Genomic DNA, 70,990 nt, shown 5'->3' with positions numbered 1-70,990 from the left:
GGAATGAGCCTTAACTCCCTCTCTTGTTTTTCCCTATAAAAGGAAGTGTGTAATGAGATTGGTTTTATGTCATTTGACAGCAAATGCAGCTGGATCCCCACAAGCTAGAGATAGGTGGTAAACTTGACCTGTTCAGCAGACCTCCCGCCCCTGGAGTGTTTCCAGGCTTCCATTATCCACAAGATCTTGCCAGGCCTCTGTTTTCCACCACAGGTAAGGGAAGATCATTCCTTGTTGATTAAAAACAAAACAAACAAAAAGTCAGTGTATGTCATGCATGACTTTACAGCTACATATCTCTCAAAAATAGAAGCAAGGTCGGTTCAAGGGGTGCAGAGACACTGCTGTGAGCAGGGCTCTGCCACCACCTCCAGTGCAGGATCCTCTGCACATCACTGAGCTGCAGCAGTTGGCCCACAGTCCTGTGTGTGCAGCTGGTTCTTATGTGCGTAATTAGTAGGCTACAGAGTAATTTTTTTAAACCAATCTTGACAAAACACTTGAAAATGTTTCCATTGCACAGGATTGGAAGTGGCTCCAGTCTCTTTCTTGCTTTGTGTTTGCCATGTTATTCTTCTCAGTTCCTCCACTCACCAAGTTTCTCTTTCTTTTCTGAAAACAAGGGTTTTTTGTAAAAGGAAAATTTCAATAACAGCATTGAAAATATCACAGAAGGTGTATTTGTCAAGTGTTTGTTTTTTAAATAGAAAATTCCTCTATGTGTTACAAAGTGAAGCAAAGTCCAGGGGTTAAAATGATATATTGAATTTACAAAGAGCCCCAAAGAATTAAATACAGTTTACACTGATTGTTTTCCAATCTGTTGGAGAAGTAATTACAATTACACAATTACCAAAGGACAGTAACCTTCACTGTGTTGTTCTGGATGGCTCTGACCATGGGAGACTGCAGCTCTCCCATTCTGGTCTAGGATGCCAATGTGGATTCATGTGGACATCTGTCTGCCAAATGCTAAATGTTGTTCTTATTCTTAAACTTAACTTTCTTCTCAACTTCTTCACATTTTCTCTCTGTGTTTGAGATGCCAAAGTCTGCATTCTGAATGAGCTGCATCAATTGACAAGATGTAACCTAGCTCTTTATGTATGTAATTAATTGGAAAATAATGTCATTTTCTTCCCTAATGTTAGTCTGGTTTTATGATGCAATATTGCACAATCACCTTAACTCAGTGCAGACATGGTCATATTCAGCCTGTGGAAATTAATGACTTTAGTTTTGAACTCAGTCCCAAAAATGACAGAACAGCAACAGATGACAATGAGCTGAAATTTCTGTGAGAATTGAGTTTCAAATGCAGATGCCAAATAGCCTTCAGGAACTCCACCAGTGCTTCAGTCTGTCTTTCTGCTCTGTCTGTGGATGGAAATTCTTAAACATCAAAAGCACACTTCTCCCACATGTAGTCAGTGCTGGTACCAGCTCTACACTGTGGGGTGCTACCCTGCATTTTGGTCTCTGTAAAGGTGTTTTGACAGTACAAGGTCAAGATATTTATTGCATCTACTTGGATGCATAAGCACTGCTCATTTACAAACCCCTGGCTGTTTTCCTGTGGCAGATGTTTCCTTATCACTGTCCTGTGTTGTCATTACAAGAGTCTTGTTTCATATCTGGTTTTGCTACTGTAGGCTGTTCAGGACAGAATTACCCTAACAGACAGAAAAGCACCAGTCCAGTTGGTATCTGGAGTTTTTTCCCTTAAAAGATGCAAGCATGGCTTGCTTTTCATTTGTAAAAGCAAGAGGGAAAATAGTATGAAATAGAAACATTAAAGAAGGCAAACTAATAAAAAACTTTCAGTAGAGAGAAACAACAACTTGTCTGTGAGTATATTAATCACAAGAGCCATCACACAGTAAATCCAGGTAAAGAGTGCTGTCAGTGTGAGCAAACACTGCAGCTGGAATACGTGGAGGAATAAAGCTTTTACTCTGGAATATCTGAGGCATTCTTTTCACCTTACTGAGCACGTGTGCAGTTGGTGTGAATCATTGGTTCTGCTGCATTGCCTGGTTACTGGGGGAGACATAAGTTATCTTAGGGCCACCTGTCTCCAGGAGGGATGCTGGCTGCCTGGCAGACGGTCTATTTAATAACTGCCTGACAGCCTGCAATGCTGCTCCTGGCTTTCTCCAGAGGATTTTTTATTATCAGCCCATGTAGTGGAGTTTGTAAGCCGTCTCCTTTGAAGAAATCTCCCATCCATTATATACCTTCTGAAATCTTAAAGGATTAGAAAGATGACAGTCTCCATCCGTCTTGAAGCACTGGAGCAGTCAGAATGTTTATAGAGAGGTGCTAGATGGGTCTCATTGCTGTGGTCTCTCTTAAGTTTCTTCAGCTCATTTTCTGGCTGCTTAGGTTTGAGGTGCCCAAGCTGGTGAGGGCCACAGAGCTCTGTCTCCCTCTCAGGTTTCTCAGTTTGCTCGTGTTCTGGACACATGAGTGTGTTTCACAGCAGCCGTCAGGGGCTGGGCTCTGTCTTCCTCCTCTGACCTCGAGGAAGTCCAGGTCAGGGGCTGACCCTGTGACAGGTGACACCAGTGCTTTCACACTGAGGTTGTGAGCCCGTTCAGATTCACATATGCCTGCCTGCAAAGGAAGAAAATCTCTCATTTTCTGCTCTGAAAGCAGAGCAGAGTTTTCTGCATGAGCCTGGTCCACCTTGAAATACAGGGCAGACCTGCTTGTTTCACCCCTTCCTTCCCATCTCCTCAGCCTCATGTAAACCAGCACGCTCAGCAGTGGTGTTCTTTCCCACGGGGAAGTGTGGCACCATGGCAATGAGCAGTGTCTAGGAAAGGGAGAAAATACCAGGGGGAGCCTGTGGATGCAGAGACAGATGTGAAAGCGTAGCTGGAACTCTCATGGGAGAAACATGATTGATGTTCCCTGTGTGCCTGTCATTAACTGGTGTTTCATATAGACTAATCAGTCACTTCTGAGCACCTTCTGGCTGGGCCCATAACCTGGGCTGACCCTTTTTCATGTAAACATGGAGTAATGACTGAAAATGTCAGACAAAGAGCTTGGCTTCCCTGTTAATTCAGGTGAGCAGCAGCTCTCAGTGCAAGGTCTCCTCCTGCCTCCAGTGCCCTGTTAGACTCCTTGGTAGGTCTCTCAGGGAGATCCATGTTGCTCACTCAGCCAAGGTTTGGGATCTTCTCCTGTCTTTGTTGTTTAAATGTGGCCTTTGCATCCAGCTCTTGAATGTGGTGGCCAGGAGCTCTGTGTATACAAGGAGTCACTTGCCCCTGAACTAAAAAGGGACCTTGTTCTCACAGGTGCGACGCATCCAGCCACCACCCCTTTTGGTCCCTCCCCTCACCACAGCAGTTTCCTGCCTACAAACCACTTGGCAGGTAAGTGTAAGTAGCCCTGCCTTCACCTCTGTACCTCTGCCCCCTTCCTGGCTCTCTGTGTGGTCCTGCACTCTAGCACTAGGGGAGGGAAAGGCTTAAATTGCCTGAGGATCCCGAAGCTGGCCAGCTTCTCATCCCTGCCTGCTCCTAGCTCTTGCTCTCACTGTCCCCCAAAGGAGGGGACAGTGCAGGGCTGTCACATCTGTCACTGCTGGGACACCACACCGGAGCCAAAATGTGACCTGTAGAGTCCTGTACTCCTGAATGTGCCTGAAGAAATGGGGGAAATTTATGCAAAGATACCTCAGACAAGCCTCAGCTTAAAATGGGCTCCTCCTGTACCGTTTTCCACCTATGAAAGGTCTTGACTGAGTTCTTTAAAAGAGTTCAGGGAACAGTTCCTGGCAAGTAGATGTTCTGCGCATTTTGCCAGACTTTCAGTTTCCTAATTGGCAGTAAGTAGAGCCTGATTTTGTCAAATTTCCTCATTTTAGAAGCTCACAAGCAGCTCATTGCCAATTAAAGTTCAAGCTCTGTTGATTAATGTTTTAGTAACATTCATCCAATCAGTAAATGTGGCATGCCACATGACCTAGTAGACTTTTTTCTCTTGCAAATACCCAGATTTACATCAATTCCTGAACATTCTGTCAAAATTAACTATCTCTACTGAGTCACTCAGCCACAAGATCAAAGAGGAAGGGCAAGAACTGTTTTAAATAAGAAAATAAGCAAATAGCTGTTTGCTTTAAAATACAAGCTATTTGTGCCATTTGCCTTGATATTTTAAATGTGATATCTGTGAGGAAGCGGAGAGCAGCATTACCTCCTGTAACATGGCAAGTTAAGGGCTTGAAGGGGACAGTCAAAAAGCCAGTGGGCAGGAGGAGGAGTTGTTTAGAGATGACCAGTAGGAAAGAAAACAGGTACACTGATAGGATTTAACCCACAGCTGTCTCTGGAGTGTGGAAACCTGAGACAGGCTATGTGCTCTCAGAGAGGAACCTCTTCTGGTGATGGGTGCCTTTACTGGGAAAAAAGTGCAGAAACAAGACAGTCATCTCCTCAATGCTGGCCTAGGGGCCTGCTGAGATTCTTCTTTCGAGGCAATTGCAATGTTTCTACTATTAATGCTGATAAGGAAAGAGAGTTATAGCTCAGCAGCCTCCCTAATTTCAGCTATTAGACCTTAATTTCTAACTCACTTCTGACGCGCATACAAAAGTTTATTACAGCACCTGTTTGCAGAGTGAGCACTGAATCCCTTCTCCATTTTAACATGATGGGAATTTTCTGTGCAAAGAACCTTGCAATGAGAAGGATCAGCTTAAAGTCTGGCCTAATCCTACTTGGATTCAAACCGTTAAGAAGGGGAGGGGTGCGTTTCATTCTCCAACATTCTTGGCTAAATGCCTGCTAAATCCCTGTTTGCCTTTCCAGATCCATTTAGCAGGTCAAGCACCTTCAGCGGCCTTGGGAACTTAGGCAGCAATGCCTTTGGAGGATTAGGCAGTCATGCTCTGAGTAAGTACTGGCTGGGTTACTGCAGACAAACATCCCTTCCAGAAAAGCCACATGCTAATATTTACAGCAGCTGGTGGTAGTTTTTAAAGAAGTTTAATTCCTAACCTCCATTCTCCTATCTGAAAACACTGCACCTAAGATTTCCAGGTCTCTGCGGTGGGAGCTTTTCTGCATGTCACAGAGATCAGTAGCTGTGCTCTGTGCCTCCTCACTGCTGAGGGTTGGTACCTTGTGTGCTCAGAGAGGCACTGGAGCTGCAAAACCCCACCGAGCTCTGGGACCCTGTGGGCACCTAAAGTAACACCCTTCACCAGCGAAGATGCACAGTGGAGCAGCTACTGATACTTCTTCTAATTCGTGTAGACATCCTCTGTAACCGTTGGCTGAAGTTTAAATTACCTGTATAAAATAATTCTACCTCAAAAACATGTTACCTGTAGGCGAAACATGCTTGAGAGCCACACATAAGAGAGCACATAAGAGAGCATGCTTGTGCATCTCATGGTGCAACAGGAATCAGCTGAAGATGGATGGAGGAAAATCGAGTGACTGTTCTGAAAAGCCTACAGCCAAGCTCTGTGTTTATACACACACATACATGCCACCAAATAGTCTGGGTTCTTCAACAAAAAAAACGTCCCTGAAGCCTCAGCTGCAGGCAGCTGATTGCTTGTAACTACCCACAAATTAAAGTTTCTTCCAGAGAGAGGAGCTGAGGAAAAATACTGCTTTTGTGCTGGAGCCCTTGCCTGGGGTGGGGGGAGAAGAGAAGCTGGGCATTTTCAGTAGTCTCTGAGTTATTGAAACGTATAAAGCTTCCTCCAACAACAGCCTTTAAAGAGCTGGTGGATCTTACACCCAGTGTTGGAATTATCTGTCTCCACTCACTAGTAGCTCCCCCTCACCATTAAAAAGCCTTAAAAGGACAGTTCTGGTTGTGACAGATGTTGTGAAAAATGTCTGTATAATGATTGGCTTTGAATTATTTCTAACTCTTCCTCCCCCTGCCATTATTCTAGCTCACAACAACATTTTTACTCACAAAGACGGCCCAAACCTGCAGAATTTCAATAACCCCCATGAGCCATGGAACAGACTGCACCGGACCCCGCCGTCCTTCCCAACCCCTCCCCAGTGGCCCAAGCCCTCGGATTCGGAGCGGAGCTCCTCGGTGACAAACCACGACAGGGACAGAGAGCGGGAGCCCGAGAAGAGGGATCTTTCTCTGAGCAAGGACGACAGAGACAAAGAGAGGTGAGCACTGTGGGCTTCTGGCCGCTTCCTCCTGCTGCTGCTTTTCCTCTGTATTTTTTTCTGTTTTCCCTAAAATGTTGCTGATCCTTGAAGCAGCTGATAGGCATTTTGCTCAGATAAGCACCAAAACCATTCCTCTTTGCCTTTTGGGATTTGTATTCTGTGGAAATATAGTAACCCAGTCCCTGCTAGTCAGTAAACAAATCGCACCAGGCTGAGAAATTGAATGTGTTGCTGTGTTTTCAGTCTACTGAAAACTTGGTTGTTTTCAGTGCAGCTGCTTTAGGATTGCTGTGTGTTCTGAAATTGTGATGGGTCCTTTGGAGACAGTCATAGTTCTCATTAAGGTACAGATATGCTGATGAATTCAAATGTTAGCTGGACATTAACAAGATAACAATGCAAATGCCTGTATCTGGAGCAGTGTGCATGAATCCATTAGCAAAACTGATTTTAAAAAATTGCATTGTGGGCAAATCCTTATTAAGGATGACAGGCCTGTATCACCTGGTCTATAGTTACTTCATTAGCTCCCAGTTACATGATTTTGAAGCTGTGAAGCCCTTTATATTTCAGAGCCCAGTTGTCTCCAACAGGCTACTTCTTTGTAGGCAATAACAGCCTGCAAGTCTTAGATGTGCGTGCTTGACTAGTGACAGGGGTTCATCGTTTGCTGGAGTGCTTTTAATGAGATCTTCAGGCAGTACCTGTGAACAAGATTATATGGAAGCAATAGGCTGAAAATCTTCTTGCTTTACATGTTAAATTGTCTGACATCCTTGCACAGATTTCATACAGGTAGGGAAGGTATCCCTTCTTGGCTCTAGTGGAATTCATTTGCAGACCAAGGTTACTTTACTCTCAGGAGTGTTCACACAGGGGTTAACAGCTCTATTACACTTCTATTAATTTAGCTTAAGCTGTCCCCAGCATCCCTGTTTGGTCTGGCCATGTTTTTAATAAACCACATCCTTGACCAGCAATCAGGACTACCACAGAGGAAGAAAGCTGGGTTAGCAAATGTAATCATAAGGGATAAATACTTACACAGCTCCCCAAAACATCTCCAGCTTTCAGCACTCAGGTCTTACAGCTCTCAAAAACAAACACAACATAAAACTCAGGCAAAGTGAGCCTCTCAGCTGCATAATGCAGTTCTCTCAATCACACGATCATATTTTGCATTTAAAGTGTCTCTCATTCAGAGCAAAGTGCTTTTAGAAGGTGAGCATTATTTATTCCCCTGTTAAAAAGGTGGGATTAACTGTGACTAATTGGCTTGCTCAGAGGCAGAGGTGCAATTGGAAATGTAAACCTTTGTGCCTCTCTTTCTAAACCATGGATGTTGTCATCAGACCCCTTGTTTATCACAGCAGGTCCTCTTGAAACACAGCTCAGTTGCTCGGTTTCGTGGCTGATTCAAGGATGTTTCTCCTGAAGCATCTGGCTTACCTGCAAGAACTGCCAACAACAAAAGTCTTGTAGTTCCATAGGAAAATCAGCTTCACCTTATGGTTGCTTCCAGTCAAGGAGGCTGACTTGGGAAGGACCTGCATGCATTTCTGTAGTTGTCTGTTTTGTGTGTCTGGATGCATGTTTTAGGAAAGGAACCCAAGTTTTACAGCTGAGAAGGTTGTCTGGCAGCAAGATGTACACATGAACACACAATAAGCTTTTTTGAAAGAAAAATAAGCTGTCTAGAATTCTTTTTCCCCTGCATTTCTCAGTGAAATGGTCTTAGGGTGAATATTTCCAGCCACATCCCCAGTTTACTCTTACACTTGTGAACGTTTAACTTTTTTTTGTCTTTAAAGTATGTAAAGGCAGGTTGTGCATATCATTTACCATAGCATCGCAGCTGTAGCTGATGCTTGTAGAACTTTCCAAATCCTTTCCTGAGCAATCTCAAAGTGTACAGCTGGGCACAGCACTGTGCCTGCCCAACATCACGCGTGTGCTTGTTCACACATAACCAAGGATGTACCTTCTGTCTTTTTACAGAGACCTCATGGATAAAAACAGACATTCGAACAGATCCTCGCCGGCATCCGCCCCCGTGACGCACCAGATAAGCAATCTCATCCGCAGCAACAGCCAGAGCTCCAGCGAGCCCATCAGGCAGGTCAGCCTCGGGGACAGGGAGAGGTCCAAGGAGCCCGAGCGAGAGCACCCTGACCGGCTGAGAGAGCCGCCCATAGCTGAACACAAGATCAAAGAGAGCCGTTCCCCAGTGAAGGAAACTCCAAGCCATGATAAGAGACCCTCTGAGGACAACACAAAGCCAGTAATCCAGTCTGTATCCCCATACAGCAAACCTGCACTAAGTGAGAGCCTGAAGCTTACCAATCTCATGAGCAAGGACATGGAGAGAAAGACAGAGCTTCCCAGCGACCTCCAGAAGATTAAGAATGACATCAAAGTCAAGGAGGAGAGGAAGGAAGACAGCGATGTGCTAGTGGTTGGGTCTGAGCCTTCCCAGCACTCCCGGTCAGTGGAGCATCCCCCACCGCCCACTCTCCATGGATTATCATTGCCTCACTCGATGGCTGCCTCCATGCCCATCTCCATGGGCAGCGTGCACCAGATGAACAACATGAATGTCCTGGACCGCAGCAGGATGATGACCCCGCTCATAGGCATGAACCCTTTGTCAGGAAGAGAGAGGCTGCCGCATCCCGGATTTTCCTGGGACCCGATGAGGGACCCCTTGCGAGATGCCTACCGGAGCTTAGACCTGCACCGTCGAATGGACTTCCAGCTCCGGACAGATCCTATCCATAGGTTTCCTACCACCTCTGGCTTTTATGACCATGAGCGTTCCTACAGAGACAGGGAACCACACGACTACAACCACGAGAACCTTCTGGAAGCCCGCCGAGAGCAGGAGCGGTTGCGGCAAGTGGAGGAGCGCGAGCGCTTGCACTTACGGGAAGAACTTGAGCGTGCCAGAATGCACCACTTGCACTCGTCCCCCATCGAAAGCCACCTGGCACACGTGCCATCCTTCATGCCTCATTTGAGCGGGATGCATTACCCCAGACTGAGTCCATCCACTGCCATGCACAACGGGATTTTGAACAGGAACCCGCCGACCGCAGCGCTGAGCGCGCCGCCGCCTCTCGTACCAGCCAGCAGCACCAGACCTGCCTCCCCTCGCAGGACTACTCCACTCACAAACTCAGAGTCCAGGGACTATTCCCCCTCTAGGAACCCCAAAGAAGTAGAGGCACGATAGTCCCCAACATTGAATTTTAAACTCACCTGTACATAAAACAAGCAAGCAAACAAACAAGCAAACAACAACAACAAAAAAAAAAAACACAAACAGGAAAAAAAAACAACAAAAAAAAGAAAACAACAAACCTTTTACAAAATGCACTGCTGTAAACTTTTTTTTTTAATGTAAAATTTGTAGAAGTTAAGCACATTTCCATAAATAACGGGGTTGGGGACTTTCCAACAAGAAGGTTGCTGAGAATGGGAATTTAATATATAGGTATTGATTTTTGGTTTTGTTTTTTGTTTCTGTGCTAAAAAAAAAATGAGTTAAGAATATCAAGTTTGTACATTTTTTCCCAAATGTGAGAAACATTTTTAATGGATTTGTATTTTTTTTAATTTTGTGCTCTTTATTCACTTAAAAAAAGAAGAAATTTTGCTTTTGTTTTTAGTTAAATTTGCATTTTAAAGGCCTCAGATCCTTAAGAAAAAAATACCCAGGGTTTCTTAAAAGTATTATTTATGGAAATACTGTAGTTTTACAGTCCACTGTGAGGTTCCCTTCTGAGGCCAATTGATCATTTACCTTGGTACTTTGGAACCGAAGTTACAGATATATATTAAAATATTAATAATAATAATAATGTACAAAACTGTTTGTTTTTTGCCTTATTATATTATGCAGAAATTTAAGAGGAATTTTTTTTGACTTCTTGTTTTAAACAAAAAAAAAAAAAAAGAAAACAAACTGTAAATATTCTGTTAATATAAATGTACACCAATATTAAATTCTTAACATAGGTAGACTTTATAAAAATGGTTTCTAGAACCACTCTGGTTATTTGTTAACATGGTTACAACTCATACTCTTGTCACAGTCAGAAATTCACACTCAGAAAGCTCAGTACGGCATATATACTTCAACTATGCAAGAACTCGGAGGCAGGTCTTAGTGGATGTTGGGGGGAGGAAGGTTTAAAAAAAAAAAAAATTAAAAAAAAAAAAACAACCCAAAAACAACCAACTCGCAACTCTGGAGACAGAATGGCAATGGCATGTGAAAAGGAAGAAGGATGCTTGTGTTTAAAAAAAAAAAAAAAAAAAAAAGAGAGACTGAATTTTTTTGTACAAACACAAGGGACAGTTCGTCAAGGAAAGAGAAAGACACACGCTCCTGGAAGGGAATTTTGGTTTCCTACTTTTCAAGCTGGCAAAAGCAGATGGAACTGGCACAGTACCATGCGGCAGACCCTTTCCTTATTTTTTTTTTCCTTTTTTTTTTCTCTTTTTTTGTGTTGTGGGCAGGATCGCTGGCAAGCAAGGACAATTTTCCGTGGACCCCTTGTGCTAATTGTGCAGTGTTCTTATTGGAATCTGTATACAAGACAAAGTAGAATTTTAGGAGTGCAAAAAAAAAAAGTCTAATGGTTGATTAAAAAAAAAAAAAGAAATTCTGATATATTATCTATAGTACATGAAGACCATAAGCAAATGTTTGTTTCAGTGTGGTTCTGCCTTGAACTGCTTTTTGGCATGATTTATTTTTTATTTCCAATTTTACTTTTCATCCATATGTAAATTTTGCCATGTTTTACTTGCTGTACCATCCCCCCTTCCCTTATTTTATTTTTCAGTGTCCATGTTTTATATATCCTGGGCTTTTTCTCTCTAGTTAATTCAGCCATCCGCTACTATTTTCTTGGCTCTGTAACTCTTGTTTCCCCCCCCCCCCCCCCCCCCCTCCCCGTCCTCCCCCCTGCACCCCCTGTAATTTTAAACATTCAGTTTCCTTGTAGATCAATGAAGATAAATACAACATTGATTTTGGATGAAAAAGGCAGTTGAGTGTTTGTGTGTCGTAGCCAGCGCTGTTGACTCGAGGCTAATGGTTTATTGACGGCTGGGAGGAGGCAGCTGGCGGAAGGGGCTGGTGCTGGGACAGGGATTTGCTTCTGCCTGCGAATCCTTCCCAGCAGAAGGAACACGCTTTGGAGGCTGGGATTTGGGGGTTTGGGGAGGAGAGCAGAGCAGTGCCCCCGGCCCTGCAGCATCTCCACCCCACAGCCCAGGGGCACCTCGGGCTCTGCACCTTTGGAGCTGACCCAGCATCTCCTGCCAGGGGAAAGAAGGACAGCAAAGGAAGCACGGCCTGTGTGCAGCAGCTCCTGTGGAGGGATCCATCACCACGTGAAGGGCATCACCTCCAGCGCTGCTCTGCACCTCCCATTTGCTTCCCCAGGCTTTCCCTGGGCTGAGCTGTCTGCAGGGGGATGGACGGAGCCGTGCCCCGAGCCCCTCGCGCTCCGCGGCTGACGGAGCGCACGGCGACGGGGCTTTAGCAGCATGGCACGGCTTCTGGGTTTAAGTCTGCGTGTGACTAAATTACTGAGCGTGAAAAAATGAAATGAAGTAAAATAGCAGGGTCCTTAATCTGATGAAAGGAGGCTTAAAACAAAATAGGCATTAAAAATCAGCACCTGCTCTCGCAGCTGAAGTTGGAGGAACATAGAACACATGGTGGATGTGAAAAGTGTGTTGGACTCGGCATAAAGATTCATAATGCTGGCTCAGGGGGATTGTAATTCTCCTGGTGCCAGTGTCCAGCATGGCATCTTGTTTGACACCATTTCTGACATGGATCTGCATAAATGAGCCCCCCTAACCTCTGTTAGAGTCCGTAGCTGCATGTTCCTAATGCACGTACATGTAAGCGAGATTGTTACTGCAAACCAGAAAAAAACGCAAAAATGGGCCATAGCCTTTGGAAGCATTTGGTCTATGTATGACTTAAAAAGTGAGCATTAAATCAATGCTATGCTCCCCTGGCATTCCTGAAGGATTGCTTATTGCAGCCACCCTGGTGCCAGAAGAACATCATGACTGATGTTGTGGTGGTCTGAATATTAAAAGAAAATCAGTGGTTTGCCATTTACTGTATTAGGAGGCATTGCTCTCACGCCTTTGGAGGATGACCCATCAATAATACTGCACTACAGTGGGATTCCTGTGGAATTACACAGTGTCGAGTATCAGCCTTCTTGCAAAATGGTTCATCATGATTAATGGTATTATTACCTAAACAGAGAAACTAATTAATTCAGCCTTATTCCTTTAAGCCACCCCAGCTGAGCTGCCTTCTGCTAAAAGAACTGGTACAGAAGGACTTCCTGGGTTTTATGCATTTCTACCACTGTTCAGCTTTCATTTTGTGCCGTTTTCACCATTTTTATTCTACTTTTGGCTGTCTCCCCAAAGACTTCCCTCAGTCACCAAAAAAGGGTGGAATTTAGCAAACAAATGACAGTGGGTGGGAGGAAAAAGATGGGATTTGGAAGGTTCATTGCTTGCCTCAGGCAGCCTGTGTTTAAAAAGATAGGAAGCCGTAAGGAGGAAGACCAGTGGTTGCACTTACATTACGTTTTGTCCAAAATGCCACATTCCCATTGGGGCTCCATGGAAGATGTGTGCACCAGCTTCAGTTAATGTGGGTCACTCTTGGCACAGTCAATAAAATAGACAACTAGGATGCCAGGGAGTGAGGGGAAAAGCCAATCTGTAAAGCTGTAACACATCCTCAGATCACTTGTCAAAAATATTAACTGTTCCTTGACAAAAAAAAGATCCAGTGCTTCCCTAAAAAGCCAGCTTTATTGCCTAAAATAAGCATATGGGAATTGTCCTTTCCAGCCTATGTAGATACCATAAATATGTAGTTAGCTGTTGGTGACCTGGAGTTAGACAAACAGGGTTGATGCAGGGGAGCCCAAGGACTCGGCACAGGCTGAGCTTCCACGTCAGGTCTGCAGCGCCAGAGGAGGGAAAGCAGAAGGAGCCAACTAGTCAGGAATGCAGTGTCCTGAGAGCTTAGGGAAGAGCGAGACACACCAGCTGTGCTTCGGGCAGCCCAGCAAGTGCCAGAGTGAGAGCAGGGGTAAAGAAATCAGTGGTGTGCAGTGCAGCTCAGGCTGGAGACGAGGAACCGTCAGCAGAGGGGAAAACAAGATGTGTGTTTTCCTTGGCTTGTGCCAAGCAAAAAAAAAAAAAAAAAAAAAAAAAAAAAAAAGAAAAAAGAAAAAAAAGAAAACCTTTCCCTTGCCTCCCTCAGGAAATTCCTTTTTGCCAAAGTCTTAAGAAAATAGTTGTGTTGCAGTGTTGGGGGATTTTGGTAATGGACTTGTGAGAGGCCAAACTGGCATTACCCATCCCCAAAACCTGGGTGTCCCCATGGCAGCGCCCCTTGCAGAGCTCTCCCCAGTGCTTCTTGGTGCCCTTTGCACAAGCAGTTGGCTTTGGGGAGAAAGCCAACAGCTAAGGAAATAAAGAGAAATGGAGCTTGGGCAAATAAATTTAGCACTTTTGCTCAAATCTTGGGGAGCGGGCAGCCCAGGGCTTAGCTCAGAAGCACGGTGCTTTGGGAAGAGCAGGGCAGGTCATGGGCTCAGCCTCAAGCTGGACATCACTGTGGGCAAGCATCATTGTCCAGGGAGCCACTTCTTGTGTCCTTGTGTCCAGGAAAATGGCATCCTCCTGCTGAGGCCACGGCTCTTTCACAGCACCAAGATCAATACTTTGTCAGGAAAATGCCTTTCCTAGCAGTGCACTGTATTATGTGAAACTGAATAAAAAGCAAGGAGTGGGGGAAGGCTACACCAGGCCTAAATTACAGGCTCCCGTTTCTGAACATAATGGAGAAAAAGAAAAATCAAATGATGTTTTGAAGTTTAACTTGGAAAATATTTTCCCAAAGCCTTTGAGGGATGTGTGTGTGAAGTAAAAAGGTCGGCTCCCCTCATCCCAGCCCCTGCTGCTGCGGCACAGCTGGAGGCTCCCTGCACAGCGGCTGGGACCTCCTTGCAGGTGTCGGCACGGCAATTCCTTTGTCTTCTCACAAAAAACCTTCTGCTCCATTAAGCTTCCCTAATTGCTGCATTTATCATCAGCCATTTTCTGCTTGTTCTCTTCCTCATTCAGCGAGGATGTGTCAAAATAGAGATCCACCCGCGGTCCCTCGCAGATGAAGCTGTCGCAGGCAGCGGCTGCTCAATTGGCCGTTCAGCAGAAGGTCCCTCATTACCGGCTCGTGTGTCACACACATCACAGCAGCCGGGCTCTGCTGGCCGGGTGTCAGGCCCTTTGCACTGAGCCTTGATAAATAGCTGAAAGGAGAAAAATACAGGGCTTCTTTTTTGACTCAAAACCCAGCCAGCTTCGTCCTCCTGCAGCTCCTGATGGGAATTCACGCAGCGAAGTGCAGCTGCCCGCAGCAGGGTGAAGCCCTTCATCCCCCCAGAGCAGCCTGAGGAGCAGAGGATGTGTGTGACACCCAAAGGAGATGGGGCCCAGCTCACTCCCACACCAGCATCAGGAGGAACCCTGGAAGAAAACCACTGTGGCTCAGTGGGGCGGGCAGGTTTCTGCAGCTGCTTTCCAGAGGAGTTGCTGTCATATACGAAGTCACAGTTAGCTCTTCTGCAGCATTTGCTCACTGTTTTATCAAAAACACTTTTGTTAATATTATTATTGCAGGAAAAGGAAAAACCAGTCAAGACACTGAAGGAAGTGACCAGCTTTTCAAAAATGCTCAGTTCCCTTCCACAGCTTCCCTTCCCTCCAGCATTTCCAGCTGATGGAGGGCCAGAGCCCAGCGAGGCTCCCCAGACACGCTGCTGGTGGTGGGATCACTCAGAGGAAATTGCAAAGCAGAAGAATTCTGCAAATCCAGATACAAAGTGCTGGCCAGAGAAAAACACAATGGTAAGGAACTAGTTTGGGGAAGCTTTTAGGTTTCAGTATTCAAAAATCTTTCCTTCCTTTTTGAATGCTATTAAAAAGCCTCCTCCTGTGGAGGAAATAAAGGAAAAGGGATTAATTTTATGGGGCTTTTTTCAAAACTAAGATGGTTCAGGATTTTTGGTTTGTTAATGGACATCTAAGAAACTACAGAGAGTGAAAAATGTCTGACAAGGAAACCTCATCTGAGGGGTGATTTGCACTAAGCCACTCTGGACAGAGGCGGTGGTAGTACCATAAAACACACTGTTACAGCTTCCATTTAAAAGAAACCCACCTTAACTCCCAGCACATACCTGAAAAGGCCAAAAGCTGTGCTCTGCTGTCATGGGGCTCTGCAGGTTAACCATGTGTCTGCAGCTGGGAAAGCAGGGACCCAAAGCAGCCCAGCTATTGAAGGAATTAATTCAGCTGCTGGGGCTGGCTCTGGAGATCACGCACGGCCAGATTAGCCTTTCCAAGAGCTCAGCATTTTCTGCCATGTCCTGTGGAGTTTCACTTGTCCAACTCTGCAGAATTTAAAGGTTAAGCCTCAGGCACGACGCAGCTGCTTTGCTGTCAGATACAGAATCACCACTTCTCTGGCCAGCTCACAGGGGCACTGGGCTGCTAATGGCCCGTGCCCAGGGCACAGCAGAGCCACAGGAGCGAGGACACCCTCTCCCACCTGGGTCTGCAAAGTCCACAGTGGCCTGTTTGGACCATTACTGACAGATCTTGTGGCAAAGGCACACTACGGTTTTTCTACACCCTGCCTCCAATGTGTTCACTGGATGACTTCACGCAGCCAGACATGGCCAAAAATGTGCCTCTGTGAACTAATGAATTGGTTTAATTGTCTGCCAAACCTGAGAGCAGCCAAAAGTAACAAATTAAAGTTTACAATCCTGTGGTCTCATTTACAAGGGGATAATACAGCAACTGTTTATTTTGTGAGATGTTGGAGTGAGTCGGGAGAAAATTACAGCCCCTATATAATATTAATAATAATCAACATCATAAAAATACTTTTAATAGGAAACACCGATGGTTGTTTTGCTCCGTTAACTTGCACTATTGTTCCAGTCTGGCTGCCAGCTCGTGGGGCAGGGGGTGTTGATTCCCTGGAGGCCAAGCTGGCTCCACAGCCACAGCAGCTCACAGCAGCTTCACACTCAGAGTTTAATAATCGCTCTGGCTGTAGCACGGCAGCACCCATGGGAGGATCCACAGGGCCAGATGATGCTTCACAGGGCCATGGAAAGAGCTCTGGGGGAGGAAGGAGATGCCAGGATGCCTAGAAACTCCAGGGAGAATACAGCTGGGGTCCCCAGCCCAGAAGGAGCAGGCTGGGCAGGGAGATGGGAACAGCAATTCTGCAGCTTTTGGAAGACGTGTGAGCCACAGTCTTTGGGGATGGAGGTGCAAGATCAGCCCTGATCACCCCTGCAGCCATGTTCCAGGCAGGAGGGAGAGCCCAGCAGGCCCAGGGACACATCCCTGCTGCCCTGGCTCATGTCCCCACCCCGTGGCAGTGGCTCTGCTCCTCCTGCTCTCCAGGACACAAGGCAGCAGAGCTGGGACACTGCCAGGGCAGGAGCAGGAGCCTCCTGGGCTGGAGACAGCCACGAGCCCAGTGTGTGGGCACCAGTACAGGCTCCAACACCACAAAGCAGTGACCAGCTGAAGCAGGTGACAACATCCTTGCACAAGGATAGCTCAGGCTTTCAGCCTTTTTCAAGCCACTGCGTCAGAAGCCCTGGCCGCACCTTCCCTTGCGCACAGATTGCAGAGTGTGGGGTTCCCCTGGGCTCGGGCACCCCATTCACTCCAGCCACGGGCTCCAGAGAGGTGGGGGCTTGTGAGACAGGCTCTGGGATGAGGGACAGTCCTAAATATGGGAAAATTGCCATAACAGACTTTTTTTCTTGCAGAAGGGATGAGGCCCATATGAAGCTCAGCAGCTGGGTGAATGGCTGTGTTGCCAAAGGCAGTTGAACGGGAATGCAAGAGGGGGAAAAATAAATAAATATGTCCGTACATCCCCATGAAATGAATCCCTCCCTATTCAGCCGTTTCCCTTTATTTCTTCCTTTTAGAAGCAAGGTTATCGGGTCTAACATCACATCCAAACATTTCAGCACTAGCATTATAGGGGATGCTCCAAGGTCAGCGCCTGCAGCTGTAAACTCATTAGTCTTGTCTTTTGTGAGAGAAGAAAGCCTCTTCATTCCTCTCTCACCCCCTTCCCCCCTAATTAAAATTAAAGTATTTCCTGGCCAAAAGTCATTTCTGCATTCATTCATCTCAATTCTTTTCTGTTTGGATAAACCACCCTTTGGTACTCCCAGGGTGTTATGTATACAAACTATAAACTCTTAATGGTCCTGCAGTGTGTTATGACTGGCCTAAAGAGCTAAAGCAGGCTCCGAAAAAGTGGTTCTTGGCAACGCTGTGTAGGGAGTTCAGGCTCATCAGTCATATGCAATTAGAGATTAAAAGTGCTTGATGGACTATAGGGGAGACCAGCACAGAGGGAGATTAGGAATGTAGGAGAGAAAAGGCAAACAAAAGCTTTTATCTCAGCACAGCAGTTGCTACTACAAAAGCAGCAATGGAAGGACAGTCCCCATTTTCCAGGGGCACCCATGGCCTTTCCAGCTCGAGGGTCCCAGCATGCCCCATCCCCGTTCTGATGACCACCCACACTCCAGCAGGGTGATGCAAGTCCTCAGGAACACCAGGGCTGGTGGCTGCTGCCCAGGAGGGCTCGGGCCGGGCTCTGGAGGAGGCTCACACTGCAGCCCAGGCTTTCCAGATCCCGCTGCCAGCTGCCTGCAGGCACAGTGCCTGGCAAACCAAACCCCCCAGATGCTGGCGAGGGCCAGTCTGCCCAGAACAGGGGCACCTGGAGGCATCAGAATCCTGGTGGGTCTGTAGGGATAGAGAGGGAGTAGTAGCTCTTCTCCTTAAAACAAAGGGGTGTTTTCCCATTAGGGTCCTCTTGCCCTGAAGGGGAGGTGAGTGGATGGCATGTAAATGCTTTTGAAAGGTTTGTGGCCATTTATTTCCTGTTTTGCTGAGTGTGGGAGCCTGCTGCACGCTGAACAGGCTATGGGGCACAGCAGCTCCCTGCTGACCATCCCTGCTGGATGCTCCCAAACACAGGAAGGACAGGAGCACATGGGTTGGCCATGTGGGGACTGTCTTCCCCTCTCCTTCCACACCCTCAGCCCCTCCAGTTTTGGGCAGGCTTAAAACACTGGGCTAACATAAGATATGGGGAGACATAGAAATTACGTTTCTTCCAGCAGAGCAATACTGGGGTTTATAGACTGGAGGCAGTTTGTGCTTTGTGCAGGGGGAAGGTCTGAGCAGCTCTTCAGAGCACAGTGATCACAGTCTGATAAATTGATTGTTACAGTACCAGGAGATGCAGGTGAGATGCATTGTGCCCTTCTTGGTGAGGCTCAGAGTGTCAGCCCTGGAAAAGCAGGGAGCCTTCCCTCCTTTCTGTGCCCACAGCACAGTTCTGCTCCCATCCATTTGTTTTTCCTACCCACAGCTAACAAGAGAACCATGGAGGCACTTGGAATGCCCAGCCTGAAGGAAGGAGCTGACTCTTTATGGAGTTTCATTATAGAAGTCTCAATCAGCCATTAGAGGTTCATTTAAATGGGTTTTCTTGAGCATTAATAGGATATGGTAGTGCATTCATAGCCAGCTTTCCTCAGGTTTTACTGAAAGTGGCATAAGTGGGTTTCTTCAAGTACATGTGATTGCTCATAGCCACTGAAGTTGATTTGAATCACTTGCTACCAGGCTCACCAATTTAGCCTGATAAATTGTGCATTATTAAATGGGGGAAGGGAACAAAGCTGTGTTCTCCCAGAGAAGAAAATGCAGGATTTCTCATCAATGAAGAATGATTCCTCTCATCATCACAGTCTGAAAAATGCCATAATGAACCATTTGCACCTAAGAGCACAAGCCTTCAGTCTGCTTCATTCCTGATCCATCCTTGTGCTCTGAGATTCAGAGATGATGGGCTCTGCCCAGAGCCAGCCACGAGGGCAGGTAAATCTGACCAGCAGCTCTCTGTGTTTAGCTAAGAGTGTGCTTATATCAGTGCTGCCTGGCTGTGCTCATCAGCCATCAGTGTATCCTCTGTACAGGCGGCTCTGCCTCTGCTCAGGAGCACTCAGGGGCTGCAAACTGCCCATGAAAAGGGATTCAACCCCTCACTCCAAGCATTTGTTCTTGATAAAGAAACAAACACATTTGGAAGGCTTTTTCTTTGCGCTGAATAGGAAGCATCTGCCCTGCAGGAAATCACTGTCTGACTCCGGGGAGCTGGTCTCACCCTCAGCCACACAAGCTGCTTGCCAGCGTGCTCGTGATCACACAGGAGGTCATGGATTGGGGTTTGGGAAGGGGCTGGTCTCCATTACTGCTGTAATGACACTATTGTTTTGGGTTTGATGTTCTGAAATGCATTGTAGGCGGTTTCAAACCCGACCCCAGCTGCAACAGTGTCTGGGTATGCAAACAACCCAGTCTGTTTGGATGACACTGAATTTAGCGTTTTTAATGCACTGCGTAAGCACGAGGCTTTCTGGATCCCACTGCTCCATCACGACTGGCATCCTGCTTAAGTGTCCCAGGCCGCGTGGGGCTGTGTAATCAGGCACCAGGCTGCATTTCCCCATCTCAGCAGGGCTGTTAGAGCTCTCTGTGTGACAGCCCCGTGCCTGGCTGTGCCGCAGCCCTGCGGGGCCCCGGCTCCGTGCGGCTCCGAAGGGAACCTGATGGATGGACCCGTGCTAATGAGCTCCGAAGGGAACCACATGGAGCCCTCCTTGCTGCAGGCACAAGCCTCTAAGGGAGGGAGTTAAAAGGGGGCAAAAAAGAGCAGTAGAGAAAAGGGATAGACTCCAGATAGCTCCTTTGGGGATGTGAGGGTTGTGCTTGATTAAAAGCAGTGCTTTATGAAAATGTTATTTGCTATGCTTGGAAGATGACATTCAGTGCAATAAGAGCGTACAGCAAACCTAATATGGTCCCTGTGGAAAGGGCTGGGGTGTGGGCCTGGGAATGCATCCTGCCCTCTTATCTTTGATCACTTCTCTGCAGTGGCTGGGCTTTTCCTCCTGGTGCTGGGAGGTTCCACTTTCTCCCAAATACACAGGCATCCTTGCTCTGTGCCAGGGTGCAAGGAATGATATGGAAAACCTCTTTCATGAGGAGATTCTCACAAGCAGAGAACTGTGACTGCCTCTCCGGGAGACAAGGATGACTGGTACCCAAATCTCAACCCTCCAATCCTGTCCTGAACTCACAGGGTGTATTTGTTTTGGCCGCCGTCAGCTTGGCTACACCAACACAGCTGGAATGAGCCTTTCAGAAGGTGATGCACAGATCTATTTCCAAGTAGTTTGCACTAGACTTTGTCTGGATGTGTTTGGTTTTTAATGCTTTCCCAGAACACTTGTAAATTTTTTATTTCTGCTGAGAGCAGGAGAAACTAGCTGCTGTGCACAGAATAAAGTTGATTGTCTACAAAGTTTAATGCTGTTTTCTTGCTCTATTATTTGGCCGTTCTCTGTTTGTGCAAAACTGGTTTAAAGCTCACTCAGAGCTCCTGGGCTGTGCAAGGAAGAGAAAGGGGAAAAGTTATTTCTCTGCTCTGCCAAAATATACAAAATTTTATGTACCATGATGGAAAGTTAAGGTGAAAAGGGCTGGATCTGAGACAAGAAACATTTCTTTAATTTTCTCTACTTTTTTTAACAGGATTTGCCGTTGCTTTGAAAGCCTCCTGCTATTTTACAGGCAATAAAAAAGAGAGACTGAAAGCATTTATTTCCTGAGACCTGCTTGTTTCTTGAGCTCTGTTAAACCGAGCTTGCCTAGCAAAGGCAGGGAGCGGCGTGAGCCCAGCGGAGCCTTCATCCAGCTGGGGAGAGCAGCCTTTGCCTGCCTGGCCATGGTCACTGAAAGCTCCGTCCTGCTGTGCAGCCCTGGTGCTGTGCCCTGTCCCGTGCAGCCCTGGGAGCTCCTGAGGATGGGAGCTGCCTCCCTGGAGGAGGTGAGCTCCTGGTGCTGAGGCTGTGTGGGTGAGCAGCTCCCTCCTGTGCGCCTGCATGCTCACAGGTAGCGCTGGAGGTTTTTCCCAGCCAGAAAAACCAACACGCCCTGCTTGGCCCCCAGTGCCACAGTGCCCTCCCCGAGGGCTGGCAGGGCTGCAGGTGGCACAGTCTCAGGGGTCGCCATCCCCAGCCTGGGGAGGCACAGGAGCTCCTCCCGTGGCACAGGCTGTGCCAGGCCCCAGCAGGACAGGGACCCCGTGCTGCCTCCAGCGCTGGCACGTCCAGGCCGGGGACATGAAGGTCAAACCTGCAGCTGCACGTTAACATTCACAGACCATTTCAGATGCATGTGCTGTAAATGAGAGGATGTGTGAAATCAAAAATATTTTCACATGATTCTCATACAGTTTAGCCTTCCTTTGACCCACAGCTTTACTTTCACTTACTGCCATTGTTTTTGGCTGAAAATTACAAAGCTGAAAGAGCATCTGTTCCAAATAATGCTGGTCAGGCTTCTGGATAACAGCTTGGCAGCTTCCTGCCAGGAGCAGTTGCTGTGGCTTCTTGATTACTCTTAAGTATTCAATGTTTTGAGGAGGATACGAAAGTATCATGAGGATGTCATTATCCATTCCAAGATATTTATTAGCAAAAATGATGGGACTATAGCCACAAATAGTACAAAAGCTAATATTTTAGCTTTTAAACAGAATAAATAAATAAGAATAAAACATATTGCTGAGTTTGTGACTTGATCTCTCCAGCAGCAATGGCTGGAGACTGGGAGCTACTGAACCTGCAAGCCCAGGGGCTGCTGATGGGATCTTGTGTACACAGATCCTGTGCTAGTCTGCATTCCTGCCAGATGGAAATGCACAGCAGGTTCCTTGTGTTTCTTGGGATGGGGAAGGAAGATTTGGTTTTCTCCTGATTTACTTGCCTCCTGGTTTCTCTGGTATCTTGGATGACTCTTGTTTGTGAACATGCCTGAAAGTTTCTCAGCTGGTTTTTTTCTCTCCCTCAGTTCAGATTATTCCCTAGCTCACAGTACTTTTCTATTATCTATTCAGATGGTTAAACTAGAAATTAAATGGAGTAAAAAGTTATTACATAAAGAAAAAAGAAACTTCTAACTTTTTTGGCTGAATTCCCTTGACTAAATTATATGGGGGTTTAATTTGCTACAGCAGGTCCCCAGGCTCCTGACTAATGGTGTAAAATGTTAGTGGTTTCTCTCACTTTCCTGCACTCTTTTACCCACCCCCTCCCAACCAATATCATGGTCTGCCCATCCTGAGTGGGGTTTTTGGTTTGCTTTTTAAATTTTTTAAAGACTTTACTTCCCCATGGTAACAATGCTAATGCAAGCACACATGGGCCATGTGGTTACCCCTAGGCTGTCCAAATCTGTACCCTAATCTTCACAGGATGCTGATTATCAAAGAAATTATAAAAGGGAAATCAGTCAGATTGCCATACTTGTCACAAATTTACAGCCATGTGTAAATAAATATTTTCTTGCAGTCATGTTGCTAAGCCTGAAGGTAGACAGCTGAGTCTTTCAAGGATAAAATTGGTCTTGCAGTGCTGGGCTGTGAAGTGAATTCTTGGGATCCCATGGTGGAGCAGGCTGAAGCATGCCAGGAGGTTTTAGCCAAAGTGGCTGCCTGAAGGTTACATCCTCCTCTGGAGTGTTTGGAGTTTGGGAATAAACAGAGCTTCCTTGGCAGAGACCAGCCCTGAGTTAGGGACAGACCCAGGGTGGGAGAGGCTCCAGGAGCCACTTGCCCAGAGCACAGTCCCCCATTAATTACCAGGAAGGTTTCCATGTGCTGCACATTCCAAGAGGCTTTGCTTGGCAGCCCTGTCAATCATTCCCAATGCACTCTGAGAAGGGAAATTTGGGCAGTTTATAATTCTTTGTTGCCTGATGTGTGTTGAGCACAGACTTTTGCACCTGCTCTGCTGGTGTACCAGGCAAATGCTTTAGGGGGGCTGCTTTGCCTTGGGACATGTGAACAGCTGGCAAAGCAGAGTCATATCCCTTCCCATTCCTATGTGCTGTAGAGGCCAAAACCTTGCTGAAATGTTCATTTTTCTAACACCCTGCAAGACATGACACAGCCCTGCATTCTGGGGTCTGTCATGTACAAACCATCTGCAGGTGGAGAGAGGGCAGACTACAACAGCATTGTTTCAAATCTTTGGGCTTATTCCCATACCAAAAACCCTACAAATATTTTTTCCCCTGGGTTTTTCATGAAATGAAGCTCAATACTTCCAAGGCAGTGAAAAAAAAAAAAAAAAAAAAAACAAAAAAAAAAAAAAAACAACTAAAATAAATATAATATAAGGGAATTGTTATTCTCCAAACAATCATTTAAAATGTAGGAACCCACAATTTGAGCCACATTTTAAAGACACTGCTCTAAAAGCCTAAGCAGAGCACAAGCAAACAAACAGAAATGTGATTTTATGGGTATGACATCCCCAACAACCTCAACCTGACCCTGCAGTGGCCTACAGAATTGTGGTTTAGGCTTGATCACTTCAGACTGAGCTTTCCAAGCAATGGAATGGTGGGGGATGTTGTTTTTTGTTTCCTTGACCCTTTTTGGCACTGCTGTGGGCAGCTTTGGTGTGAAGCAGCTGGACAAAGTGGACTGGAGGTGCTTTGCAGCCACAAAACATTTCCACAGGGACATGGAAATCACTGGAGCTAAAGCCAGGAGTTTGCCACCACAGGTCACCCTCTGTGAGCTGTGCAGCTCCTGCAGTGCACCTGGTGCTGGGGTAAGGGCATGCCTGATGTAACTGGGATGGATTGGTGAATGTGGAGCTGAATTTGGAGCTAGTTCAGTGATTTATACACTATGCCAGACCCTGTACCAAAGGCTTCAGTGCTTTACAGGGGCTGCACTCCCACTTCAGTTTGTCCCCCTCACTAGTGCTACCCTGAAGCCAAGGGAAGGGGCAGCCCTTAATGATCAGGTTTGGGGCACTCACATGAACTTAAAAACAGGGGCAGCTGGGCCAGCTCGTCTCCCAAAGCATCCCCTTCTGATGGAGCACTGATGTCCCAGAGCCATCCCTCCCCTCGTGCAGACCATCAGTCACAGGAAGGTGGTGAGAGGCTGAGTTCTTCTGTCATAATAACTCCACTTTCATTCCTTGAGGTTATTTGTAGCCTATATAATCATAGCAATTACATACAACCACTCTTAGCTGCATAGCTTAATTACAACTAATGCACGTCATTTCAATTAATTTTAATTATACTGAAAATGTGAATAGTCTGTTATCCCATTGTTAAAATCATTTGGGACAAACAAGACTAAAGTGCTAAATTTCATAGAGGACCTAGTTATTAATTTTAACTCACTAATGAATGGATGTATCTCTAAATTCTCTGAAGATAGAGTCTCTACTTGAAGAGTAAGTGCTGTAGATTTATGGATATGCCAGCTTGTACAGAAATATTCAGTCCCAGCTTTAAATGCAAACTACTGCTGTCTCAAGCAATACTACCAAAGTTATTTCATGTTAATTAAAATTAACATCCACTGTTGCTGAAATACCACTGTGTGGACATACATTCTGACAAAATAAATGTAGGCATGACCATTTACTTGGAATAGTTTTAGCTTCTAATTAATCCAACAATTTTCTAAGACATTGAAATCTACCTCCTACTAGCTCATTTCTATTTAGTCTTTGAAAGAAAAGGTTTCATGCTCCTCAGGCAAGTTTGGAAAGTCTCATTTATGATATGTACTATTTTTATCTGCTCTTAACAAATACAACTCCCTTAGAAATAAAATGTTTCTGGAGTTTGCTACATTAAAAGGAAAAGAAAACATAGCAGAAACTTTGAGTCCAGTTTTAAAGCATAAAAGGGTTTATCTTATCTAGAGCAACCAGTACAGGATAACCAGTGTTATCTTATCACCACATATTGATGTCAGGGTTTAAAAGGACTTGAGGCTGTTATGCTACACGGAGCAGAACTCCTACACTGATAAACACTGATAAAGCTGCAGTGCTCTAATCTAAACTACACCTTCTTTCTGCCCCAAATACACATGAGAAGAGCCAGAAACATTTTTTCCTTGCACAGCACAATCCTCCCAGTGAGGGTGGGCTCCTTGTCCCACTGGTGCTGCCAGGGAAGGTCCCAAGGCTGACAACAACCTTGAGGAAAAGAAACAAAACCTGTCTCCTGGCTGAGCTTTGCCCAGGGAGATTGCTCAGCTCCAGCCTTACAGGAATAACCTGAACCCAAAGCATGGGGTTTGTCAAAGGGTGATGCTCATTTGAGAGGGTAATTAATGACCCCAAACCCAGCTCCCTTCTGCAAGTGGCAGCAGCCTGCACTCACAGCGTTGACTGCACCAGCTCCAGCCCTTCACCAGCCTGGCTGGAATCATCTGCAGTTTCTTCAGGAAGGGATGTTCAGCCCTGAGGACCTTGCTTGGAGAAAAAGAGGCACGCACAAAGTGAACCAGGTCCTGCAAAGTGAGAGTTTTTCAGGGGTGGGATGCAGGCTGGGACCCCAGGCTGCATAAGTGGTTTCTTCTTGTCTGAGTAACGTGGGTGCCAGTGCCTGATGCCAATGCAATCTTCCTGTGTGAGGCCATGCAATCAGCCTCCAAAAGGAGCAACATGGATTCCAATTAATAGAAGGATATTAATGATTTTAGGGTCCTGCCTTGCCCTGCACAGCCAGGTGCTGCACTCCAGTGTTGCTCACTCACAATACCAAGCTCTGGACATAGCCTATTGCTGGCCTAAGTTTGCTTCAGGGTTTGCTTCAGGGAAGGGGTAAGGGCATAGGTGTGACACTGATAACTCTGAGGCTGTTGGAGTCAAGAAGAAACCAAGTCATGGACAAGGTCCTGGCTCACCTCTGCACACAGCCTGTCAGTGGGAGTGGTGCAGTGCAATGAGGCAAAGGGCACAAGGGTGTACAATAGAAATAAGGATGTACAACATCAGTAACCAACATGAAAGCTCACAGCAAGGACCAAAGTACAAGGCAGAGAGAGTCATGCTGCAGATGTTCAAAATGTAGTACGTAGGACACCCACACAATCTATGCATGAACTCAGAGCTTGACACCTCTTGCCTGTTCGTGCAATTCCAATTAAATTTAGGTGCATTAATCTCTCTATTCTTAATAGAAACTCACTTGCTTGCTCTCTCTCACCTCCATTTTCTGCCAACTGCAGATAAAACACGCAGTCAGCCCTCTGCTTATTTGATCCTAAGGTGAAGTGATCAAACAGGCTTGCAGCTTCGCTGAAGGATCACACAGAATGAGAAAGTGGCCTGCAAGGCAGATTAGTGAAATCACTTCCATTACAGCTCCAGGCACGGACAGTTGCTGTCTTGGCATGTTTCTTTTATGACAAGCCCAACTTTTCCCACCTTTCCCTTCAGTTCTGCTGTGGTGTTGGTGTCCCTTTCTCTGGGTGCTGAGGTTAAAACCCCACACCTGGGAAGCATGGCAGCCTTGAAGGGCCTGGTGTTATACTTTACCATCAGCTGCACCAGCTTCTTTTACTTCAGTAGAGCTGCTCTACCCAGATGTAGGTGTCATGATGCATATGGTACAATATATATCTTCTCTGTGTTGCCTTGAGCTGACAGAGTGTGATTCCCAGCCGTGTGACAGCAGAGCCACTGCTCTACAGTCCTGGGACCAAGATTCCTCTCACTCTTTCCACACTTTTTTATAAACAATATGTGGCAATTTTACCAATTAAGTGTGTGGGGAAGCAGCGAGTTTGGATCAGATGCACACAGCAGCTGCCACAGCATGACTGCGCAGCACAGAGAGGCTGCAAGCACTTAAGCAAGACAGAATTATCATAGCACAAGATTAGTTCAGATATCATAAAGCACTGTTCCAACAGCTCCCCACCAGGAAACCTCCACCCATCCCTGCAGTGAGATGTGTATCCATCTTACAATGTTAATTGTGCTGGCCCTGCCACTTTGCCGTGGTTTCTGTAGGCAGCTCAACATAACAAACCTGGACAGTAAGGGCATCCCAGCCCTGGAGTGCACAGTCCAAAAAGGAATAAATGTAAGTCATGTAGTTCTGCTGAACCTGTGGTTTAAAGCTTCTAATTGCTAACTTTCATCTTTTACCAGCATAAATAATAAATGTGGCATGTTCCCCATTTTCCATCACCACCACATTATTAAAGCAATAAAACAATTTCAAAGGTGTGGTTATCATAAGCTAATGGCACCTCTAGGGGATTACTAACACCCCAGGAGACTTCTTAGTCTTAAAAAACCCGATACCCACTGTCAGTCTCCATTAGCTCAGTTGTGTGCCAGCATGTGCACAGCGGGCCCTGCCCATGCGATGCCACTCGGCACGCAGGACAAGCCAAGTGACACAACTGCAGGCATAATTAGGTCAGAAGATGCTTCCAGGCAGACAATTAAATAAAAGAGAGGAACCCTGCAATCACACACAGTTCAGATGATGCACACACACAGGTAACCCAGCTGCCTACAAGCCAGCTGCAGCTCCTCCCAACCCAGTTCGGAGCAGAGGGAGAGAATCCCCCTTATGGGGAGAACTGGGGAGCAAGATCTCCCTTGCAGAGCACTGCAGAGTGAATGCTCTCCTTGCTGCACACCTGAGAGCATCTCCTCAAGAACAGGCTGGTGGGAAGGGAGTAGGTGACTTTGAGAGAGCCACCCTGGAGGCATTGCTTGGTGGTGTTTTTTTGTGCTGACAGCAGAGCTGTCTGTGAAGACGAGACTCCCGTCTGCCACATCGGGTGATTTGGGAGCACTCCTTACACACCACTGCCTTGTGGGTACTCCTCCCTTACCTCCCCAGTCTCTGTAATCTTGGGATGACATCATCGGGAATTAGTTAGTTAGTTTTAGTATCTGCTGGGGCGTTAAGCCCGAGCTATTTAGCACATCAAAACAACAGTATTAGCAAACAGACCTTCCTTTAAGGTAATTACGCACCAAGGAGACTGCCTTATCTTTCATCTCCTGTTTATTTTGCTAACAGTCACCCAGATTCTTTAAGTAATACCTTCCCTGCTATCAGTTATCAAAGCAATGATGGAGGTGGAAGACAGCTGAATGCTCTAAGATCTAACAGCAAAAGCCTCACAGGTGGGAGGAGGAGGAGGAGGAGGGACAGCTGAATAAGGATGAGGGATGAGGACTGTCTGTCTCTGCCTTTGTCTGCCTGTCAGCAATGCTAAGCTGGGAGTTCTGATCCTACAGGACTTTGCACAGTCTGGAGCAGGGATGGGATTTGGAGGACATGCCCTACACTCTGTTATGCCATGGAGGCTTTGCACGAGCACAGGCTTTTGCTAATTGCAATGATCACAGTGAACCTTCAACTTCCACCGTGCCCACACTTCACTATCATCCGCAGTGAAAATAAAGGGGGCAAGAGTGGGACAATCTAGAGAATGGGCATAAGGCCAAGCACAACGGCCTCAAAGATCAGGATCAGGCAAAGCAAGGTCTCTAGGTGAGCACTGCCATCCTCCCCCTCATGAAGGATGAATTCACGCTCTGTGGAAGGCAGCAGAAGGCACCAGTGTCTTGGCCACATCATCCAGAATGCATGCTGGGAACTGAGCTGCTGGACCCCATGCTCAGCTTTAGAATAATAATGAACAAAGGAATCTTAGGAGCATTTAAAAGTCCTGCAGAAGGGAGTGGAGTGAGTTGTGTGTCTCGGTGATATTAAAGCAATGGAGTACTTGAGTTTGGGAAGAAGTATTGCAAACTGTCTTCTTGTGGTTTTTGTAGGCCAAAAGGCCAGTTGAAGAGGTAAAAATCCTCTTCCTGTGACTTGTCAGAAGGACACAGTTCCTGTGACTCGTCAGTACCTGTGTCCTGCCTCTCAAGTGCATTCGAAAGAAAGAGCAGTGAAATGCCTTGAGAGAACAAGATCTTGGAGAAAACCACAGTGCAGTGCTCAAATTGCAAACCTACCAGGAATAAGAGCGAACATGAGATGAGGGTCTGTCTCCATTAAGAAAAGAGCAGAGGAAATGGAAGTAGCTCCGGCTGTAAGCAATGCTGGGGCACGAAGCAGGCAATGATGCCAGCGTGCTCACCAGCAGGGAGCTGGGGGAGCGAGCACTGAGCCACCTCCCTCTCCTCACTTGGGGCCAAGCAAAGCTGTGCAGACCAGGAACAGGGGCTGTCTGCAGCTGCTGGGGTGCACTGGGCTGCACTGGCACTCTGGGCAGCTCTGCCATCTGTGTGTCCTTCAAGGGGAGCTTTCTCACAGGCTGTCACAACAGGGAGCTCTAGGGGCTGAGGCAGCCCAAGTTGTTGGCACAGTCACAGCCTCCAGCTCTGCTCCTTTTTTTTTCAAGGCAGGTTGTGTAGAATTTGACCTCAGAGCATGAGGGTTGAAAATAACAGCATATCTGGATGAAATACAGGAATGCTGACAAGAGGAAGTGTGTTTTGGGGACACAGTCTACATATGCTTTCATCCTGAATTCAATACATGGATAAAACAAAGGGCGGAAAAGGTACTCTTGAAATTCACTCACCATCTCATTTCATTCTGTTGTTAGACATGATTGCTGCCATTCAAAAATTTTCTTTTCTTTTATGGGCCTATTTATAATGTTATATCCATGAATTAAAGGACAAAGTAATATTTTCTGCTAGCTACAACTAAGCAATGGACAATTGATATTATACTGGCAGAAAATAGAGTGAAAATTAAATATCCAAACAATTTTCAAACAGGAATCAAAAGTAATCTGGAAGTCACTGTAAGCTTATATTTAGTAAAATAATGCAGATACTAAGAGGAAAATCTTTCAACATTCAAAAGATAATGTAATTATGGCTGATAAGCAGAACAATTGGGGGAGTTATTCTGGTTTTTATGGCTTTTTCATATGTGACTGATGGAAACAGTAATTTAAATCCTTTTGGGTATTGGCACAGTCATGCAGATGACAAAAGCATGAACAGTAAACAAAGGACTGCAGGAAGTGAATGCACTGTGTTAAAGAAGGACATCCAGGAATGTGTGATTCATTCATAGTTGAATACAAAGAGTAAATTTGGATACCAGAGCACTTTGCTGACTCCACTAAATGGGGAGATTTTTTAATGCACCTGGAGGAATAACAACAAAAAAAGCACCTAGATAGACTAGAAAGCAACAAAATAGGGAGATTTAATGTGGAAAACTGTAAGTAAATCTGTCTAGGGAAAACTAATCCAAAACACAGATGTTTTCCTGGAGAGAGAATTCTTGAAAGCAATCATGTTAAAGCAGACAAGGAATGACAACAGAGTTAATGGTAAGTCCCTAGTGCAACAGGCAGCACAAATTAGGCTGGGGAGTTTGTCTGCATGGACTGACAGCCCAGTGTTCATCCCATACTCCTGCAGAGCACAGCTCTTGCTGTGAAATGCTAATTCTAGCTGTGCCATGGGCACAGAGAGAATTCAGAGGGGAGGCAACCCTAAGAAGTAAGGGGATAAGACAGGGGATAAGCCCATTAATTCTGAAACTGAAATGTTCCTTGGCATGGCAGATCTAAAAACTAATCAGAAACTAGAAATCCAGTGGCAGATCATCTCTGTGTTGCAGAGTTCAGGGTGTCCTTTATCATTCATCTGAAAATTTCCTCTTAAAAACCTGCCCATGACTGACAGATAAAACTCCATCCAAAGGCAACAATAGAAAAGGCTCTGTCTGTGACTTTTTATTAAGAAAAATGCTTTCCCTTTAAAGAAAAATTAACTGGATTAAGGGTGATTAATAAAATGTCCAGAAACCAACTCTCAGAAATGCTATTCTGGACTCAGGAAAGGAAATGTTAACCCTTTCTGGGCAGAAAATCTGCAGAAGGCAGCTAGTGGTGGCAGTGCCGGGTGGTGCCCAGGCTGGTGTGCCCCAGCACTGCCTGCAGAGATGCAGATATGTGGCCTGGTGACAACTTGGACACAAATGCAATGCTGGCACATGGGTTTTGTGCCCCACAGTGTTTTCCATGGATACCATGGGCCCCAGCAGTAGCAGGCTGGGCTGGGCAGCGAGATGCTGCTCCCCTCGGCAGGAACACGGCCAGCACTAAAGGGCCCTGGTGCTGGCTGCAGCTTTTATTTCCAGAGATGGATAAAATCTAATTTGGGAAGGGAAGCAGTTGTTGGAAGCATAGGACAATGACAGCCACCCAAGCCGCGTTTCTTTCCACGTTTTGCCTGAGCTCTGATGCAGGGAGCGCGCAGGGATGCGCGGCGATGCTCAGGGGTGCCCAGGGGTGCTCACCCACCCGGGCTCCCCCAGGGCTGCCGTGGCAGGGCTGCTGAAGACCCACATTGCCATCTAGTGCCGCCGGAGCACAAGGACAGCCGGCAGCCAGCGCACAGGTGGCCCCGGGCCGCTGCCCCGGAGCCCTGACTCCCCTCGCTGCGGAAGCGCAAGGCGGGGCCGTAAATCTTCGGCTGCTCCGCCAAAACTCAGCGGGTCATGTGCAGCCCTGCCATAGATGCTGCTTTGTCCCACGGATACTGAAGGGCTTAAGAAATGTGCGAATGCTTGGCTTGAGAGCGAAATATTACAGCTACTGACAGCTCATCCTAACAATGGAGCAACTGAAGTAAGGTTCAGCAGTGATTGAAGCACTGAATATTTCTGTTTTCATGGAGCTTTACATGCTCATGTACCTCTTACCTGGCTGCTGTGGCCCTGCTCTGCCCCGGTGCCAAGCAGGGCGGGGTGGGCGCAGGTTTAGTGCCCACAGGAGCACTGAGGTGCTGCAGAGGACTTTGGTCAGGTAACAATAAATGGTGACAGTTCTGGTGAGAACTGGGGTGAGTTCTGCTGAGAATTGGGGTGTTCACCTCTGTGCCCTAGGCAGGATCTGGCTGCCATAGCTGAGCTCTGCCAGCCGCGGTTTTCCTGCAGGGAGAAGCGAGGCAAGCAGAGGCTGAGCAGGTTGGGTCCTGCCCTGTTCCTGGTACAGACCCTGTGTGTCTGTCCTGGCAGTGCTGCTGCTGCTGCTCCTGTGCTCTCCACCCAGAGGTGAGCAGGTTGCACCAGTAAATCTCTACCTCCAAAAGACAAGGCTGTAATTATGCTATTTTCTGTGGCATCCTTCCACATCAATCACTTTTATATACACAAAGACCATACTAAGAATTTTTCATGGGACTTCCCATCATAAGAGATTGAACTGTAAAGTGTTATTATGTGTGTTACAAGAACACCTAGAAGCCTCAGGTGAGACAAGGGTTGCAGTGTGCTCAGTAGAGTATGCATGTTTAATAAAACTCAAGGCTTGTCTGTGCAGAGCTGGCAATCTGATTGGGACAGGACAGAGGAGTGAACACGGCACAGTGATTTGTTCCACATCATAAAACAGTTCAGTAGCTGACCCAGGTCTCCCAAGTTTCAGCTTGCCAGCCAGTCTTTTCAGTTAAATGTTGTACATGATGGAGTTAGTTTCTTTTTCAGACTGTAGTCATGCCCTTGTAATAGAAGACTCCCAGAAAAAAGAGCCCCTCATGGTTTCATGGATTCAGTAATAGAGGAGAGACCCTGCTCACTTGCCTTCCCTTCTCCTGCTGTAACTGGGAACTCAGAGTACCACTTGGCAAACGCAGAGAGATGTGGCACACTCAGCTGTAAGGACTCCTTAGTGGATCCTGAAAATTGTACCAAGGTACTTCATGACAGAGTGCAGTTACTACACTTCAACTGTGAAGTGACAATCTGTGACCAGCAAGAACTCACGGCTTTCCAGCAATGCAGGTACAACTGATGAGGTGCAGAGCAAGATCAGCCTGCTCCTGTCCCAGGAAGGATGGCTGGAAGGGGTGAAGCTTGAGGGCAAAAAAGTCCTCCTTGCATATCTTGGTCTTCTGCCAGGAAACCTCATAAAGAAAAAGCTGCTCTGAAGCATCAACTGCTTGTGATCAGCTACTCAGCCCTGACAGGAGTGTATGTGCTCTGAGGGTCACTCACCAGCCAATGGAAGGGAGAAAACAGTACTCTTTTGGTAGCTGAATGTTTGCAGGTGTTCAGAAGACTGGAGGGAAGAGGGGACTTAAACTCTTTCCACATTTTGCCTAGGAGTCTGTCTAAGGTCTTAAAGGTGTCACAGGGGGGAGACAGAGGGGTGTGCAGGGATGAATAGTGATGCTCAGGAGAGTCCAGAGGTACCCACCTCCCCCTGAGCTACTGCTCTCTGGAAAAACATCACCTACGGAAGTCCTGTGAGCAGAACATCCTTTTATAGAGACAAGCAAACTTTTAGAAATCCAGTCACTGTAAAATCTTCCACCCCTAATATCAATTTTTCACTAAAATCTGTTTATTTTAGGCCTGCTGTGTCATAACAGATCCAAGTGCTGCACTTTCTCTTGGAAAGAGACAACGTTTTGTTTAAAAATATTAACTTTTCATGACATTCAGTCTCAATGTCTAAACTCTGGCTCTCTGGCGCAGATGAAGGAACAGCTTCTTCCTCAGTGTAATTCTGCCTAAGCCCATGCATTTACAAGGGGGGGGCTGAATTTTGTCCATAAGGTTTGTGATTCTCAGGCAGAGGCTTATTGACAGGCAGTGTGCTGAAGATATTTACATTCAGCAAGGCTCATAAGCCACTGAACATCTGTTCTCTCGTTAGCAGCCTCCTCAGCATTTGCCCTGTAGGCAATAATCTACAGGACAAGTTTCCCAGCATCTAAACTACTGTAGGATAATTCTTTAACTAAATGGAAAGCAAAGCCCAAGGCCCTGGGAATTCGCTTTTGTACAATAATCTTTTGTGTGCATATAGTGGAAACCAGAGGATTATGGAGTCAAATCATGAGAATTCAGGTCAAGTGAGATTTGGAGGGGGGAGGAGAAGATGACAGAAGCACCAGTGGGAAGGTAGTGATCCCAGGGGAAGTAACGTGACGCTTGCAGATAAGCCTGTTCTGCTGTCATGGTTTAATTTTACACATCAGTATTAAAATTTCTGAGCATTGCCGAACATCAACTCTCCTTTCCTGCATGAGGTCCCTTTGTGTTGGCTTTTTTCTCCTCCATCGACTGTGTTATTTTGGAGTATCCCTATGTCTGAGTTATTTTCTTGTGGCATGCCTCCATTCTCTGGCTCTTTATTATTTTTTTCTCCCTGAGAATTTGTGTGTTTAAATCTCCTTCCTCCATTCAGCTCCCTGTTATAGTAGATATTTTCACCCCCGACGAAGGAGAGGAATGATGGGGGAGGACTCCATCTTATCAGAAGGCTAATTAATTACTTTATTACACTATATTACTCTATGCTATATTACATTACATCTAAACAGAATCTGCCAAGCACTCAACTGCTCTCCACTGCCCAGCATCTTGTGACTGTCAGGCCACAGTCCCAGCACACACACCACTGGATCCAATTGGTCAGTGAATCAAAACACTCACACCAGAATCCACTTACCAATTCCCTTCAGGTAAACAATCTTCCACGATGCATTCCACCTGTGAGCAACACATGAGCAGTAAATGAGATAACTGTTTTTTTCTTTCTCTGAGGTTCAGGGAATGTGAAACCTAAAAATATTCTTGGGAAGAAATGTACCTTGCTTTTCTCTGTGAAGAGAAATGTGGTGACACCCTGTTATTTTTCTCATTCTTGCTAGATCAAGGGTTTCAAAGATCCTCTAGATATACAAAGCAATTCATTTATCTCCCCTGGACATTTGCTTAATGGAAGGAAGGAAATGTCACTAAAGAAAAGCACTATGAAAAATGTGATGCTGCTTTTTCTCTTTCTGGCAAGGGATTGATGTGGATGTCCAGACCAACACCCAGAAACTCTATTCAAATGCTGGTCTGCTCTTCCCACAATGCAGAAAGATCCAGCTGAATCCAATCAAATGCTTAATGTGCTCTTGGCTGGTTTACACTGCTAAGCTGATGGGAGGATGTGCAGTTGGGCAGTGACTGCTGGGAGAACAGTGAAATAGAAAGTGTTAAATTAGACATTGGTGTAAGCAAAGGAAAAAACAGCATTGAGGAAAATTCACAAGACCTCTGCAAAACTGAACAGCTGTACAGCTCATCTGAACATGAGGATTTCCCTTACCTTAGTAAGAGACAGGCAGAGGATTTCCCTTACCTTAGTAAGACACAGGAAGTATGGTAGAAAGGTGATGTTCTACCTGTGGCCTAAAATCCTGTCTCAATTGTGAGACCTGGAACAAAATACCTCCTCTACTGCCTTTGTGAAATATAACATGCTAAGCAAGACACTGCAAAAAGCAGCTTTACTTTCTGCTCTGCAGTGGTGGTGGTAGCAAAAGTTTGAGTCTCTGGGTGTTTGGAACCATGAATGTGCTGCAGGTTGGGAAATGTAGGGGGAAGAGGGTTTGGTTGGTTTTTGTGTTGGTTTTCTTGGGGTTTTTTTTGGTTGGTTTTTTAATGTTTTGTGAAGGTTTTCTGGTTTGTTTGGGGATTTTTGTTCTGGTTTTATTAGGGTCTTTTTTTCCGTCACAGCATTTTTGCACTTCCAAGAAAAGAGTAAATGAACCTATCAGGATGGGATAGACCTAAGAATTGTAAGAAATGTCCAAAGAATTGCAATTCAGTCTTTGTGTGTTATGATAGACCTGAGCTGTGTGCCTACACAGTTTTCCTTAACACCTCTGAGATATTCTGTGTTCTTGCTCTTTTTCCTTTGTGTCCCCTTTTTAGTTGTTTAATTCATATGATCCAAATGAGGACAGACTGCATGCTGGGCCAGGGAGGGAGGCAGGAGGGATAATAGAAGCCTTTGTGGGGAGTAACCTGCAGTTTGGATGTCATATATTAAAAGTATGATACAGAGTACAGATGTTATGGGTTGTATTAGCTTGGTCTGCAGGGAATGACATCCTGTATTGGATGAAATGGTTTGACCTCTTCTATTGAAATGCTAATGTTTGACCATTTCCTCCAGCAAAGTGAGTCTCATTATTTCTCATTGTAGCCTACATTTACCCTTCCTCCACTCTGCGCCACCCTGACCCCAGAGTTTCTGCTTTTCCAATATGCACTTAAAATTTGTCTGCTATGTGATCGTTTTATGAGGTGATATCATGAAGCATAAGTATGTGTTCCAGCTGTGTTAGTGACCCTGCCCATAAACCAGGAGGGTTGGCTAAGCACTCTCTTGCCCTCTTGCTTAATGTGACTCACAACAAGAAGATGCAATGAGCCAGACTGCAAATGTGAAAGAGAGTGAAAAATCCAGATTAGACCCTGGAAAAAGGAAACTCTAAGTAAAACTGACTTTTTATCTCTTTGTGTCTTCATGTTGACACTACATTAAGAAGGCTGACATCAGATATCTCCAGAGGCCCAAATCCAATTTTGAATCAAATGTAAAAGACCAGCTTGTAAAGGCCAAGAATGAATTGGTTCTGCCAGAAGAAAAATTAGCACAGAAACAAGCTTATTTCCAGAGAATCTACTGAAATAATGACATGATGCCTTAATAGGGATTGTGCTTGTCTGATTTTTTTTTTTAATTAGTGAAAGTTCACCCTTTGAAATGACCAATCTGTATAAGGAACATATCCATCTCCAAATTTGTTGCATGCCATAATCTGTAGTTAAGATTACTTAGTTAGCATTGAGACAGACTACCCTTTTTATTCTCTGTGTCTGTTTTAACACTAATCCCTGAACAAATACAAAGGCAAAAAGGATATGTGCCTGTCCTATTCCTTTCCAGTTATATCTGTGAGAAGCTGCAGCAATTTTGTGCTGCTTAGCTGTCATGCCATTTCTTAGTGCCAAGTTCTCATATTGCCGCAGTTCTAGGCCATTTGCTGTTGCAGGAGAAGATTTAGGTCAGTGGTTATTCAACCTTTTTTGATTTGTGGACCCCTAAAAATTTTCCAGCAGTAGTGCAAACTCCTTTAGGAATTTCACATATGTAGATTGCTGTCTGGCACATATGAATTTTCTTTTTCTCAATCACTTTTTTTTTTTCAGATTATTTAGAAGTCTTTCATGGGCTTGCCAGGCTCTGCAGACCATAAACTGCAAACCAATGATTTAGGTGAGCTCTTGAACGGTTGCTTCTCCACAAATACACTGCTGTAAAAGATGAGAGCGCCATAAAACCAGTAACAAGACCAATGTTTTGGGATTGTGACTTCCAGTACTTTACAGTCTGTCAAAGCTGGATGCAGGGTATTTACGTAGCCAGGGTTTACATATGAAAAACCACATGGTGATGGTGTGCCAACACCCACGCTGTCCCATGCTCTCAGTAGCTGTGGATGTTGAGCTATGGGTGTTCCAACACCCCCATAAATCATAGCCAGCTGCCTCCAGAGTTAGCCAGCAGATAATATAGGCTTTTTGGCTTCTCAAAACCTACCCCAAATAATGGTCTCCGATTTGATTTCTTTAGACTGAGACCAGGCTTAGGAGGAAATGTGGAAAAATGGAACAAAAAGCTGATACAGACTGACAATGTGGCAGGTAGGAGGTGAGCTTTGACTCCTAAAAGTTAATTAAAATGATAGGCTGGACAGACTTGGGGCAAAACAGGTCTTGGAAGGCTTTTTCATTGCTGCACTAAAGAATGGTGAATCAAAGGAGGGTTATAAATAGAAAGTGATTTGATCAAAGCAGGCCACTGGCTAGGGGATGGGAATGGGGCAAAAAACCAAATAACAAAAACAGAGAGAATAATGTAGCAGTGAAGATGCAAAGCAGAGAGAACATACTTATGGGTTCCAGCTCCGTGGATGGAGAGAAAGCATGCACCTGATTTGGTTTACAGAAAGAAACTATAAATGTGGGCATCCGGGCATCCTTTGACCAGGATTGCCAGGAACGAGGACGCAGTTAAAGATGATGTCTTGACCTGCATTTCCTCTTCCTCTCCTTTACTTGGCCTTTGTTGTAAACCTACTATTCTCTAGCCTGACACTGATCTCAAGGTCACTGTTTTCATTCTGCTCTTATCCCTCCTGCCAAGAGGTTTATAGAACTTGGTGTTCTTTATAATGAAAGTATAGTGCCCATCAGCCAATATTTCCAGATTTTCAATTTTCTTTTTGGCCTCCTAAGGCTTTAATATGAAGCCTTCCATCTCACTGTCCATCAGAACTACAGCTCCTGAATTATGGCCGATTTCCTCTTAATATCCACAGCAGGGATTTTTAAGAAATCAAATAACAAATAAAAAATGTTGCCACATCCCCCAGGGTTGACTCCCTGCCAATAATAAGCCAGACAATGTGTTATGGGACCTTTTGTTTCTGTACAGGACACAGAAGACAGAGCCTTCCCTTTCTCAGGGGACAATTGAGCATAAACCAGGTTAGTTTACAACTAACTGCACCAGTCTGCATCTACAAAGGTAATGCCAAACAAAAATACAAACATGTCTCTAGAATATGGCATTGAGAGAAAGTGAGGAATAAAGTAAAATGTTCCATTAATCCCAGTGTCTAATCTGAAGATCATGCTATTTAGGGCATGTTATCATTTACCAAAACCACTACTAGACTTCCAAGTATGTACTGCAAGTGATTTTTAATTATTATGTGTTGTCTCTGCTTCAGTGCCTGCACCAGACATAGCTCCCTACATGGTCACAGAAACCACTCCCAGCACTCAAGGCTTTCGTTCATGAATTCACTGTGCTTCCACAGCAATTCAAAGTCTACACAAGTGATATTTTTAGCTGATGCAAAGTTGCCAATCAGTAACTGCACTGGAGCTCCACTGTTATAAGCAACTGAGAATTGAGTGATTTTTTGGAATAATCTTCTGCATCTCAGTAGAGTGTTAACTGACAGCCCTGGGTCCAATATCACTCTAATAATGGATTAATATAATATTCAGGTTCTTCTTTCATTCTGACAATGTCCACGCTTACATGATATTATGGATTAATTATGTTGGTTTTCACTGCTAGTGTTGACTGTTGTTGCTAATCTCAAGAAAAGTAAAATTGCAAGAGGTCAAATTAAATATATATCAGAGATTTTGTCTTTTAGTATTGGAGTCTCACAGAAATTTTCTCCTTAAATAATTATTCAGCAGAGATTTTACTGTCAAGTAGAAGATAACCAGGCACTCTTTCAGTAGTATTTCTGTGGGAACCAGAATGGCTTGACTGTGTGATTATTTTAGCTGCTGTGTAGATAAAAGAAAAACATGAGCAGTGAAATGTTGAAAAGGTTTTGATATTATTATATGACTTCTCAACAATTTTCTTTTTTTTCTTGCTTCTTTGTCTGGAAATAGTGATTAGATCAATTTCCCTAAGAGTAAAGCAGTTGCCTGTTCAAGGCAAAGTTTCTGTTTTAAGTGACAGATTTCTATTTTCTGAGCCAGTGAAAATTCTCCACTGCTCTAATGACATTTACAGACATCCTACTCATAGCTGACATTCCCTGCAGACCTATAGAAAACCTGAAGACACTCCTGACCATGTTTTCTCCAGCTTTTCTGTGTCATTTTAGTTCTTGTGTCCAGGTTTCTGTCCTCATTCATAAGCTGGTTGAAGCTACACACAGCTACCACTGCATTTGTTACTTCTTCCTTCCCAAGGTCTCTTTTTTCCAAAGGCTGAGATGGATGTATTTCTCCACTCAGCCACTCTTAAAGCTCTCTTCTGAGGGATGTAGCCTATCTGAACTTGGCAGAACATGTGTGTGACATTAATTGTAGGACCAGTCAGCAGTTTCTGACTTCAAGAGAGTTTTACAAGTGAACAGCTGAAAAATTTCACTCTGGACACTGGAGCCTTTGGCTCAGACTGGAGGGGTGCATTATTCACAAGGTACTTTGAAATGTGCAGGATGGACAGTTCTGTCCTTGGTGTGGATAACTCACACATTTTTGTTTTCCAGTGGTGTTAATCTGGCACCCCCTGGAGGAAGTATATTTCAAAACACTCAAAGGAAAGAAATATTTTAAAAACTGGCTTTGATGCAATCACTTCTGCAACCAGACTATAAATTTCCCCAGTTTTCTCTGGATTCTTTGCAGAAATACTAATGTAATTTTTCTGTAGGCAGTTTTTCTTCCTGAGATAACACATGCAATTTTTTGCTTCCTTAGACTAAACATGTCAATCTAAGATTTACTGATGAAGTGTTGGAGGACTTCTCAAACTTCATGAATTATCATGATCAAAAAGAAAACTTGGACTGTCACCTATAAATGACAAGAAGAACCATTAAAAAGGTCTGTGTGAATCTGGTCCAAGAAAAGTGAGAATAAGTCTGTGTTCATATTCTTGTGGCTAGGGTGGGCTCCTGTCAGGTAAAATGGGGGAAGACTTTACTGTAGGGCTAAGCCTGGATCTGCAAAAAAACCCAAACCCATGTCTTGGAAAAACCTAAGGGTATTAGGAATAGCTCAATTTTTCAAACCAAGTGGAGTTGCTTTCTTTATTAGACAGAAGAGACCATCTGCTGGAGCTTGAAAGCTACCTACAGAGTTTGATGTTTGGAAACAAAAAAGTGCCAAAGGCAAAAGTTTGAACTGCTTTCCCCCACCAGCCTGGGGGGAAGAAGGGAGTAAACAATGCCAAAAGATGTATTTATACAGCTTTAAAATTCCATTTGAATGTAACAAAATAGTTGTTAACAATTTCTAAGTGTCAATAAGGTTTCTTTTAAATTATTATTATTATTAGCTCTCTTTGGGAAATACCTGGCTGCATTTACAAAGTGGTTTCAAAGACAGCTGGGAGTGTTGTTGATCAGTGCCACATCCAATGAAGCTCACTGGGGAAGTGTGAACACCAGTTGCATTATTTTTGATCTTTGTTTGCCAGTTGGGCACAGAGCAGCCTCTCCTCTTTGCTCCTTCTCCCCCAGCAACAAAACTCAGCCGTGCTCCCTGCTGAGAGGATTTTCTCCCTGGGAACTGTGTTGCATCCTGTTTCCTGCATTAGTTCCCCTGAGCATGATTTTTGTGTGTTGGTTTTGTTTGCTTTCCTGCAACGTCCTCTTAATTTCCCAGGGAGTCCTTCCTTTGGAGATACTTAGACTCATTGCTGCTTAACCTTGTAATTCATGGGTAATTCCATGCTGGTTTTCCCCACTCTGAAAGCGTCCCAAACACTAGCAGTAGTCAGTAATGAATGTCTAGAAAAGGACATAAGTGACACTTTTCTTCTCTCCTTTTCATATGATGTCTCTGGCTGCCTTCCTTTCTCTACCACATAATAAGGAAGAAATCTGGGCCTGACTTGGAAAACCCTTCATGTTAATAGTGTATTCTCATTTACAGCATAGCAGGAACATAGATTATCTGCAGGACTGGGCTATCAGTATTTGCGAAAATGCTTGAGTAAAAGCCTGTCCTTGATATGTTTTCTTCTGCACTACAAAATTGTTTTTTTTCTTAACTACAAACAAGCAGGCAGTGGTCAGAAAACACAGCTGAAGATGGCTGTGGGATGGCATTACTCTTGCTGGCTTAGGATGATTTTAAATAATTTATTTTCCATGCAGAACACAGAGTTATTTGTTTAATCATGAAATATGTTTTCCAAGTTGCCTTTTCCAGATCTGATATTAAGAATTTAATATTGCTTTCTCCAGAGGTGAAAAAAAAAAATTGAGGAGAAAATTGAACAGCATCAGTCTTTCTGAATGTTATCTACAGGGTGATAGAGAGTTTCAAACATTGACGCAATACAAATACATTTGAACATTTACAGTAGGATTTGAGTAGCTGCCTTCAGGTCCTTTTCAACTGAAGTAATTTTTATATTGTACTTTGTAAGGATGTCCTAAATTTACTTTGCTAGAACCAGTATGACAGGTGACTGTTTCTATCTTGTACCCCCTCCATCCATGATGGAGTATTTTCAAACTGCTGGTTTGTGTATCACTACTTGTAGGGAAAAAAGAAGTAATATTTGTAGCTTCTTTTTCTCCTGGTATATGTGTACTGACACAATTCAGAGCTTGAAAACTAATTCCATCTAGAATGAGCTTGAACAGAGGAGGGAGGTATATTGCTAAACAAACATTAACTGAGGGAACAGATGGGAAAGGTGATCTCTAGAAAGAGATCCTCTCCATTCTGCCCAGCTCTGGAGGGTGACAAGTACAAAATGGGGCTGTTAAGAGATGGATTATTTGGAATGTGGTATAAAACTACCCTGAGCAGGGAGGGAAGTGTGGTGAGTGTACATGGAGAGCAGTCACAGCAGTCAACTGCACACAGCAGATCAGTACATCTCTAATTATTATTTGTCTGGCTGGCTAAGCAGTGCAGCATTTAAAACCTAATTTGTTGTATAATTTAATTTTAATTGAGTCTCCTATCCACACAGGACTCATTAAGCTAGCTGTATGTTTCACTTGCTGTCTTTTTACATGGATACTATGGGAGAGCTGCAGGAGCTGAACCAATCGTGTGCTTCCTTTGTGCTATCACCGAGGTGCAGTAATTCCTTGGTATGATTGCAGAGGGATCTCTTGGCAGGAATATTTGGAAAATACATCTTCTCAATGCCACAATATAACAAAACAACTTCTTCTCTCAGCTAATGCTACAGTTTACACAAAAGATTTGGTTGTTGGGTTGTTAGTTGCATCTCCCCTGTACTGGTATTTTCCTCTGCCACTCAGAGATAACAATTACTAGTCACTGTGAGCAGTAATAAAAATGAAGCACCATGACAATGCTTTTGAGTGATTGTAACTTCCATTGATGTGCCTCTCTTCAAATGTATAAAAGGCTGTATTCCTCAGTGAGGAAGAAGTTGAAAGCAAGCGGGGTATTTTACAGACAAACCCTTTTGGAGGAATGTAGGCATTCAGATCTCAAAGAAACATTTTTTCAAAATATAATTGCTAAGGAAAAAGTTACAGACTAAGATCAATACCACAAAGCTCTTAAGTACATGCATCAATTTTCACTCATGTGTGCTTATATTTTTTACCTCACCTGGGGCTCATGTGATTGGGACAGTGGAATGATACAATGTTAGGCATCAGTTAAAACTGCAGATCCAAACACTGAAGTATTTCAATGCGTTTGCATATATTTATGGCCACATCCAAATATCTTGTACAGGCTGGAGTTATTGTGAGATACCTGTGGCCAAAGAGATTGCAAGGTTTCTAGAAAAGGTAAAAAAAGCAAAACCAGAGAGATGAAACCTGTGAACCAAGGGGAAGTATCAATACTAAGAACTCCAAATGGTTTTGTTTTTTAATGTAAACCTAAACCCACCCCAAGGAAAAACGCCAATACGAGGTTGAGCAGGAAGAGCAGCCTACGGCTAAGGCTGGCTCCAGGGAAAAAGCTGTGGAGGAAGGCATGTTGTGGCAGTTTTGTGTTCCCCTTGGGATGCCCTTTGCAGCTGCAGTGTGCCTGGAGCCCTGGGCTTTGTGGTTTTCAAAACCCTAACCCTAACCCTAGTCAGCAAAATGAGCCTAGGGCTAAGGCTGGTTCCAAGGAAAAAGCTGTGGAGCTTTTTCTAATTTATTCCACTGCGGTCCTAAAACTCCACATTTTCATTGGGCATCCCTTGCGATCCTGACTTGCAACATAACTATACTCCATAAAAATCCTGTAATAACCTTTAAAAACCTCTACAATATTTTAAAATTTAAAAAGTTTTAGAAGCCTTCTCTAATTCCCTATATATCTTTGAAAGTTGTGGAAAAATCCTTGTGAAAAACCTGCTCTTCCTCCAAGCCCCACCGGTTGCTCTCTAACCCTCAGATGTCTTCCCCACCTTTTTGTAGCGGGTCTTGTTGTCCTCTGAGGGTTCTGTCCTTGTCCTGCTGTGAGGTTTGCTGTCTTGTCCCACTGGGAGGGTTCCGGTCTGCTCTCATTTTTAGGGTTGCTGTGTTGTGCTGCTGTTGAGGGAAAAGGCTGTTGTTAGGGTGAGGCTAGGGCTGGGCTGAGAGGTGCTGCACCTGTACCCTAAGCTGTACCCTGTAGCCCTGATCTCCACTGGACTGTCCAGCCCTCAAGCCCTCTGCCTTTACCCCTCAGCTTCTCCCTCTGCCCCCCAGCCCTCAGGCTCTGTGTGTCACCCTCAAGCCCCTCCTTTGCCCCTTAGCTTCCCCTCAGCTCCTGAGTATCACCCTTATTTCCTCTCCTTTGCCCCTCAGTCCCCAGCTTCTTTGTGTCACCCGCCACCCTCAGCATCTCTGCATGTCACCCTCTGTGCCCCCTCCCTGTTCCTCCCTCAGCTCCCCACCTTTGTCACCCTCAAGCCCCCACAGTGCCCCTCAAGCTGCCCCTCAGCCTCTGTCATGCCCTGAAAGGACCCTAAAAAAACCCTATAAATTCCCTAAAAAACCCCTAGTTTTCAAAGTGCCCTAAAAACCCCACAAAAACTTAAAAATAGTCTCAGAATACCCATAAAATACACTGAAAATACCCTACTTTAAAAAAAAACACCCTCAAACACCCCTAAAAATCCCCAAAGAACCTTTAAAAATCCCTAAATAGTCCTAAAAGAGCTCTAAAAATACCCCACAAGTCCTTAAAATGCCCTGATAAGATCCTAAAAAAAACCTAAAAAATTCCATCAAATACCCTAGAAATACCCTAGTCCTAAAAATGTCCTCCACATAACCTCAATAATCCTAAAAAAGCCCTAAAAGTTTTTAAACAATCCTAAAAAAGCCCCAAGAAAACCCAAAAAAACCCCTAAAAATTCTAATTAGTAGTAAGAAAGCCCTCAAAACACCCTAAATAATTATTTTAAAAGCCCTAAAAGTACCCTAAACATTCCCAGAAAAATTCCTAAAAAAATCCTGCCAAACACCCCTAAAATATCCCTAAAAATAAAACTCTAAAAACCTGCTCAGCCCCCAACATCTGCCCGTAACTCTCTACCCCACAAACATCATCCCTACCTTTTAATTGGGTAATTGCCTTGTGCTGCTGGGAGGGTTCTGGGGCTGTCCCACTATTGGGCTCACTGCCTGCAGCTGCTCTTGGGGAAAACAACACCTGGTGTGCTAGGGGTACGGTTTATGGTGAGCTTAGGGCTGCAGTGAGGGCCGCTACACCTGTACCTGGTACCCTGTGTCCTTTGTACCCCTAACCCTCAGTGTCACCTCTCCACCTGTCAAGACCCCCCCTCTTCGCCCCTCAGCCCACAATGTCTGTGTGTCACCCCAAGCCCCCCGACCTCCACTGCGCACTCTCCACCTGGGTAGCGGTGGTTTTTAGGGTGAGGTTAGGGGTGGTGTGAGGGCTGGTTCACCTGCCACACTCAGACACCCCCACTTTGCCCCTCAAGGCACCCCCTGTCCCTCAGCCTCTTTGTGTCACCCTCAAGTTCCCCACTGCAGCCTCTCAGCATCTCTGTGCCAGCCTGGAGCCCCCCTTTGCTCCTAAAGGCCCCTTCTGCCCCCATGCTCTGTGTCACCCTCCACCCCCCTCCCCGCAGCCCCTGGTGACACCCTGCAGCCCACAGACATTGTCCCTGCCTGTTTTATTTGGGTGTTGTCCTGCTGCCGCACTGTCCCCGTGTTCGGGCTCCCGTGCTGCTGCAGTCACAGGCGGGCGGTGGGGGAGTGAGGGACAGGGCAGGGGTGGGATGGAAGTTTGAGCAGGGGTGAGGAGCGTGAAGGGGAATTAGAGAAGAGGGCTGATGGGAGGAGGTAAGGGTTAGGAGGGGGCAACCCCATTGTTATAGGTAAAAATTGATCCAGCGAATTTAATCAAAAATAAAAATTAAATTTATTCGTGACCGATGTACAGTCCCGACCGCCAGCAATCAAACAGCAGCACCGACCCCGGGATCGGAGTGGGTGAACTATGATCCAGCCTCTATCACACCGAGTCCCCCTGTTCACCAATGACACCCGCAGAGTTTGATTTTTATACTCTTTCTTGGCTGCGGCGGAGTCCCTTTGTCCCCTCCTGGAGTTCTTCATATTCACGTTGTGTCTATTCTCTGTCCTGCGCTGGACAAAGCCTCGTCCGGGAATTGATGTGTATCTGTCCCCAGTTCCCTGGAATCCTTCATTCAGATGTATGTCCTTGATGGTCCTGTCTGTCTGGGGTGGACATCCTCACGGGCCATCACCGCTGGGCGTTTTCTCGTTCATGCCATCGGGAGTGCGCATCTCCTGTGCGGGCTGGGTTTTCTCTGTATGTCAATGATACACCTCCTCCTCGGCTGCGAGTTGTGGCTTTCGTCATCCTGTGTGGCAATCTCCCTCTCTCCTTTGCTGGCGTGATCTTAAGACTTTATTTCATATCACATTAATAATCTTACATTTCCAGCACGAATTACCACCTTATTCATAACACACATTATCTCCCAGACCAAAGCTGCAGCAAAGTAAAACTCTGGTTTTCCTGGCAGAGCCAAACGCCTCCTGCAAACTGACAGTAGGAACCTGGGCTGGTGAGATTGTTTCTCAGGGAAAACAACCGACATTAGTGTTCAGGGGCCTGAGTGGGGCCCATGGAGAGAGAACCATGTTGTGGCAGTTTTGTGTTCCCCTTGGGATGCCTTTTGCAGCTGCAGTGTGCCTGGAGCCCTGGGCTTTGTGCTTTTCAGAACCCTTACAAAACTAATGTGTTTTTTGTTGTTTTTTTTTTTTCATTTTTTTCTTCTTATTTAATCCATCTTTTAAATATTTTAAATGAAGGGGAAGATTGCATCACTGCCTCTGTATATATTAGATGACTAATTTATGAAGCAGGGACATCCCGTATAGCTCAGCTTCTTGTTCTGTTTTTATCAACATAAAACTGTTTGGGGTTGTTCAGATGAATATGATAAGGGGATCTGTCACTAGAAGAACGCTGTGCAAGAAGGACCACAATTCATTTGGCTAGGTAGCCACTTTATACATGGTGTTAATTGGTCTAAAAAAATTATGGTGCATGTGGTACAAATGTCCCACGAAAAAGAAACAAGACCCGTATAATCGGGCAGACCAACAAGTGCACAGCAGTGATACTGTTTTACACAAAGGACTACCAAGTGGAGGACATGGCAATCAGGTGGTCGATGCGGTAAGAAAGAGACAAGTGACGAGTCTCAAAGTTCAGAAAGCTCCGTCCCTTGCTCTTGTCCCCCATAATGCCAGGGTTTACTTTGTAGGAGTCTCCTGAGCAAAACTGGGGGTGCCCCCTCCGTGTGTGACCCCTCCATCAGCGGACACTGATCCTGCCTCAGGCTGAGCTTGCTTTTTGAAGCCTGGCCCTGGAACAGCAGGGAGTGTTCTTTATTTAGCCGCTCCTGGCAAACCAATGCCTGCTCAACTCCAAGAGTTAAACTACAACAATTTTTAGTGGATGAGACCGCTTAAACGACCTTAGCCGACACACGGTCGCGGTGACGCGACAGATCTGCCCGTAGCAAAGATGGCGACACGCACCCTGTCCTGCAGGCGGACCCGCCCACATCCAAGATGGCTCCCGGGGCGTCGCCGCCGCCTCAGCCCCTCGGCAGCCTTGCTTTTCCCTACGGGCGGCGCGCTGCGCGGCCTCACCGGAAGCCTCTGTGGCGGCCGGCGGAAGGCCCGCCCCGCGCGGCGCGCCGGCCAATGGTCGCGCGGGCCCGCCCCGGCCGCATCAGCTGATGGGGCAATGTCTGTTGACAGGAGCCGCCCGGGCCGCGGCGCTGGGGTGAGGGGCCCGGGACGGGCCGCGCCGCGGGGCCGCCGCACCCCCGGGCCTCGCCGGCCGCCCCCGCCCCGCTCCAGGGAAGGCAGCGGACGGACGGAGGCAGCCCCCGCTGGCTCCCCCGGCTCGGTCCCCGTGGGGCGGGGAGCGGCCCTGCGGGGTGGGGGCGCGGGGAAGGGGCTGGGCTGGCTGCGGGGGGCCGACGGGGAGGGAGGGTTTTGCGGCGCCGCACAAAAGGGAGCGGCGGGGCCGGGGCAGCCCCGGGGGCGCGAAGGGGCTGCGGGGCAGCGGCGCGCACGGCCCGGCCCCGGGGGTGCCAGGGAGCGCTGTGCCGCCCCGGGTGCCGTGTGGTGATGGGGTTTGGGTTGGCTTTGTTTGTTTTTGTCAGATGTGAATCCAAATGGAGCAGTCGGAAGGAGGCGAGCAGAGCCAGCAGCAGCCGCAGCCCTGGGGGAAGCTGATCCGGCTGGGTGCTGATGAGGCAGAGCCGCACGTCCTGCTGCTGAAAAGAGAATGGACCATTGGGCGGAGGAAAGGTGGCACAGGGGCGCGCTGCGCTGGCCTGGGGCGGTGTTCGGGGGGCAGCAGCCATCCCCCCTCCTGGCCTTTACAGCGCTGGGAGGTGGGCTGGAACTAGTTGGCTTTGGTGCTTCCAGCTGTTGGAGGTGCTTGCCAGGCCCCCCCCGTATTCCCAATCTACCTCTTAGCTGTGTGAATGAGTAGTTTTATGCTGACCTTTTCTTTTTCAGTAGCTTGTGACACGTTTTAAAGTCGGTGTGCCTTTTAGGTAGTCTGTGGCAGTTTGTGTAAATAAGGAAACCCGGTTGTTGATTCTGAAGTTTCTGTGCTTCAGTCTTGTTTACGTTCTAGTTTCATTTCTGTGGTTAAAATAAGTTGGAACTGCAATGCAAAATGCTTCTGCTTCACAGAGAAGAAAACACCCACATAAAAGCCCTTAATTCTTCTGGCCTTATAAAGACTGCCAACAAGTACTGAAAGTTTCTCTGAGAGTCAATTTGAAAGTTTTATTCCCAGAGTCTAGGACTTGTACTACTTGCCTTTATTTTAAGGGATTTCATGCTTGCTGTATTTGAAACAAGGATTGAAGTGTTTTAACTTTCTTTTACACTGCCTTGACAGTGCTAATTTTCTTTTTCCTCTTCAGCAGTTCAAGCTGTTTGGCTGATCAGTCACTTCCTGTAAATAGTTGTGAACAAACACCAGATGCTATAGCTCTATGAGAAAGGCAGACAGTGTCTTGTAGGAAAAATGTTTTCCAAATTTATAATTGGTAACATCTATTATCATTAAGCTGTGGGTAAATTCTTCAAGCTGATGTTTGTTTGAGGCTTGTCTGGCAGAAAAAAAGGTGAATTCTTTCTTTTTCAGTTGCTCTCATAATGTTTTGCTAATGGATTATTTAAATGGATGGTTACTGGAATACCAAATTGTGACTTTATAAGCAATATGAGGTGGTGGCTACTGCTTTCCTGCTGGATCTGTTGTTGAGATCGGTTCACCCACAGTGTGAATAGGTGGAGGGGAATCATGGCTGTTAATTATAACTTTGGTGTAAGCTAGAGCTTTGAGTCCTTTGTGAGAGATCAGTGGAGAACCTTGAGTGTTGCTTTGAATGTTCAATGCTAAAGGGAGGTAAAAAGACAAGATTTTCTCAAAGCCCTTGAGCTGGAGGTAGGAAGGTTTTTATCACATTGTCATGACACTTCTCTTGTGTACCCTTAAATCTTAGTCCTGGGTTTGTAGTTCTCTTCAGATTTATTGGCATAATAATGTTGTCAACAGAGATGAGGAAAACCTCCCTTTTTAAAAACAAACAAAAGACTGTAAGATGGAACAATGGTAATAATTTTACGGGGTTTTTTTATCAGTTACTGGTTCCTACTACTTCCTCCCAATACCCCAGAAAAACAGAAGTTTTAAAACAGAAGTTAAATCCAATGAAACAGCATTACAATGACGTGGAAAAAGAGCTGAGTGCTGTGACATGTGTCTTTAGGAGTTAAATTGAGCACTTCAGATATGTGTGGATATTTCTGTAGCACTCTAGAACAGAGTAATTGTGATTTGATTTCCATCTTTGAGGGCTAGGATTGAGGGGGAAAAAGGAACTGAAGCATCTTCAAATGGTTGAAATGGTTATATCAGCACATAGGGCTATCTCACCACTTGTATTTATGTGTCTCAGACTAGGCTGTGTTGCTGCCTGTGTGACAGCAGAAGTTTTAAACTATTGAAGATGTACATGAGTCAGTTTATGTTGCATTTATAGACATGTAGAATGCTGATCTGACTGTGTAATGTGTATTTTTAAGCTTGCTGGAAAATCTTTCTTTTTAAGGCTGTGACTTATCTTTCCCTGGCAACAAGTTGGTGTCTGGAGATCACTGCAAAATCATAGTGGATGAAGAGTCTGGTCAAGTGTCATTGGAAGATACAAGGTTGGTTTCTCAGAATGTTCTTGGAGGGACTTTGGTCAAAAGCTCAGCAGGTATTTAGTACTAATCCTGAGCTACCATAGTAACATATTTAATTGCCTTCTGGATTGAAACAGGGATCCAACATGATATCCTTCAAAACCTCAAATGTGAAACTTTCCTTTTTATCTTTGTACATCATGGGTACATTCCACTGGCCTGCCAAAATGTCCCTGAAGGCAGCTCTGCCCCTGCTTTGTTGTCATCTGCAAATCTGATGAGGGTGTATTCCCTCTCCTCTTCAAGGTTGTAATTAGAGATAGGTCCAGGATAGATTCCTGCAGGGTTTATACTCCCAGAAGCTGTGAGACAGAATGCTGAATTTTTGGGAAAAAAAAGATTAGCTGGGATGTCTTGGGAAGGTTTATAGTTGTCATTCTCCAATATAATCCTGACTTTCAAGATGTTCCAAACAACAAACCAAGCCATGTTTGCCTATCATGGCAGTCTCAGAGTGTAGCTGTAAATCTCACTTGAGAAACTGTCCCTGGCAGAATTGGTTCAGACCAACGTTATGACAGAACAAGCTAAAGAAATTGTACATGATGCAGAAACATTCCTACCTATTTTTTTCCCCTTACCCGTCCCCTGAGGCAGAAGGTGCAGCCAGCAGAAAACTAGCAAAGCCAAATTAAAGTTCATTTTGTGTATGGTATATTCATGAAAAGGTGAGGCTTGTTCCAAGGTAGTGCAGCAGAAAGGCTGCACCCATGGAGCATTGCCAGGGATCTGCTTGTGCCTGTTACAGTTCCATGTATCTAACAAAGAGTAAATCCCTGGCGTGCTCTCCCTCTTGTGAGTTGAAGTGTGGCTGCCAGTTGCTGAATCAAGAAACCAAACAGGTTTGATATGACTGCTTGCAGAAAACTCTTCTGGTTCTTCTGGGTCTTCCAATGTCTGTGCCAAATAGCAGATGAGTTCCAAAAAATCAGGCTGAAAGAAGATGGTTCTTGAGTGTTTGAGTTGGCAGTACAGATGCTCAGAGTCACAGAAAAATACTGCAAGATCAGCTTTTTCTTCTCTGAAGTAGAAAATAATTTGGAAACATTGCTGTGGTCAAGCTCAGATTTTTCTGGTGAAGAGGAATGCATTGGAAGGAGGCAGTGAGTGTGGGACAGTCAAACTGAGTGGACTTTGTTTCTCTGTTGTGTCTAATCCAAAGAATATAATCAAATATATGTAGGCAGCCAACATTTTATCTTCTCATAGCATAATAAACTCTTGAATATACTTTGAAAGAATTACCCACAATTTGCAGGTGAAGGAAAATTTGTCAAGCATTCAAAATTATTGAGTAAATAAAAGTTTGGAGGTAACAAAAGAGCAGAGTTAGCAAATAGTAAAATAAAATACTCAGACTCACCCTCTTTTGGGATAAATTTCTGCTTTATTTTCCCAACCATGCACTAGTTGCTTTACACTGCTTGAAAGAAAACAAATTGTTCAAGCTGACCTAACACAGTGGAGGCAGCAGTTGGATTTCTCCCAGTAAAAGCAGTTGTAAGATTCTCCATTTTAAAAAAGAAATTTTAAAGGCAACTAGTGTACTTTCATGTTATTTTCTAGGATTTTTCCTTTTAATATTCTAAGTGGTCGGTGATGTTTCTGATCAGGAAACTATTTAGACAAGGCTGATACTCATATGAGAAGCAAGCAGATACTCTCTTTCTGTGGGTAAATCAGAGGTTGATCTGCAGTTGTTGCCGGTGTCCCTTCTGACATTCAGTCCCTACTGAATTCTCCTCACCCTCCAGTCAAAACTATGTCTATGAGCACTGAAAGAGTGGAGAATTGCAGTACAGAAGGGATTCTGTACCTTAATAGAATTCAGAACTCATTTCACTTTACAGTGTGTTCAGGATTATAAGCACTTTAATATCAGATAACTGTTAACCCAGAAGCTTTAACATAAACTACATTCTTTTCCTGGATGGATGCAAATAAATATTAGAAATTATTAGACTGGCATTTTTCTTGGAAGGATATGAAAGTTTCTTACAACACATAGATCATTCATCTACTTCAAAAGTAACCCTGTTCTGAGTGAAGCTGTTCATTTCTATTCTGCACAGCAGATGGGACTGGGAAGTAAACAGAATTTATGGTTCATTGATGAAACTGTAGAGTTATCAGCCACATTGGAATTGTGTCAAGGCCTGATGTTTTTCCTTCCTGTTTAAAAAAGTGCCATTGGAACCTTTTGTGACATAGTTTCACAACACATACCATTTTTATCTGATAGTACTGTTTTCTTCTCCCCTTGAAAAATGGTACAGCCAATTGGCAGAATTTCAATATCTAGTTCTAACGAATGGCCTTCATATTTTGGATTCTCATTGTATTTTCTACTTATTTTATGGGGGGTTTAATTTGAAACATCAGAGGAATGTACAAATGTCATAATTTATCATGTGTGTCTGGTTAAAAAATACCCAGAGCATTAATCTGGAATGTCACCATATCTGTGAAAAGCCTCATGCTAAAGTCTGGAATTGTAAGTGAAAGGCTGATACAATTATCTGGGATAGTTGAATATTTTTTCCCTTTAGTTGTTGGCTGAGAGATAAATACAACTGCTTTCATTTACTAATGCATTGAAGAAAAGCTTACGATTTTCTGTGTTAAGTGATAGCCATTTATTCCTATTTCATTTGGGTCCATGTGTACTAAATAATTCATTAGTCAGCTCTCATTGAAGTCTTTGAACTACAGAACTGAAAAGATTTGGCTGTCTGTGGTCAGTTTGATGAGTAGGGTCTTGCATAGCTTTTCTGCATCTTGCTTTGTGAAACCAAGCCGGAGTGGTTACTAGATGTGTGATATTGTAGGGTTTTTCCTTTCCCCAAAAGTACCTTGTGTTATTGTCCCCCAGAATAATCTTGGAACTTGGCAGTCATGGCAGAGTTACTTCATAAAATACATTGTTGTGACATTTTCCCCCCCTTGTTTAGTGAAATGTTTGGGCTAGGAATTGCCTGTAGAAGTTAAAATTCAGTAAAAGACAAGTCTTGTTACTTGAATTTAGCTGATTTGTTATAAAAGAAGGTCTAGAACACTTGGGGCAGACAGGAGATGCCTTCTGGAAAGCTGAGGAGGTCAAATTTGATGTTTCCTAGTTTTTTTGAAGGACCTCTGACAGGTTTCAGAGGTTGGTATAAACTTAATTATTTATTGGGCAATTGAAGGAGATAAAATTTTTGATTCAACATAATCTTTTTAAATATTATCACTACCATCAGTATGAAGGAAAAAATCAGGGTTTTTAACAGACTGACTAAAATTCTGTTTTCCTTTTAATTGGTAAACTTTGGCAATCATTTAGTGATTCCTCTGTTCTGCTGGTTCTTCAGTGCTTATGTCTCTCAGCCTAGTCAACATCTGTATGCCTGAGGGGAAAAGGATAAACTATGAGTAGTTTTCTTGCTTGTAGGAGAAGCTTGAATTTTCATCAATGTGGCCCAAATTTTTTTTTTTCATTTCTTGAAAGTTTAAAGTAGCATCTCATTTATGTTAGTTTAGTCAATTCAACCACATAGACTGTGGAAGCAGCTGCAGCAGCAAGATCAAGAACTAAGATCAAGAACTAATACCTTGATCACGACTTGCTGTAGTGCTTCCAAAGGGCTTGGTTTTCCTTTTGGACTTCTAATTCATACTTTTGTGTTAGGAAAGAGAATGGGGAAGGTGCTTATTTCCAAATAACTCCCCTGCAGTGAGGAACAGTCCATGGTGCCCTGAGCATGGGCCGTGCCTCCAGGAGGTGGCAGCACAGCTTTGCTGTTATTTTTTGCAGCTGCTCTGCAGAGGATGAAAAGCAGATCTTTTCTGTTCATTTATATTTGGTACCAGTTGCTGAGATTTTGAGTGGCAGAAGCCTGACATTCGAGGGGGCTGCAGCCCTGAAGGATGCTTACTGCAAGTGAGCTGGAATTATTCAGTACTTGAATAACTTGACTTGGTTATAAAACATTAATGGCTTGTGTATACAACATCACCCGTAGTTAAGGGATAAAGAAATTAATCAGCAATGCTCTGCAGTTTCATTTTTCCTAGTTTAATTTCTTCTACAAATATTGAATTTTTAATCAATATCAAAATAATTCATTCCAGTTTATCTTTCATTATGTATCACTTTTTTCCACCTTGTTAACGTCTCACTTTCAAGTTGCAAACAGTCCAAGTAGCCTCACAATTTTACGTTTTTTTCCCTTTTTGAAGGAGAGGGGAAAAAATTAACGCTGCGTGGCATCCCTGACTGTAGAGAGGTTCCTTTGTCACAGAACATCTCAGGAGATTTCCAGTATTAAATGGAAGACATGGCCTGGAACTTTTTGAACAGAACTCTTATTGTCCTTTTGGTTTTATACTTAAGGGATGGAGACTATTGTACAGAAAAAATAATCTAATTATTTGGAGACATTGGCCAAATATCAAGGTCTTTTGTCTGTCAACTGCCATCTCTTTACCAGTAGCTGCAAATGAGCTTTCAAGTTCCAATAGTTCTGCCTTTCTGTCTTTGGGAGAAATTTTTTGTTTCTAGGCTTCCTTTTTTTGAAAAATATTTTTTAGTCCACTTATATTTTTAGAGGGCAGCCAATAGCTTTTCTTCTTTAAATGTATCTTGTGTTTTCCCTTCCTTCTCCCATGTAATTATGAAAACATTTTTGCTAAGTTATCTTTTCTTTCTCTTTACAGTACTAATGGAACAGTAATTAATAAGCTGAAAGTGGTTAAGAAGCAGACCTACCCATTACAGACTGGGGATGTGATCTATGTTGTTTACAGAAAAAATGAGCCAGAGAACAGTAAGTGAATAATACTTTTTAAATTGTGTGCTTAGTCATTTTCTTTTGAGTCATGAGGGAAAAGAAATATCAGTATAATAAAATTGAGTAGTTCTGCTTTAAAGAGAAATGTGTTTAAAAACAAGTCTCTAGAGAAGAGGTCATGGATGTGCCAGTTTTTACAGAGACAAATCTGAGCAACTGTCTGAAATTTAAATGTGCCTAGAAGTAATTTTGGTAGAACTAATGCATGGATGGAATGGTAAGTAATGAGGTTCTAATCACATGTCCAGTGCTTCTTTTAGAAGTCAAATTGCTGGGGTGGTTATTTATATATCCCAGTGAAGCAGTTTTTAGCACCAGTAGGAAAGGCTGCAAAAGCTTTTTGTTTTGTGTGTGTGTGTAGGTTGGCTTTTTTGTTTTAAAGAGGGAAGAAGCAAAAGGTGGGGGGGAGATGGGGAAAGCCCTACAATGAGAGTAGCATTAGTAAACCTGGAACAATGCTATATTTACAATTTTCATACAGTAATAAACATATAAGCTGTTAATTTAAAAATTCTAGATACATACTCACTGTTTAAATACTTCTTTTATGAAATTGCTGTTAATTTATATACAGATAGATTTATGCTGTCTGGTGTAGATGTTACATGAAGCAGTGATAAGCTGTATTTTTCTGTCTGTGGAGTTTATCTCACAAATGCTTTCTGAGTTGGCACTGTCACACTTGATGCTACTTAGATTAGTCACTTGGGTGAATTTTCCAGGCAATGAACTGAATCACTGATTTCCATTTGGGTTAATAAGTAGTTAAATTACCAAGCCACCAGTTTGGCTTTTTCAGCTTATCCATCTTCAAACACAGAGAAAAATTTAGATAGGGCATGCCTGTTTGGCCATTCTAATTCCTACTGAAGGAGACAATATTTTAACTTCTGATCAGAAAATGTCTTAGTTTGCAGCAATCCTGTCTTATTTGCTTGTAGGTGGTTGGAGATGACAAAAAGGTAGCAAGGTAGCGGAATTTTTGGAACAATATTAAATTCAAGTAAGATGGAAAAGAAAAGGATATTATCCAGTTGGTTTTATTAATAGATTCTAAATTAGTTTCTGGCTGAAACTTACGGCATGTCTCAATCTGTATTTTTGAGAGTTCGTGTATCTCACAAAGAAATGAAATAATATTGATTGAAGAGGTTGAGAAGTGAGCTCAGAAATAATAAGCTTCTTCAAAGAACTTTGATTCAAGTATCAGTAAAAATACAGTCTGTTCTGACAGAGCAGATTTTAGGTTTAAGAAATGATTAAGCCTCTGGTTCCATGGCTGGCACAAGTTAAACGTCACACAAAAGCTGCTCTGCCTGGTTTCCTGGGAAGAAAAGATCTTGCTGTGCTGCTCCTAATTGCCTCCTAAGTAGGAGTATTAACATGGTACTATTGAGGTGACCCCTCATTTGCCTCTTCCATTGTCAGACACTTTAGGGATGCAGCCACTTGTGAATAGAAGCTGTTTATGTGGGATTAAGTTTAGTGAATTTTTGTTTAAAGAGCATGATTAGTATTTTTAAATCTCTTTCAGATGTTGCTTATCTTTATGAATCCTTAAACACAAAACATGATGCAACTCAAGAACCAGTAGGTAAGGAAGTAATTCAAGATCCATGAAGAGGAGCTAAGCTCCAATGACTAATGTAACCCTCTTGAGAGAGTTTGATTCCTTGGAATTTTGAAGCCATGATGTGGTGACTGTCACAAAGATATTTTTCTTTCCTTTCCCCCCTTCCAACTGTAGAAGTTAATGTAGAAAACCAATGCCATGTGACCAAAGATACCTCAAGTACAGGAAGAAGTAATGATGAGTCCCGAATTACCTCATCACTGTCAGCTACTCAGTCTTGCTATGAGGAACCACAGCCATCTACTTCTACATCAAACCTCTTTAATGCTTCTCCTACCTCTCCGGTTGAGTCTGCATCTGTTCAACAGGATAATCCATCTACATCTGGTGAGACTTGGGTTAAGTATTTAAAGTTGGATCACACAGTTATAGAATATGCTGAGTTGGAGGGGACCCATCAGGATCACTGAGTCCAGCTCATCAACTTACTCCAGTTTTTAAAGTAAACAGATTGATCTCTTGCCCCTTTCTCAGTCTAGAATTTGCTTTGTAAAGTTCTAGTGAAAATACCAAGTGGATATGTGCATTTTAACTTTCTCTCTATGGGTAGGCAGGGGAAAATCCTGATGGATAAGTGAAGGAATTGTGAGAATTCCTGTATGCATTTGTCAGCAGTTCATTGGGACCTCATTGGCTCCTATGGAAACAAATCTTTCCCTTTGCTGTGATCCCAACCTGTTACGTATGATCAATATTGCATAACCTTGGCCTGGCATCTTTGTCAGGAAGACCTGGTGTGCATAATAGTCTTAAAAATAAGTACTCCCCAGTTGAAAGAGGAATGGGGATTTTAAGTAGGGTTACACAACTAATAGGTTGGTTTTCCCCCAGGTTTTCCAATTAGCAGATTGGTTCAGAGCGTTTAGTAAGTAGTTATGCAGACTTTGCTTTTCTGCTCCACTTTTTCCTATTCAGATGTTTGGATTGATGCATGTCAGGGTTTGAGTACCTTTTGTTTTCACACATCCCACAGCTGTGTGCAGCCATATTCATGTTCTGTTTTTGTTTTATAGGATCACAGTCCTCAGTTGTCACTCCTGTGCCTGCTTTCCCCATCTTAGAATCCATGTGTGTAAGAGCACTGCATGACAAGCATGAAAAGGTGGATGTGAGTGCTGAAGCTTCTGCATTTGCTCCAGAAATCACTGACAAAGAAAATGCAGAATCAGATTCTCAAAGAATATGGGATGAGGAAGGTTTGGAACCTGCTAAGAAGAAACTAAAAGGAGGCTAGTATACTATAGTATTCTTCAACTTAACCCTCACCCCTGCCCCTCCAAATTGAATTACAACAGCTGTCATCAGGCCTTCAGCTTGTTTCTTGTGTCTCACTTACTTCATGAAAATATTGATTTCTGGTCCCATGAAAATAATGTCTTCAATAGCAGAAGCTGTAGTGTGTAAAGCAAGAACCTCTTTCGGGACTCTTGCCAGTGAACAGTGGATCAGTGCAGATCTTTCAGGGATTTTTTAAACACTTGAATAAAAATTAGTTTTTAAAGCTTTTTTAAACTTTCTCCTTCTGTCTTTGTAGATGAAGATACTTGTCCAAATCTTTCACCAGCAGCTCCAAGTGAATGTATAATTAAAATTGGCTCTGAAGATGCAAAAACATCAAATGTGAAACCAGATAAGATGGAAGAGACGTTAACTTGCATTATCTGCCAAGAACTGCTGCATGACTGTGTAAGGTATGTAAGAGTGACAAAAGCTTTAATCATGTGGTAATAATGCAAGACATTCAGTGACAGCTGTTTCAGGAGGTCAGGATAATCAGCATTTTCCCAAGCTCTCTTGATTTTCCTTTTCCTGCCTTATGTAGATAGTCAAATCAACACTAAATAGTTTTTCAGGGTTATGGAAGTATCTGAAAAAATGAAAAATTTGTATTTTGACTCCATTTCTTTGTTTTCTAGCTTGCAGCCTTGTATGCATACTTTTTGTGCTGCCTGCTACTCAGGATGGATGGAAAGATCTTCTTTGTGTCCAACTTGTCGTTGTCCAGTAGAACGTATTTGTAAAAATCACATTTTGAACAACTTGGTTGAAGCTTATCTGATTCAGCATCCAGGCAAGTTGAACAGTGGCTGTGTCAGAATCCAATGGATTTCACCTGCATAACTGATGTCAGGACACACTGTTGTCTATAAAAGACCTGTGTGATTATTGACCCTGCTGTTTTCTCTGACATGGCTTGTCAGAAAACAAGTCCATTTTAACATCACATAATAACCTGTGGAAGGTGATTTAAGACAGTGAGTGTGCTAAGAATACTTCATTTTAATTTGTTACTTAATCATGAGAAGGATGCTTTTGAAAAATATACTTGAATGTAGATTTCATTAAGTTTGATCATGACCTCTTGAAAACAAAACTTAAGTTGCCTGATATTTGACCTCCTTAACAGAGAGGGGAATTTAACAAAGATGATCTACAGCTCTCTCATCCAAAAACAAGTCTAAGGAAATGAAAACATAATAATGGTAACTGCATTAAGAAAGTGGAGTGCAGTTAAGGGATGTGAGGTGTTATTTTCTCTTGAAATTTGAATTTGGTTCTCATGCCAGATAAATGTCGCAATGAAGATGATGTTCGGAGCATGGATGCCAGAAACAAAATTACTCAAGACATGTTGCAGCCTAAGGTGCGGAGATCTTTCTCAGATGAGGAGGGAAGTTCTGAAGATTTACTGGAATTGTCTGATGTAGATAGTGAATCCTCAGATATCAGGTATGTCTGTTTTTAAGTTGTGTACTGAATTAGGTGTGCCTATGTTTGAATGCACAGACCCACAAACTGAGCTACTTTCACAAATGCTGTTATTGTTGATAGTGTTTTCCATGATCATTGCCAGAATCTGTTTGCAGATTAAGTTCATTCTTGACAGTAATTAACTTGGTAGTTTTGCTGGCCATCCTTTTGAACCTTGAGCAATCAGCAGAAATAAGAACTTCCTAGAAATCCAGCGAAATTCAGTTTGTGACCAATAGTTCTGTGTTGAATTGTGCAATAAAAAAGACAGGTTTCTGGCTAAGATCTTATTGGGAGATAAAGCCGTCCATGATCCTATGAATGTGTTCGCAATTTTTGGCTTTCTTATGTGACTGGAATGCTGCTTTCACTTGGTGTATGGTACCAAAGCAGCTGACTCTAGGAATTCCCAAGTACTAAAATACCTCCTCTTTCTTTTCAACAGCAAACACACTTTGCTCAGTGTCTACAGAGGAACAGAAGAATTCTTGTAGATAACTATTCCAGCTTTGTTCCTCTCTCTCTTTCAGTCACATTGCTCTTTTTTCCTTTTCCTTTTGTTTAAAACTTCTTGAGGAGTACTACAAAACTCAGAGTTTTTATCTGTCACAACTACAGCAGAGATAGGTACTGAGTTACATAAGCTTTCATCTGTTACTGATTGAGGAGATGCTAAATTTAAACTTTGAGAGTCTGACCAACCTTGTCTAGCATAGTGATGTAAGTTGTTTGCATTTGTTTGGTATAATTTCATATTGTTCTTTCAGTCAACCATATATAGTATGCAGACAGTGCCCAGGGTACCGAAGACACTCTGTTCCAACTGTGCCTGGCACAGGCCAGGAGACAGAGGCAGGAGGAATGCAGGCTCTGGGAGATGCTCCATCAACCTCTGCCAACTTCCCTGCAGGTCAGTGTCACATTGCCCCAGCAGTGCAGCACTAAAATGCTGCAACTCAGACACTCAGGGCAGAGTCACAGAATGGCTGGGGTTGGAAGAGACTCTTAAATATCATCTCCAACTCCCCTGAGCTAAGCAATGAGCTGTGCTACAGCAATGAACTAAGTTAGACCTAAGCATGCTCCTTCTCACAGGACTGTGAGAGCAACTCCACACCAATGTCTTTATAAATACAATATTTGGTTGTGATTGTCCAAAATGGGTTGCTGATGGTTGATGAGATGGTTGAAAAGTTCTTAAACTTTTCTACATACTGAAATATTTTACACACCTGTGCAGTTCAGAAGTCTGAATGCTATTTTTCTGGTGCTTCATAGAGTCCTTCTAAAAAGGTTGCTTGTTACTTTGAGATTTTTATGTTGTTAATATTTACTAAGATTCCTTATCCAAATCGCAGTTGTGTAAATTGCTCGGTTTTTTTTGTTTTTTTTTTTCCTTTTTAACTCATCCAGCTGTTCAGGAATACGTGTGTCCTGCTCAAGGAAGTCATGTAATATGCACCTGCTGCTTTCAGCCAATGCCTGACCGTAGAGCGGAGCGTGAACAGAATCCTCATATCGCTCCTCAGCAATGTGTGTACACTTTTTATTTTATTTTCTACAGAACTCTCTCCTTATTTATTATTAAACTTAAATTTACTTGGAAGACTGTTTTTTTTATATGAATCTTCTTTATTTGGACACTGGTAATGACAGCATGAAAGAATCTTCCTTTATAGAATTTATTAGTCCTTTAAAGAATGTATTTTAAATGAGAAAGCTGTATGTTTTTTAAACCAAGTTTATTAGGGCTCTGTTGTTATTGATTTATGTGAATGGTTGAGTTGAGTTTTGCTGTGTTCAGGTCCTTACAGGGGCTTTCTTTGTTATTTTACAGGCACAGTTTGTCTGCAGCCCTTCTGTCACTTGTACTGGGGCTGCACTCGCATGGCGTGTTTTGGCTGCTTGGCACCATTCTGTGGTATTGTGGAGTGATTTTTTCTTATCAGCTTGTCAACTTTGCAATAATTTTTGTGTTGAACTTTAACTTAAGAGACATAGATTAGTTCATAGCACAGTCATGCAAAAAGAAGTAAGGCCTGTGTCCTCATATCACAAACACAAAAAATTGAAGTGGCATGTATCTTAACTTTGAGAAGATTTAACTTTGTATCTTCATACAATACTAGAGTTAGAAACTACACTTGCTGCGCACAATTCTTTCCAATATAAAAAACCACGGTCTATTTCAGTCTAGTAAGAGAATCATACAAACCAGTGCAAAAGCACTGAACATCTGATGGTAATGGATTACAAAAGAACCTTGCCCTCTTAAACAGGCAGACTTCTGAAACTCAAGGTTTTTTGACATTTAAAAAATAAATTAGAACAGTTAGAATGGCTTGGTTGCAGTTTGGAGCTAATGGAATATGCTTTACTAGCACTGGTGATTTGTGCAGCTGAAGCTGAAATTTTAAAATCTCAGTATCTTGTCTTTGCCACTAGAAGTTCCAAATCACATGCATTATCACATGTTGAATGCAGTCATGTACTTGGTGTTCACATGAGCCTGTGCATGTTATTTCAGGAAACAGAACCACCGTCAGAAAATGTGTGAGGGCCACAGAGTTTGGGCAAGAAATAGTAACTTTTCTTCTTGTTGTTCTGATTAGAAATAAATCTTGGTGATAAATGTTTAGATGGCGTCCTGAATAACAACCACTATGAATCAGATATCCTAAAGGTATGTTTAAAAATCATTGTGTGTGATAATAACAAATGTACAAAGTTTAAGATGTATTCACTGATGAAATGGAAGTGATGTGCTGCCTCATAGTTACAGTGGCAGCACTGTGTCACTTGCAGAACCTGATTCTAAAAGGCTGATTAAATGAGCTCCAAACAATCATCCAAAATACTATTTAAGAGAAAAATAATTCAATAGAAACATGCCAGGAAAGCAATGATTGCTAAATATTTTGTCCCACACAAGTTAAATGTCACACTAAATTGTATGGAAAATATTTTGCCCATGCTATATATAACAGGGTTGCCTAAATTAGGTAAACTGGATAAAATCTTGATTTGAGGTAAATGAGAATGTGATGGGAATTAATCTATTTGCAAACTTTTGGAAAAAGTGGAGATCTGAAGAAAAGCTACTTAGTGGAAGGTTTTATTGGTGGTCTGTATCATGCTAATAAAGTTAGAGGTATTTAATTTTTACTTGTCATCAACATAAACCCATTCTGAAAACATAGTTACTGATAGATGTGGAAATATTTAAGAATAAATGGCTTGCTTACTCTTTAAGGTTGGAGATTTTTCTAGATTAAACACTTAAATTGCTCTTTTCAGGATTACCTGGCATCCAGGGGTCTGACATGGAAAAATATGTTAAATGAAAGTCTCTTAGCTCTTCAAAGAGGAGTTTTTATGTTGTCAGGTATGTGTTCTGTTCAGTTTGCATGACTCCTTATCTGGATGTAACTTAGCAATGTTATCAAGGAGTTTGGAGTTCTCTCTACAGAACTAGTGTACATTGCAGTCCTGCAGTCCTGGCTCTTTAGTTAAACCTGATTAATTAAGCCTTACATTTTTACAAACTGGTTTTCTCCCCAGATTACAGAATTACTGGGAACACAGTGCTTTGCTACTGTTGTGGCCTTCGCAGCTTTCGAGAACTTGCCTACCAGTACAGGCAGAATATTCCTGTTGCTGAACTGCCAGGTGGGGATTGTTTTGCGCAGTAAGGAGGGGAAAAGTAATTTAAAGAGTTAACATGAGTTTTATCTTTGTATCAGTGTTCTTTTGGCACTTTCATGCAGCCCAGTGCAAATCTTGTTGCAGAGCTAATGTCTTAGCTCCTTGCTTTACTTGTCACTAAGCTTGTGTATTGTTATTTTCAGACTTCCTAATGGAACCTTTTCTTTCAGTATCATTTCTCATCTGTAGAGTAGGTATATCTGCAGAGTGAAAAGAGGAACTCAGTAAAATCAGAATATGGTCAACCAATTAGCAATATAGGAACCAATTGCTGTAATTAAATATATTTTCCCGTTTAAAGATGTAAAATTATGCATCTTCTGAACAATTTAGCATTTTACCAGCTCTCAGCTGGGAACAAGAATGCTTTCATAAACTGATTCTAAATCTTTGCACATACAATTTTAGTATAAACCGGCATGCAAGCAACTGTTCCTCCTTCAGACCTAAATTTGTTTGGGATAGAAGCTGTTCCAACAGTTTGCTTTTAAATATTACTTCTGTCAGCTTAGTTCTTGCTGTTAGCAACAGCTTCCCAGTCTTAAGTTGTTGAGAACTCTGCTTGTGGTGCTGTGCATAATGCGCAAAAATTGTGTACCTGGTTTGCCCTTAGCAAAACCAAAAATGACATTTCAGTTCAGCTGCTGGACAGCTGAGTTGTAATGTATGTGAAGGTGGGGAAAAGCAGCAAACTCTACCCAAATTACGAATCATTCTTTTGTATGGAAATACATCAAGATAAATGCTGGGTGTCTAATCAAGTTCATCTCTATTAAAATAAACGGTAAAACTTCAGTTGACAGCACTGAGAAGCAAATACTTTCATCATCAGTCTGCATTAACATTAAAAACTAATTTTTTGTCCTTCACAAAGTGTTTGTTTTGTTTCCAGAAAGGTGAAACAATATAGTTCTACAGTCATTTCTTGCCAGTCATCTGTTTTTTCTGATGAGTAACCACCATTAGCAGTGACTTAATAATCTGGGTCACTTTAATGACTTTTGTAATAAATGCAGCGTTTCATTTGCTCTTCTTGTAGTGACTGTCACATCACGTCCTGATTGCTACTGGGGACGCAACTGTCGAACTCAGGTCAAAGCACATCACGCCATGTAAGTTGTACACTTCAGAAGGTGATTTTCCTTTGTGTTCCTTAAAAAAACAAGCCAACAATAATCTAAATGCAGCCTTTCAAGTGTCAGAACTTGCAGGATTGGGTGAGCATTGGGGAATTTTTTGTCATTTTTGTTCTTAACACAACTTTGAAATGAGCCCTCCGTGCATCTCAAGGGCACTGCCAGCACTTGTAAGTTGATGTAACCCATGGCTGACACTTCTTGAGTCTGTTTTTCCACCCACTGGGGTGGAAGGATTCTTTTAGTGAAGTACAGCTTCCATTGAAGGGATCAGTTGGTGGGAATAATTAGCAACAGGAGCAGCTTGGAGTATGTAACATAAGCCACAGCAGGTTCCTGAGGAGTTTCTAGGTCTTACATCTCTGACCCAAGGAATCTGGCATGCCTCAAAAATTAAATACTGAGCCTGAAAAGAGATTAACCCTCTACTTGTCAAGAGTTTTAATACCAGCCTTGGACTCCGGGTATCTGGTGAGAAATGTCCTTCCAAAGTAAATCAAGCTTCTTGAATAAAAACATCAAGGCCTCTGATGACCAATGCAGTTTTATTCTTATAAAAAGACGCACATGTAGTAAAGCAAATTTTAAAGACTCATAAAACAAAACAAAAATTTTCTCCCTAAGAACTAACTGACTTCAGGGAGGGTTGAAAAATCCTTCTTGCCTTATGAATAATTCTCTAAATTCTCAGTGTAATTTAAGATAGAGGAGCTGTTACCCCTTATTGAGAAACTGCCTTAATGAATAGAAGATTTTGCAGTATCTTTCTTACGTTGCAATGTACATACCCGCTTAGCATAATTCCTTTAATATTTCAGGTACTGTGGGTTGAAAATAACCAGTCTGTGCAGCTCAGGCACGCAGATCATAAGACAGACTTGTAAAATATTCATCTGCAGTCTCTTACAAATTCAAGAGTTTTACCAAATAGCTTTCAAAAATAATTTTGGATTTAAGTTGCAGATGTAATTTGAAGTACCACTGCTATGTGTAACTTCACATTATAGGACTGTCTGTGTTCCCATAGGAGATTTTGTTTTGAAATGTTAGCGTTAATTCAATATCAAAGTACTCGCCAGTCATCTTTTTTCATGTTGTGGATAATTTAATCTAAAATAAAAATGACTCAGGGTTTTTTCCCTTTTTTTTCCTTCTTTCTTTTTTCCCCCTAGCATTAGTCCTTCCTAGAACTTTACTGGCTGCTACTCTTAGTTCCTAAAATCCATAAAAGCAAACAATCCTGTCATACCACTCCTTTATGTCCAGATGATATTTAAATTTTTTTAATTGAGCTAAATTGTTTTGCTAAGTCGTTACATTATGTGAGCAAGGTTTTTCTGATCTTTGATCTAATCCAGCTGAGGGGGAAATTCATGGTCTCCTTTGCACCATTTCCTCCACATGTAGTGACAAACTCAACACCTCAGCTTCTGTTTCAGTTGTGTGTGAGGGGCCACATGGCCCAAGCAAGAGAAACAACGAGTGAACAGTGAAATGTTTTTGAGAAGTGGGAAGAAGTGCTTGGTACTAAATTATGTTATCTGTTCAATCCATGAAGACAGGTTTGCCATTCCCATAAAACTTAGGTAATACAGGCTGAGAAAAACTTTTGCTTTCCAGAAGATTCTAAGCCACTAAGAGAATGTGTTTATGTTGAAATGTAAAATTAGCCTAGTTAATTCTAGTTCTTAATGACTTGTGTAATGCTGTCTCCTAAAAGTTACTAATATCTTGCAGGGGAAAATTAAATCACCGATTCCTGTTTTAATTGCCTTCTGGGTTTGAAGTATGCAGAAGTATAGAGGAATGCTTTTTAATAACAGGTTTTCTGTGTGCATAATAAAACTGAGGGTTAGGCATGAGAGATGTTGAAAATCCTGTTACATGTAAAATGACAGTAAAGTATGATCTAAACAGGTTCTGAAAAAGAGATTTTAGTCTGTAAGTGGTCTGATTTAGACTATTTAACATTTAAAATACCCTGTGCAAAATGCTGACTTGATTTTGTTGCCTGACTTCTGAGAACTTTGTTACATTTTAATATTCTTGTGTTTTTCTTTATTTTAGGAAATTCAATCACATTTGTGAGCAAACAAGATTCAAGAACTGAAAACTTGTAGTCTGTATAGAGAGGACAAAAGCCTGTTACACTGCTTGTACAGTTTGAGGTTTCAGGGGATCTGCTCAGTTCCCCCATAGCAGGGAATCATAAACTTTTCCATCAGGTAACGTGATGTGAAATTTTTAATTTGTAGAATTTTACAGCTGTACATGAATAAGGTAGATTTTTTTTTTCCAAGGTAGTCCAGCAAGCATTGCATTCCATGCTCATGACTACAATGTCCCTGTGTCACTTCAGTGAAGAACACAAACAAATCACACTCACAAAAACCAGCCATATCTTGGGATGACCTAAGAATAAGGAGTGTATTTGCACTACTTGTGAAGAAACTAAGAAAAATCGTTAGACTTAAAATAGAGAAGTTTTGTAAAAGTATCTGATGGGTATTTCAAGAGCCATTAATATTTAAGAAGGATATTGTCAGTGTATATTTGTAACTGCATTTTGCGGTAGTCCAATATTTTGTTGCTACCCATTGCATTTGGGCTGGAAACCACATTAATACTCCTTTTTAAGAAATCCATCCAATAAACAGCTGTTTCAACTTAAAGCTTCTACCATATGTGCAGTGTTACAGTGGAGGTAGTACAGTTTCCTTTCTTAGTTTAGACATGTTGATGTTTTTATTCATGTGAAATTACAAAAAGAATTGCACAAGAGTTTTAAGATCACGTTTAAAGGTGGGGTAATACTTGAAGCAGAACAGACATCTGCTAATATTACTTCTGTAGTGTTTTATATCAGAAGACCAAACAGTGCTTTTGACATAGAGCAGCCAGTAGGACACACTGGTTCATTCTTTTGTATTTCTTTTTTTGTTTGATACCATGTGCTAAATATGTACCTCTGCAATGCAGCTGTTCTCTAGCATGCATACACTGGTGAAAATGTAGAAAAAGCTATAATTTAAGACAAAATATAGCAGCTTTACTGGAAGGAACAATCTTACAGAAAATGAGTGAATTTGGACAAATTGTAGCAATATGGAGGCATTTCTGGGTAGGGATAGAGATAGGGATCATGAAGGGGCACACTGGTGTCACTGACATAGGAAATGTAGATTTTATTTTCATGCCTTCTGCAGAGCTCATTCAGGAGATGTCCCAAGTGTCATTAAAAATAAAGAAATCCCAACTTTTCCCCTTCCCTACAAATTGATATGATCATAATCTGGTTGCTGATGTTGGCAAACCTCGACTGGGACCAATTTCGTTCTCATCATACCTAGAAGAGTGAAGCATGAGAAGAAAGCATACAAAGTTACCTCTGCAGAGACCATGTTGTTTTTAAGTATGCCTTATTTTATGAGCAGGATTTATACTCGGATGTTAAAAAGTGTACACACAGTATCTTGTGATATAATGGAGCACAAATGATGCAGCACATCGTGTCTACTGGTTGCAGTGAATTAAACAACTATTTCCAGTAATGCACATCTTAATAAGAATGCTAATTAGAATGATGTCTTTCTGTTTAGATTTTTTATTTTTGAAAATAGCTGTCGCAAGGATGGGTCTGTTGACCATACCCTTATGCTATTAAAAATACACTTTGGTGTGGACTTCTCTTCCTAATCTCTGGGCATTTTCTCCTGTGAGTAGGATCGAAATTGGATCTGGAATATTACTTGAAACTTCTTTTAACAGCAACAGTGTGTTTCTGTCTTTTAGTATTATTAACAATGTTCTGTTGCTTCTGTATTTGTATTTTATGTTTAGATTTTTTAATGGTTATTGTATCTTCTCAGGACAGCCATTCCCAGCTGGTTTTGATCTCATTTCATCTCTGGCTGTGCATGTAGCAAATTGAGTGCAGTTGTGGAGATCAAGCCTTTGCACATTATATGCAGAAATGTGCTTTACATTCTCATTCACCACTCCCACACCCCAGATGGGCTTTCAGCACAGCCTTCTCACTGTGCTGGTGTTCCAGCCTCTTGTGCTGAAGTGATTTTGTTGGTCAGGAGTAACTTGCACTTACTCAAGTTATGTTTGTGTAGGGGTGTATTGTGTGACCATAAGAAAAAAAAAAAAAACTGGGGGGAAAAAACCCAAACAGCAGAACTCACATGCTTAACATCTAAAGTACTTGTGCAGTAGATGTTCTTCAAATTCTTTTTCTAAACCCCTCTTCCTTTTCCCTGTCACAGGTAATTAATCTGCCTTTCTATGCATATAGGGTTGCAGTAGTGCAATGGAATGAAGGGATTTTTTTGTCATTTATATTGTACCAGGAAGAGATCAGAAATTGACTTGCAGATGGGGAGGGTGAATAAATCCTGATCTTTATATGCTCTTAAGTAAGTAAGAGTATCTGTCATGGGTATTACATACTCTACATTAGACCTTTTTAAATGTATGGTTACCAGGTGATAGTTAATGTGATAAATGTATGAACTATGCTTGGTGTAATTGTTTAAATACTTTAAAGGTGCAGCATATTTTTAACCTGTCTAAAGCACATCCCCACCTCCTTTATAAGAGATGTTTGAAAGCTGAGCATGAAATGTGGTAGAATAGATGTGGAAACCAAGGTGATTATGATAGGATTTGACATAGTGGTGAACAAGGTATATAGTCTCTCTCTTTGAGAAAAGTTCTTTTATAAAGAAGGTGGAGAGTAGTTCTTCCAGTTCTCTTTTGTGGTTTATTTTTTTTTTCCTGAACTGAGAAGTTATTAATTAAAAAAAGAAAAAAAAGCTAATGAGGTTCTCTGTTTGTCTTTCTTCTGTGGCATGTACTGTCAGCATAGAAATGGATGTATGCAACACTTGCAAATACTCAGTGAAGCTGCTAATTATGTGAATGTTGAGATTGTACAAGCAAATACCATCCCTGACTTGTAGTAACTGAAAATTAGATGAGTTTTTGTCATTCTCAAACTTCCTTAAAAGCATCAGATGATACTGCAAAGGATCGTCAGTATCCCTAGAGGATGTATAATAAATTGTATAAGCAAGAGATTGTTAAATAGAAGTAAGAGGGCTCCCAGATGCTTACAAATTAAAAAGCTTGCTACTTTTAAAAAAGTAGTTACTATTTCAGTTTCACCATAAACACTGAAGTGACAAGTATTTTACCACCTGATTTAACAGCAGCCTAGATGAAATTACTGTAATACTGTGTTCATCTTTATTCACTTAATTTGTATAAATTATAAGGTTTCAAATGACTACTGTTAGTACAACTTTTTCTGGACAGGACCTTAGCCTTGCTGAGTAAATAGGAGGACTTGCCTGCACCCTGTTGTATCTGAGGTGCAAGACAGTAGTGCCAGAGTTGTTAAGCTTCAAGTTGCAGTTCAGCATCCCAGGATTTTTGTGCTGCTGCCATTCCCATACTTGAAGCTGGATACCCTTTAATGTTGTAGCTAATCTATGTTGCTGTTCTTAAACCAGCTGTCAGGCTAAATTTAAGTGAAACTCAAACTCGGGTTAAGTATTGTAAAATTGAAAACACAGTGTTGTTCCATGCACCAGAAAGATGAGCTGATAGCCTTTAAAACTGGTAATTTTGGCTGGCCCTGCACTTGCAGTGGTGGATTTAAATGTTTTATACTCCATTATGTCCACAAATGACTTGTAACTAATTCAGTTTGAGGAAGCTGCTGCTTTGGGATTTATGCACTATTGAGAGATCAGGTCTGGCACAGCCAAAGCTCTTCCAAGCACTTTCTATAAAGAATAAAGAAAAATGTTGGTGGGACTGAGGGGAGCAAATGTATGGCCACTGGCAGCTCCTAGAGCTCTTGGAGTGGCTCAGGTACTTGAACTCTGTAGGATAATTTCTGCTTGAACTCTGAAACTGTTTTCATTGTATTTCACAGGAAAAACTTGGTGTTTGACAGTCCAAGATTAATCATTAGTTCTCTCATTCAGCAAACAAAACACATGCGTTTGGTACCAATTTTTGGTCTTCAGTAGAACTGTGTGGGGCAGATGGCTTAGCCTGCAGCAAGAGCTTAGGGAAATAAGTTGATTCAAGTAAAAGGAGTTAGGAATTTGGGAAGTGAATGCTTATTCCAAATTATGCTCTGAAAATCTGGTTTCTTATGGTCCCTTAGAAGTCTGCTGGAAAGGAGTCTTATTTTTTATGGTCTGCCCTCTTAAAAATAAGTCAACAGTCACTGAAAGTTAGGAAAAAAACATCTTGATTTTAAGAACATGTGAGGAATTTGCATTTTTTCCACCTATTTTATCTAACATTCTTTCTGCATGATGTTTGGGAGCTGAAATACCACTTATACAATTCCAAGGAATAAGTTCTGAAGAAAACTAATTATACTATTTCCCACAGCAATGCTTAATATGCAAAGATTGCTTCTAAATCTGCTTTCCAGGTCATCCTTCTTTTCTTCACACTTCCATTTTGACTTTCAATGAGGAAATTTCTCCCTTAAGCTCATTAGTTTCCATAGGAAATGAATTATAAAAAATGCTAAGTGTGCCATATGAGGTTTAACATC

General features: G+C 43.1%; 2 protein-coding genes across 24 annotated transcripts in view; both read left to right on the top strand.

Moving 5' to 3' along the window:
• Positions 1 to 11,219, top strand: part of FBRSL1 (fibrosin like 1) — a 500,045-nt gene extending 488,826 nt beyond the window's left edge. For 19 of the 21 annotated variants that reach the window (XM_041488543.1, XM_041488539.1, XM_041488537.1 and 16 more), the window contains 5 exons: positions 81 to 213; positions 3,309 to 3,386; positions 4,827 to 4,910; positions 5,930 to 6,164; positions 8,166 to 11,219. In XM_041488543.1, coding sequence (XP_041344477.1) covers positions 81 to 213; positions 3,309 to 3,386; positions 4,827 to 4,910; positions 5,930 to 6,164; positions 8,166 to 9,399 — 1,764 coding nt within the window. In that variant the 3' untranslated portion in view covers positions 9,400 to 11,219. The remainder of the gene's footprint in view (positions 1 to 80; positions 214 to 3,308; positions 3,387 to 4,826; positions 4,911 to 5,929; positions 6,165 to 8,165) is intronic. The other 2 variants (XM_041488536.1, XM_041488544.1) reach the window with 2 other exon arrangements.
• A 36,595-nt stretch (positions 11,220 to 47,814) lies between these two features.
• On the top strand, positions 47,815 to 69,229 carry CHFR (checkpoint with forkhead and ring finger domains). Of its 3 annotated transcripts, none has more exons than XM_041488703.1 (18): positions 47,815 to 47,858; positions 48,244 to 48,391; positions 50,215 to 50,314; positions 55,046 to 55,155; positions 56,714 to 56,773; positions 56,927 to 57,139; positions 57,826 to 58,041; positions 58,347 to 58,503; positions 58,729 to 58,883; positions 59,380 to 59,542; positions 60,331 to 60,473; positions 60,977 to 61,096; positions 61,401 to 61,484; positions 62,176 to 62,246; positions 62,861 to 62,948; positions 63,125 to 63,232; positions 64,308 to 64,380; positions 66,472 to 69,229. In XM_041488703.1, exons 2-18 carry the CDS (start codon positions 48,256 to 48,258, stop codon positions 66,512 to 66,514), a joined length of 2,040 nt encoding a protein of 679 aa, XP_041344637.1. In that variant the 5' UTR covers positions 47,815 to 47,858; positions 48,244 to 48,255; the 3' UTR covers positions 66,515 to 69,229. The 3 variants fall into 3 exon arrangements, with proteins under 3 accessions (XP_041344637.1, XP_041344638.1, XP_041344639.1); XM_041488704.1 differs by lacking the exon at positions 47,815 to 47,858 and adding an exon at positions 47,905 to 48,015; XM_041488705.1 differs by lacking the exon at positions 47,815 to 47,858 and adding an exon at positions 47,966 to 47,984.
• The last annotated feature ends 1,761 nt before the right edge of the window (positions 69,230 to 70,990 follow it).

The sequence above is a fragment of the Pyrgilauda ruficollis genome, unplaced genomic scaffold (genome assembly GCF_017590135.1).
Source record: "Pyrgilauda ruficollis isolate IOZ18807 unplaced genomic scaffold, ASM1759013v1 scaffold9, whole genome shotgun sequence".
Lineage (NCBI taxonomy): Eukaryota > Metazoa > Chordata > Aves > Passeriformes > Passeridae > Pyrgilauda > Pyrgilauda ruficollis.
This window is presented reverse-complemented; position numbering and strand designations above follow the sequence as displayed.

Excerpts from the sequence above, each read along its gene's own strand:
- CHFR (XM_041488703.1), top strand. The coding sequence starts at position 48,256 with ATGGAGCAGTCGGAAGGAGGCGAGCAGAGCCAGCAGCAGCCGCAGCCC. Across the intron at positions 62,247-62,860 it reads ATGAATCAGATATCCTAAAG|GATTACCTGGCATCCAGGGG; the intron begins GTATGTTTAAAA and ends TGCTCTTTTCAG. Across the intron at positions 64,381-66,471 it reads GTCAAAGCACATCACGCCAT|GAAATTCAATCACATTTGTG; the intron begins GTAAGTTGTACA and ends TCTTTATTTTAG.